Source organism: Caretta caretta, chromosome 13 (assembly GCF_965140235.1).
Source record: "Caretta caretta isolate rCarCar2 chromosome 13, rCarCar1.hap1, whole genome shotgun sequence".
Classification (NCBI taxonomy): domain Eukaryota; kingdom Metazoa; phylum Chordata; order Testudines; family Cheloniidae; genus Caretta; species Caretta caretta.
In genome coordinates, this window is record NC_134218.1 from 46,024 (window position 1) to 106,971 (window position 60,948).

General features: G+C 43.0%; 2 protein-coding genes and 1 long non-coding RNA gene across 3 annotated transcripts; 2 read left to right on the plus strand and 1 right to left on the minus strand.

Annotated features, from left to right (window-relative positions):
- Positions 1-5,971: 5,971 nt before the first annotated feature.
- Positions 5,972-8,744, minus strand: LOC142068777 (uncharacterized). The gene is made up of 3 exons (XR_012664648.1): positions 8,659-8,744; positions 7,700-7,782; positions 5,972-6,162 (listed from the first exon to the last, which is right to left on the minus strand). It is a non-coding gene; the product is annotated as an uncharacterized LOC142068777 (long non-coding RNA).
- LOC125622303 (protein-glutamine gamma-glutamyltransferase E) lies at positions 8,690-27,832 on the plus strand. Its single transcript, XM_048820259.2, has 13 exons — positions 8,690-8,814; positions 12,830-13,003; positions 13,355-13,597; positions 14,279-14,397; positions 15,182-15,310; positions 16,579-16,756; positions 16,968-17,103; positions 19,054-19,157; positions 19,661-19,906; positions 20,965-21,270; positions 22,578-22,735; positions 22,995-23,128; positions 24,762-27,832. The coding sequence occupies exons 1-13, from the start codon at positions 8,808-8,810 to the stop codon at positions 24,907-24,909; spliced, it is 2,082 nt and encodes a 693-aa protein (XP_048676216.1). The 5' UTR covers positions 8,690-8,807; the 3' UTR covers positions 24,910-27,832.
- Positions 27,833-36,337: 8,505 nt separating this feature from the next.
- LOC125622157 (protein-glutamine gamma-glutamyltransferase E) lies at positions 36,338-57,981 on the plus strand. Its single transcript, XM_048819823.2, has 11 exons — positions 36,338-36,555; positions 43,463-43,581; positions 46,006-46,134; positions 46,307-46,487; positions 46,913-47,048; positions 50,027-50,130; positions 50,219-50,461; positions 52,932-53,249; positions 54,375-54,538; positions 55,628-55,752; positions 57,044-57,981. The coding sequence occupies exons 1-11, from the start codon at positions 36,420-36,422 to the stop codon at positions 57,201-57,203; spliced, it is 1,815 nt and encodes a 604-aa protein (XP_048675780.2). The 5' UTR covers positions 36,338-36,419; the 3' UTR covers positions 57,204-57,981.
- Positions 57,982-60,948: the final 2,967 nt, after the last annotated feature.

Genomic DNA, 60,948 nt, shown 5'->3' on the forward strand with positions numbered 1-60,948 from the left:
GGAAAATATGGATGTATGTTAACCCTGCCTAAAGCTCTTTTTAAAAAATATGGGCCTGAACTAGAAATGAGCTCCGTTTCACATGTGTGGGTCCCCGCCACTCCCTGGGGGTGACCAGATGTCCCGATTTTATAGGGACAGTCCCGATTTTGGGGTCTTTTTCTTATATAGGCTCCTATTACCTCCCACCCCCTGTCCTGATTTTTCACACTTGCTGTCTGGTCACCCTAGGGTGTGCACATGTGTGGGTCCCAGCTGCTCCCTGCCCCTCTCATTGAAGCAGGTGTGCAGGGTTACTGCCCTGGGAACTGCAGGGCACCAGTGGACGTGGTGCCAGCTGCAGACAGGGGCGTGGGGCAGGGCTAGCTGGAGGCAGGGGGTGCAGGGCTGGCTGCAGGCAGGGCAGGGGGTGAGGGGGGTGGCTGGAGGCAGGGCAGGGGGTACGGGGGTGGCTGGAGGCAAGGGCTGGCTGCGGGCAGGGCAGGGGGTGCGGGGGTGGCTGGAGACAGGGGCTGGCTGCAGGCAGGGGGTGCAAGGGCTGGCTGCAGGCAGGGGCTGGCTGCAGGCAGGGAGTGCAGGGGGTGGCTGGAGGCAGGGCAGGGGGTACGGGGGTGGCTGGAGGCAGGGGCTGGCTGCAGGCAGGGGGTGTGGGTGTGGCTGGAGACAGGGGCTGGCTGCAGGCAGGGGGTGCAAGGGCTGGCTGCAGGCAGGGGCTGGCTGCAGGCAGGGAGTGCAGGGGGTGGCTGGAGGCAGGGCACGGGGTACGGGGGTGGCTGGAGGCAGGGGGTGGCTGGAGGCAGGGCAGGGGGTACGGGGGTGGCTGGAGACAGGGGCTGGCTGCAGGCAGGGCAGGGGGTATGGGGGTGGCTGGAGGCAGGGGCTGGCTGCAGGCAGGGTGGTGGGTGCTCACGGGGAGTGCGGCTCGGAGCAGCCCGAGCAGCAGGATGCAGCCCAGGCCCAGCAGAGCAGATGTGGACCCACCAGGCAGCAGCGGGAGCCCCAGGGCCAGGGGTTGGGGGAGCAGCAGCAGCACCAGGACTCGTGCCAGGGCTTGGCGGCAGCCCACATGGCTCCAGCAGTGCAGCGCCCCCAGTGGCCGGAGGAGGAATTACATCACTTCCCAGCAAGAGCCCAGCAAAGCCTCAGCGCCCCCTGCAGGGAAGCAGGTTAACAACCAGTTCTAAAACTGCTTCAAAATGTGACAACCACTCACCACTCCAGCTCACCACTGCCTCTGTCCCTATCCCTACCCTCTGGTGTATCTACCACTCCTCCCAGTTTAGTGTCATCTGCAAACTTGCTGAGGCAATCCATGCCATGCTCCAGATCATTTATGAAGATATTGAACAAAACTGGCCCCAGGACCGACCCTTGGGGCACTCCGCTTGATACTGGCTGCCAGCTAGACATGGAGCCATTGATCACTACCCGTTGAGCCCGACAATCTAGCCAGCTTTCTATCCACCTTATAGTCCATTCATCCAGCCCATACTTCTTTAATTGGCTGGCAAGAATACTATGGGAGACCGTATCAAAAGCTTTGCTAAAGTCAAGGCATAACATGTCCACCGCTTTCCCCTCATCCACAGAGCCAGTTATCTCAACATAGAAGGCAATTAGGTTAGTCAGGCATAACTTGCCCTTGGTGAATCCATGCTGGCTGAGTCAGAGTCTAACATATTCATAGATGCAGAGTCAAAAATAGATAGTATTTTTAGTATAGTATAAGTGACTAACACTCTTCTCTAAATGGCAGATCTCCCTCGCTCTTTGTCTTACCCTATAACTGCTAAAGCATAATCCCTCCCCTTGTCTTGAGAAATTTTGCAACTAGAAATTATAATTCAGAACCACAGGAAAAAGATGACAATGGGAAAGAATATAGCACCCCCCTACTCTCCCCTTGTAATCACACAAATTGATCCTGTGGGATATGCCCTAAGTTTGCCTATCATAGTTTGTTTGACTGAACCTTTTAAAGTAAAAATCTTGAGCAAAACAGTAATTTCCCACTGTTTGTAATTCTATAGGTTAGTCATGATGATGATGTGCTAACGCCATACTTACTTGCCTTCTTGTAATTCTGGAGGGACTACACTTCCCTCATTTCCTCATCTATGATGAACTGCAGACTAATTGTGAGGCATTGACGTGACTATAAAATTGCAGTGCCAGAGATACATAGATTTATTTAAAGTGCAGTTATAGGCTGAAATGTAACTCTTTAGAAATAATGCCTTTGAATACGTGTATCTTTACTTCTTTTGTGTCCTGTGGTCCCCGTGTATCTGTCCAAATCATAACCACCTTGTTTACTGCAATCAGTCCTGAGCCAATCTGTCTTTGGCAGAGTAAAACTGATTCTGTCTTAGTCACAACTGCCAAGTAAGTTCCAATTCCAGGGTTTTTCTTGTTGGTGACAACATTAAAAAACACAAAGCGCACAGGATGGTTTTTAAAAAAGAAAGATGAGCTGTAGGGTTAGTGGTCAGAAATAACTTAATTTTTGACATTGAACTAAGGAAATGTAACAAGAATAGCTAGATAACACAGAGGTGATTTATGCAACTCTCTATTATGGATTCCACAGAACAGGTCTGGATAATTCAAGTTAATTCTGTGTCCTGTGACTGAAATTAAAACTTTCTAGGAGCAAGGTGTTACTGAGGTTCCAGGGGTTCATTTTCAGTCAGAGGCAGCCAAGGATTTGTCCACTCTAGGATTTATTTCACCAGTAACTGTCCACGGGTATAGTGCCATCAGTGGAAGCTATAGTGTAACTAGAACCCAGGCTAGAACTTAGCCAGACTGAAGACTATGCTGTCTTTATAGATTCCAAGGCCAGAAGAGACCATTGCGATCATCTTGTGTGACCGCATGTATTATACAGGCCATAAAATACCCCCAAAATAATTTAAAGAGTATATATTTTAGAAAAAAATCCCATCTTGGTTTGAAAATTGCTGGTGATGGAGAATCCACCATGATCTTTGGCAACTTGTTCCAACAGTTAATTACCCTTACTGTTAAAAATTTATGTCCTATTTCCAGTCTGAATTTTCCTAAATTCAATTTTCAGCCATTGTATTGTGTTAGACCTTTCTCTGAGATTGAGGAGCCCAATATTAAATATTTGTTCCCCATGTCTTACAGTACAGCATCCACTAGTCTTCTGGCAGTGGAGCTGATGAACTGGAGAATTACTAAAGTTGAAAAACCCTAATGTAGACATAGCCCAAGTGTGTACTGTCATAGTGTTTACAGACAGAAAGGACATTAGATCATCTAATCTTAACTCCTGTGTATCACAGGACCTTAAATTTTACCTAGTCTCCGCTGTATTTAGGCCAATAACTTGTATTTGTCTGAAGCATCTTCCAGAAAGTCATCCAGTGGTGATTTGAAGACATCTAGAGATGGAGAATCCACCACTTCCAGGTCCAGATTTCCAATCAGGCACAGTAAGCATGTGCCTAGGGATCCCAGCGTTCTAGGGGTGCTTCATCTCTCTAAAACTGTGTGCAACACAGTCAGCTATAGGCAGGGGGGATGCTGAAGATGCTGTGCCTAAGGGTGCATAAGGTGTAAACCTGGCCCTGACCACTTCCCTTGGGAGTTAGTTCCAATGGTTAATCACCCTCCCAGTTAAAATGTGTTTCTTATTTCCAATTAGAATGTGTCTGGCTTCAGCTTCAAGACATTGGTTCTAGTTATCCATTTCTAAGCTAGACTAAAGAGACCATTAGTATCTGGTATCTCCCTGTGAAGATATTATACACTGTAAACAAGTCACCTCTCTGTTTGATAGTGTAAACAGGTTGTGCTTCTTAAATCTGTTATTGTAAGGCATTTTCTCCTGCTCTCGAATAATTTTTGTGGTTCTTTTCTACATCTGCTCCAATATTTCAACATCCTTTTTAAAATATAGACACCAGAACTAGATGAAGTATTTTAGTATCAGTCTCACCAACACTATGTACCTTTCTACTCCTATTCACTGCCCCCGTTTATACATCCAAAGATTGTGATATTCCTTTTTGCCACAGCATCACACTGGAAGCTCATGTTGAGTTGCCTGGCCACTATGACCTCTAGATCCTTTTCAGAGTCACTGCTTTCCAGGATACTGATCCCCATTCTGTAGGTATGGCCTACATTCCTTGCTCCTAGATGAAGAACACTACATTTGGCTGTATTCAAATGCATTTTGTTTGAATGGGCCCAACTTACCAAGCAATTCAGATCTCTTTGTACGATTTCCCTGTGGGTATCATTATTTACCACTTTACCAATATTTCTGTCATCCGCAAATGTTATCAGCAGTGATTTTATATTTACTTCCAGATCACTACTAATCAACATTTTCATCCTCAGGCCTAGTACTGATCCATGCAGACCCCTGCTAGAAATACCTGTTTGGATGACGATTCCCCTTGACAACTACCTTTTGAGGTCTGTCAGCCAATTCTTAATCCATTTAATGTGTGCTTTTAGCGATACTGTAGAATGCTAATTTTTTAAATCAGAATGTCATGAGGTACTAAGCCAAACATTTTAGAGAAGTCCATTACATCTGAACAGTTACCTTTATCATCCAAACTTGTAATCTTTTTAAAGAATGAAATCAGTTTTTTTTACAAGACCTATTTTCCATAAAAACCATACAGATTGGCATTAGTTATATTACTGTCCTTTAATTCTGTATTAATTGAATCCCATAGCAACTTTTTAATTCTTTTGCCCAGGACTGATGTCAGGCGTATCAACCTATAGTTACCCTGGTCATTCTGCTTGCCCTTTTTTAATATTGCCACAACATTAGGATTCCTCCAGTATCCTAGAATTTCCCTGATATTCCAAGTTTTTAAAAAATGAACATCAGTGGGCTAGAGATCACCTTACCCAGCTTTTGCTGGGTGCAAGTTATTCAGAATTGCTAATTTGAAAATGTTTACCCCAATAGATGTTCTTTAACATCCTCACTGGTTACTAAATGGATGGGAAAGCACTTTGTCATCCTTAAGGGATAAAAACACATCACTCTGCTTCTTTCCACCTAGGGGATAGAAATGTTTATTGATCACTTCTGCCTTTTCTGCATCATAATGAACAATTTTACTATCTCCATCTGCTAAAGGGCCTATGCCATTGCTAGGATTTCTTTTTGTACCTAATATACATTTATAAAGTCCTTATCCCTGCCAGCCATGGACTTTTCCCTGATGTCTTTAACTTTCCAATTTTCTATATTTCATAGCTTCTCATTTATATTGACTACTCCCTCTTTCCCCTTTTTCTCTATTGTTATATGTTGCTTTATATTTCTAATTGTTGCTTTCACGTTGCCACTGAACCAAGCTGAGCTTTTAGCCCAAGTTGTTCTCTTTCTTCATCATGGAATCATGGCTTTTTTGGACATCTAATAAATGCTTATTAAATAACTCCCAATTTTAGCGTTCGAGTTTGGATGGTCACATATTGAAAGAAGAAAATTACTGCTCTGTGCCCAAGGCTAGATGGACAGAGGGACAAACATGCTTCAATTCCAGCCAAAAGAGCTGCTTAAAATTCTTAGGACAATTTTCACACTGAAAACAGTGACCACAACCCTAAAAATGCCACCCTTACACTAGACCAGGGGTTCTCAAACTTCATTGCACCGTGACCCCCTTCTGACAACAAAAATTACGCTGTGACCCCAAGATTGGGGGGGGAGGGCAAAACCTGTTTTCGCTCCGGGCATAGGGAGGGGAGCCTAAGCTTGAGCCCTGCCACCCAGGGCTGAAGCCCTGGGGTTTTGGTCCAGGGTAGTGGGGCTTGGGCTTTGGCCCTGAGCCCCAGCAAGTTAACACCAACTCTGGCGACCCCATTAAAACAGAGTCACAACCTACTTTGGGGGCCCAACCCACAGTTTGAGAATTGCTGTGCTAGACAATTGGCTGATTTCAACACAGGAAATTGAAACAGTGTATTCATACTCATGCATAATTTATTATAGAGGTGGCTGTCACCATTTCATAGTTGAAAGGCCTTTTGAGAGTCATGAATGAAAATATTTGTGATTAATCCACGCAAGTTGGGGGTTTGTTTCTTTGTTCTTTGGAGAGTTTCAGAAGGCCAATATAAGTCTTCTTTAATGGCCAGAAGATGCCTTGAAAATGCCTGGGAGGGGGGAGGAGGGAAGCGGGGGACAAGAAAAAAAGAAACACATACTGATGAGTTCAGCCAGCCCTGCCTTTAAACACAATGCTCTATGAAGTCCACAGTTCAAACATAAGTAGATTTTTGGACCTCTTCATGCACAGGTTATTAGAATGTTGACTTTAAAACAAACAAGTTATTAATATACTTTGTTGTAATGGAATGGATTTCCACCACCAACTGAAGTTGTTTTCATTACTAAGCGATTAATTCAAAGTTTTCTTTATCACCATGTTGCTCCAACTGCTGCCCCAGCTTCCTCCTAAATACTTATGTTCAAATTACTTGTACATTATTGTTCCAAGAACAAGCAATACAAACACATCTTGCTGATCATGAGGAGCAAAAAAAGACAAACCAAAATGTACCATGTAAGAACATTGATAAAAGGGAAGGAGAGGCACATGCACTTTCTGCTTAGTGTGCAGCTTTGATCAAAATGCTAGTATTCATAAGAAATAGAAGAGGAAAAAATACTGAAATCAGTATAATGTTATCAGTTTTATCTCTGGTTTGGTACCTTCATTTTTTGTTCCATTCCCCACCCTCAAATCTCAAAAAAGATACAGCAGAAATAAAGAGTCTCTGAAATGAGGGTGACAAATATGACCAAGGACAGTCTTCGGTATGAAAAGAGACAGAAAACATTAGAATTATTTACTTTAGGGAGGAAACAATTAAAAGGTGATATTAAAGAAATAAAATACTTATTGGCACAGGAAAGTTTTGGACATTACCTTTACTCATAACACAAGAACAAAGGGATGTTCAATTAAAGACAAGTTCAGAAATAAAAGACAATTATTTTTTACACAACACAGCTTGTGAAACTCATTGTCACAAAATAGCATAAGCTGATTAATTTAGAGGATTAAAAAAGGAGGAGGCATTTCCATAAAGGAGAAGGGTTATTAACTTCCTGCTTCAGGTGGTAAGCTCCTAAATGACAGGGATAGGAAGAACCTTCCCCTATGGACTGCTTATTTCAAAATGTGACTATAAGGGTTCATGCAGTTTCCTCCAAAACAGCTGGTACTGTCAGAGACAGAATTCTTGACTAGATGGCTTACTGGTCTGACCCAGTATTGCCGTTCCTGTCTTCCTATGCAAAACATTAAATTGCTTGTTACAAATCAAGGCTCTGTTTCCAAAGACATAGAGCTTGACATAGAGCTGTGTAGGAAATCCATCAGGTGTATGTGTGCGTGTGTCACAACACTTAGGAATTTAAAAATATTTGACCTGGCATTACGACATAATGTAAGTTTATAAGTCACAGCTAAGACACATTGCTGAATCAACATTTGGCGTGGAAACAATCTTCCTGTAAGGAATAATGTTAAGTCAATTTATTCAGAATGTACACATACTGAACTCTTCTTTCATGCCTTGCTGGTTTTAAAGATAGAAAATTAAAAACAAAATTATGTTATGCAGCTCAACTTCAAGCACTAACAAAATAGGGAGAGGCCACTGTGAAGCTGAAACTTTCACCTGCCTTGTTTTAATTCTGCTTGCAATGTCCATACAGAACTTCATTTGCAGCAGTCTCTCAACATAAGTGATTTGATACCCTTTCCCCTAAAAAAAAAAAAAAAGTTAAAAAAAATTCAGCAACAACAGACCAATGGTCCCATGAGACCATACCACAGCTCTGAGGGCATATCCCAACATTCATGAATGACCCCATAACAGCAAATCTCTCTGTGTGTGTTTGTGTGTTAAACAAACAGACTCCAGCATGTGGTGATTTGTGCCCATAAAATTTCTGCCTGTATTTTTGTGTTATGAAATGAACTACTGGCGCATGTCAGAATATTTGACCCTCTAGCTATCTGATTTGTGCCCAGAGGTAAATTCGGGCGAGGGGTAAATACGAAGTTGTTAACCCACAATTCAAGTGGAAAATATGTGTGTAATTTGTGCCTGAAAAAAGGAGACCACCCTTTTAAAAATGTGATTCTCTTTCGGGTAGGTGTTTATTACCATATGAGAACTTTATTCTCCAGGGATATGTGGCAGTAAAGGGGATTGGTGACCACTAGCAAACCAGTCTACTTTGAACGTGAGGGAAAAACATAATTCAACAGGCTCCAGTGATTCATCCATGAGAGAAGTCAAGTCCCTAGTTTTGAGGAGCTGGAAGCTCTGCTTTGAGCATACAGCAGGAAAAAAGACCTATAAATTATATAATTGCCTATGGGACATATAGGGAAAAAGATATTAATTCTTACTGACTCAAAAATTACTCCTCCTCATCCCTAGAAGTGATACATCACTATACCTGAAACCTGGAACTCCTTTCTCACTAAGTCAGATCCCTCTAAACAAGTAACTTGTAGATTCCACTACCCTGGCTTTTCCTCCTGTCTTGCATAACTATAGTGACTTTAGAGCCTATCAGATAGCATACTGTCATCTGAAAATTTAAACGCATTGTCTGAGTGCCTCACCCACCTCATTTGAATTGTAATTGGTTTGCACAGAAGGAGAGGCCCAAGGTTTTCTCTATAAATGGTGTTTCAAACACAGCTTGAAGCCTTATCATACAGCACCATACCTGCCCAGAGGAACACAGAACACGAGTCACAGACTAGCAAGAAACCATGGCTGGTGAGTAAATTACAAGTCTCTCAATAACTACTCTGTGAGCAACTGAATAAGGCTATATTCCCTTATTGGGATAGTTTATTTAGTGGGGGTTTGTTGCAAAGGGCTCTAAGTGTTGCATACTCTATATTCTGGGATTTGGAATAAGTTGTATAACTGGTAACAGATATTTTAAACATTTATTTTCCTAAATTTTTAATAATACAACAAACAGAGAAAATAAGATATTTCATAGGTTGTAATACTGGAGTACAGTATTACAAAACAGATGCAGAGCACAATGGGTTGTGGAGAACCACTAAGACTGTTCAGATGCATCACCCAAGAATTTACCAAAGTGTACAGAATGTGATTATTTTATGCTGGTCAGGTTAAATATTAGGAATTTAGAAGGCAAGCTAGAGATATGAATCAGAGAACATAAGAACATAAGAATGGCCATACTGGGTCAGACCAAAGGTACATCCAGCCCAGTATCCTGTCTACCAACAGTGGCCAATGCTAGGTGCCCCAGAGGGAGTGGACCTAACAGGTAATGATCTAGTGATCTCTCTCCTTCGATCCATCTCCATCCTCTAACAAACAGAGGCTAGGGACACCATTCCTTACGCATCCTGGCTAATAGCCATTAATGGACTTAACTTCCATGAATTTATCCAGTTTTCCTTTAAACCCTGTTATAGTCCTAGCCTTCACAACCTCCTCAGGCAAGGAGTTCCACAGGTTGACTGTGCGCTGAGTGAAGAACTTCCTTTTATTTGTTTTAAACCTGCTACCCATTAATTTCATTTGGTGGCCCCTAGTTCTTATATTATGGGAACAAGTAAATAACTTTTCCTTATTCACTTTCTCCACACCACTCATGATTTATAGACCTCTATCATATCCCCCCTTAGTCTCCTCTTTTCCAAACTGAAAAGTCCTAGCCTCTTTAATCTCTCCTCATATGGGACCCGTTCCAAACCCCTAATCATTTTAGTTGCCCTTTTCTGAACCTTTTCTAATGCTAGTATATCTTTTTTTAGATGCGGGGACCACATCTGTACTCAGTATTCAAGATGTGGGCGTACCATGGATTTATATAAGGGCAATAAGATATTCTCCATCTTATTCTCTATCCCTTTTTTAATGATTCCTAACATCCCTTTTGCTTTTTTGACTGCCGCTGCACACTGTGTGGACATTTTCAGAGAACTATCCACAATGACTCCAAGATCTTTCTCCTGATTAGTTGTAGCTAAATTAGCCCCCATCATATTGTATGTATAGTTGGGGTTATTTTTTCCAATGTGCATTACTTTCCATTTATCCACATTAAATTTCATTTGCCAAGAGCTAACTATTACTAATATAGGCATTTATGGTAGACGTATTTTGTGAGCATTAATAATATACTTCTGTGGACTCGGTCTCATGTCTACAAATACTTTCTGAAAACTAGCTTTTAAGATGGAGTTTGTGTGTTAACAGAGCCTGTGTTTATAGAAGTGTTTCTGTGTTGAGCACACATACGGGGCTAGATACCATCCCGTAGGTGCAGGGAGTGTGCACCCCTTGTACTTGCAGGAGCAACTATACCTGATGGGGACAACACCTTTAAATCTAGACAGGGCTTCATATGAGCCCAAGCATTGAAGTCTAGCCTGGAGAGAGATTGCGCCCCTCTCTTGGCATACCCTCTTTGCCAGAGTTTGGAGCCTAGGCTCTGCAGGCATAAGGTGAATCGGGACCATCACTTGGTGAAAGAGAACCGTGTCCAAAGAGCAGAAACAGAGAGCTTGATTTTCCTCTCATACTGATGTAAATCAAGAGTAAATCCACTGAGGTCAATGGAACTACACAGAGGAAGTAAGAAGAGAATCAGGCCCATGGACTCTAAAAGCCATGCATTTCATCTGTACAAGTTGTTTTGTTTTTTTTTAAATTTATTGGGGTGACTTGAACCACTTACTATCTTGGCATATTCCTTGTGGATTCGTTTTGCCAATATTTCCTAACTTGTTGGTGAAAGTGCAGTGTATGGTCTGCCAGTGCCCACTAGATGAATTTCTAAATGTACCAGGTGGGCTCTGACATTCCATTAATCTAAATGTTCATCTCTAAGAAATGAACCAAGAAGCAGGAGGGTTGGAAAGGGGTCAGGTGTGTATTATGGGCAGGTACCAAAAAATCTGCTCCACTAAGTATTGCTTAAGTAAACAGCCATGAAAAATGCTACTGGGCTGTTTAAGAGAGCTCTTTGTTAACAGAGGGAGTACGTGTTGAAACTGGACAGTAAAAACAATAACCACAGATTGCAGCAACAGGAAAACAACCACAAATCCACAATTTCCTCCATGTAACATTTGCGCAATGATGTGCCAACATCATAGCCAATATTTTAACAAGTGGCTCCCCAAACATTTTCCACTAAACCTCCAGTATGCTCCATGTACCATTGGCATATGCTCACAGAAGGAAGCAGGAGAGAATAGGGAATCTGTCCATTTGTGTTTTTCTCCATTTAAACAGAACTAATTCTCATAACCCTAACTGCAGGAACAGGAAGAGGCAGCCCCACTTGACAAACAAGACAGCACTTGGTGGATGTGGTCAGACTTTTTGTGAACCACTCAGAGCACATTCACAGCCCAGCCCAGTGTTCCATTTGTGGGATCTGAGGCAGGGGTGTAGACCTGGGGAAAAGGTGTGGGGGATCCTCCCCATGGTACTGTTTAAATGCAGGACCTGCCACGTGGTGCTATCAAGGCTATTTTAAAGGAAATATTTTGCTCTACAGCAGATCCAAATGAACCCAGGTAAGTCATTTCTGGCCGGGCTAATTTAGCAGTGTCCAGAAAAGGGGCTGAGTGCAACTCCTCCAGACCCAGGGAAAGCACCCAAACTTTCCACTCAATTTGACTGCAGAATTTTAATAAGGGGTTCATGGAGCCCCTGCTACATCCCAACTGTGGAGGATTCAGCTGCTTGTTTCACAATCTCCTCTCAGTCACAGTCTGACAGCCTTCAGCCCTAGTAGCATAACAAACAATTAAGGTCTGAGTCATACTCAGAAATATCATGTGTGGACACTAGAACTATAAAATGGGGGCTCAAGGAAATGCAAGGCAGATATTTGTTCCAAACTCTAGAGAAAACATTCACTGCCATGTAGAATGGTGATAACAAGAGACACTTCTCACTTGTAAGTAAAATATGCAGTATTAGCTGGAGGTCACATCTTCTGTATATTATCTACACTGCACTTGTGGAATTGGTGTAAGTGATATGCATGGGAGAGAGATGGAGACAAATGCTTAAACGAAATCAGAACTAATTCTGAAGGTCCTGGATGGCCATGTTAAATCTGACCCCAAGGTCTAAACAGGTGTCTTGTCTTGATGTGCCAGAGACCTGAGCTGACTTCCTGCTCTTTGGAGCCACAGGGGCTGAGTTTGCTGCAGAAGTAAGTCACATCACTGTTTAAAAAACAGGAATATGTCTCAGCTTTATAGGTTTTTGGAGTCCCCTGCTTCCTTCCCAGAGGCCAAGAGGATTCCCCTGTATGACCCTGCTTTATACCTCAAATTTTCAGCCTCATGTCACAGCCAGTATTTTGACTGAAAGAATCAGTCAGTAGAATTAAACTGCATTCTTTATTCAAGCAACTCACTCTCAACTCTACCATCTCTCTCCTCTCAGATGCTTTCCCAGCCTCCCTCTAGTACTGCATTAACCAAATCTTGTTCTATTTTAGTCAGCACTAGCTACAACAGTCACTGCTTTGAGAGATGCCATCTCCCAAGAAGCTAGATAAAATGCTTGCAAAATGAAAAATTGGTTCCTCTGTGTGATGGAGACACAAACACAGGAAGAACCTCCTCCATCAAATTGCCTCCCATTGCCCCAAGTCACCTGTACTTAAAACATGTACAACTCCAAAGAAGATGACTGAGTTTTTTTTCTGTCCATCGCTGGAGACTCCTCTGCCCCCACAAGGCCTTGGGATTCTCCTTACCTTTATTTTCTCTTCTCACAGCTCTGACATTGGTAAATACCAACTGGCAGCTTGAAGCAAATGCGAGTGCACACCATACTGATAAATACTCCAGCAGAGAGCTGATTGTGAGGAGAGGACAAGCCTTCACCATCATCTTGACCTTCAACAGAGCACTGCAGACTGGAGAGAGCTTAACATTCACTGCAGAAACAGGTAATGCCCCCTCTTCAGTCCCTCACACAAACAAGTTGCTGCCTCATAGACTGGTGATGTCCTTCCCCTGCAGATGCCCACTCACCCCGTCAGAAGGAGATAATAATGCCCGCACGAATTCATCCCCTCAGAGCTATTGTTAACACAGTTGTACCTACCCAGGTGACCGTGCAGGGTGTTAAATGTATGACTCACTTAAGCTAATAGTATTTGGCATCAATTTATCTATAACATGCTGACATATGGTACAATCTCACTCATCAGGGGTTGCCTCTCTGCTGGGTTGAATAGAAATTGTATGTAGTTTCAGAGTGCAGGAGAAATTTCAGTGTTCTTAATCCTCTTTGAAAGGGCCACAACCATCACTGCAAGCTAAGACCCAGGCTGTATTTGACATCTCCAGCACAGCGAGCAATAGTACCTGGAGTGCAGTCCAACAATCCACCAACTCCAGCTCCGTCAGCATCTCTATTTCCAGCCCGGCTAATGCTGCCATCGGACGCTACAAACTGAGCGTGCAGCCTGCCTCAGGTGGTAGGGCCTCCCATCGGACCCTCGGAACATTCGTTCTGCTCTTTAACCCTTGGTCTTCAGGTACAGACACCTTGGGTTTCTCTCTACGTAACTCACTGCAGCTTTAATATGTGTAGCTTGCCCATCTGATGTACAGCAACTGAACAGTAACAATATGTACCATAACACTGAGCGCGAAGAGTGGGAATCAAGAGTGTCCTAATACCTTCCAGTGACACAAAAAAACAGCTGAATGTCTTAGAGATTTGCTGTATAGCGCACAGTAGGGAGTGCACCCCACCTCCTCTCTGTGCAGAGTCAGGGTCCTGTGGGATTCCCAAGAGGGAAGCTACAAACTCATCATGTTCACTCTGTAGCTTTTGTGTGATTATGGAGTCCTACCAGAGAGCCCTTACGCTGAAAGGCATAGACTGAGCCCTGTATCTCCCACAGCTCAGCACCACCATAGAAGGGAGGAGACTGGGCACTACTAGGCACTGTACTATCCCCAAGAGAAAAAAAGACAAGGCCCTGAATCTATCCCACACTTCCTTTCCCCTGCAGGACAGAGACTTAGCCACGGGTGTGTCTTCGCTATCCCCCATCCCTCTTCCTTCACCCCACAACTGCAAAAGGGTTGAATTTCTAAAATCCATTGAGAACACTGAGAGTAGAGCAGATGGGTGTTTACAGGAGCTCATCTGAGGCTTTCAAACCCCTGCCCCATTGTGGTTTTACAGCATCTCTGCTTTGGATTTTCAGGGGATGATGTGTTTATGCCTGACAGCTCTGAGCGCAAGGAGTACGTGCTGGAAGAGTTTGGAATTCTCTTTGTGGGCAACGTAAACTATATTCACAGGCGGGGCTGGAATTATGGCCAGGTAAATGCAAAGTGAAGAACTTGGTGTTTGGGCCTCCTTTATTCTCACAAGCTAGATCAATACCTTGCCTGCTCTTTCTAGTTCATACTTTGTGCTGCATTATGTGCTGCACTGTCTTTGAGAGACCTTCTGGGGCACTGGCAGCCCTAGCCATGTTCCTCTTTACCTCCCAGTGACTTATCTGGACAACAGGAGCCTGTTCACAGGCATCAGGCCTCATCTCATGCCCCCCTTTATACCAATTCACATAAAGGTCAGTATCGATAACTGCGCATTTCTCATAAACCAGGACTCCCATAGTTCAGCTATAAATGTTTTAAAGTCTCTGCTGGATAACACTGTACACAGACAATCTGTGCATCTGATGAAGTGGGTTCTAGCCCATGAAAGCTTATGCCCAAATAAATTTGTTAGTCTCTAAGGTGCCATAAGGACTCCTCGTTGTTTTTGCTGAGACTAACAAGGCTACCACTCTGAAACTGTACACAGATGTAACTGCTGTGATACTGGGCAGCACTATCCCAACTGTTATTACACAGTCATAAATTCTGGGGCCTGAAAGGACCATTGCAATCATCTAGTTTGATCTTCTGAATGACACAGGCCAGAGATTTGTATCCAGTAACTCCTGCACCAAGCCCATAATTTATGTTGGAGCTAGAATGGCTCCTTAAGAAATATGTAGACTATTATTTCAAATACTGATTTAGACTATTGTACCCTTAAGATTTATAAGGAAGAACAATTTGCATCACCTATATATTAACTTATTTTTAAAACACAGTTTCAAGGGGACATTCTGAATATCTGCCTTTCCATACTGGATAGAAGCCTAAGCTACCGTCAAGACCCTGCCACTGATGTGTCTCGCAGAGATGATCCCAAATATGTGGGCCGTGTGCTCAGTGCCATGGTAAGAAAAGGGTTGATTTACTCAGCATTAGAAACATTGCAAAAGCCAAATCCACGAACTGTTTCTTTAAAAGCAGTTCTTTAAAAGCAGATGGAAGATACTTCCCTGTGAGGGTAAATCCACCGTTTGTGTGGCTCAGAAACCACAGTGATGGACAACTACCCAATTTGTGCCTGCAAGTTCTTCTTAGTCTATGGTATTTCTGAGGCATCTATCACTTTGGCATCCAGTTGTCAGACAAAATAAAGAGTTCATAACTCCATTTCCCCCCTTAAACAGAGAGTGAGATTGAGAGTGGGTCTGGTGGTATTCACAGAGGTCATTCCTGGTAGTCTTACATTTTGGCTTATTTGATCACTTCTGGTAAGGAGTTCTATAGGCAAGGGATTTTTTTATTGAGAAGGCTCTTCCCCAGAATCCTAGATGTTACTCCTGATCTCTCCAGTTGCTCTGCCCCTGAAGTAGAGGATTTTATTCTCTGGGGCTAGCATTCCTTCCATGAGCACTAAATTGACTTAAAAATGTATAAAGGTAGCAATAAAAGCAGGAGACAAAATACTATTAAGACTTCTGCATCCAGCCAAGACATTTTTTCTACTAGTTTCAGTTTAAAACCATGAAGCTGCTCTAAGTTGTAATGTACATCTCCCCACATAAGGGCTTGTTTGTGCTGAAACTTAGCATGTTTCAAGCTGGGGGAGTACATCTACAGTATGCTGCACAACTGCTGGCACATGGATCCTGATATGATGCACTTAAAGTTCTGTAAAGTGCTTTGACCTACTGCTGTTATTTTCGGGTGGGAGGAGCAGAGGGGGCTAAATATTTTCATTTCTTGATTAAATACATCTCCTACTTCCCTTAAAATAAGATGCCTTCTTCGTGGCAAGCCAGTTCCCTGAAGCAGTGGCTTTGCCCCTTGTATAATAATTAGGGCATTAGCCTAAGACTTGGGAGACTCAGGGTCAGTTCCTTCCTCTGACACAGTCTCCCTGTGTGACCTTGGGAAAGTCACTCAGCCTCTATGTGCTCCAGTTCCCCATCTGTAAAATGGAGTCAATAGTAGTGTCCTATGGCACAAGGGCATTCTGGGGATCAATATAGTAAAGACTGTGTTGCACTTTGAGATCTACTGATGAAAAAGCACTTACATAACAGTTATAAGAGGTATTAATTATTACTATATGCCACACAGGGCTGTTTCTCCCTCCTTTCCTTCTTCTACTGCAAACTATGCTTTGTGTTAATCTAGGGTATATTTTTTCCAGGTCAACAGTAATGATGATAACGGGGTGGTGCTGGGAAACTGGAGTGGAAATTACTCTGGTGGAACAAGTCCAGGCAGTTGGAATGGAAGTGTTGAAATCCTGCAAAAGTGGAAGGATGCAGGATTTAGACCTGTTAGATATGGACAATGCTGGGTTTTTGCATCAGTGCTGACCACAGGTATGTTTCAGTAACACAGACGTGTTTGTTGTACAGGCTCCATTATGGGAAATGCTAAACCCTCTATACTGAGGCCTGTTTCAAAGCACTGGCAGTGTCAGAGCCTGGTTTGGCCAGGATCACTATCCAGAAATATTAGCTGAGGATAGTAACATAGAAACTTTGTATCTCGGAAATACAGGTTTTTAATTATTTGTTTTGGTTTCTTTAGTGCTCAGGTGTCTGGGGATTCCTACTCGTGTGATTTCAAATTTCAACTCCGCCCATGACGCAGATAGAAACCTGAGTGTGGATATATATTATGATGAGTCTGGAAATCGTCTGAACATGGGGAGTGACAGCGTCTGGTAACCAACTACTCTTCTAAATATCTGCAGTATTAAGCATTGACATCATTGGGACTTATAGATGCAAGTCAAAGGCATGATTTGGTCCTGTGCATTGACGGGATAGATACAGACTCCTCAATCAAAGTGTGTAGATTCCCACACTAAACACATTGTTAACGTATAGTTAAAGCTGCAACTCAAAACAAGACACACATCATTAAATAAATAACAAAACAATAAAAAGCATGGAAACCACCAGCTCGGGTTACCCCAATCTTCACACCCAAATTATGGTCTCTCTCTCTCTCTCTCTCTCTCTCCAAAGAGCAGAACAATTCTCAATGATCAACACTATTTAATCCACATGTACTTCATTTAGTACAGAGTCTAATTTAACAAAGAGTTACGACAGTCACTTGAAGCTAAGTTAGAAAGAGTTCGAACAATGCTACAACTACAGGACCAAAGTGGATACAAAAATCTAAGGTGTCAACCTGAAAATATCACATAATGGGACTTCATTAGTTTGGGTCCAGATTTTTAAAAGGGTGCACAAAGTGGTGCTGGAACAATTTTTATAGTGGGGGTGCTGAGAGCCATTCAACCAAACTGTAAACCTTGGATATGATGGAAACCACTTCAAGCCAGGGGGTTCAGCAGCTCTCCCAGGACCCCTAGTTCCAGCACCTATGGGTGTTCATTAAGATGTGAACTTTCAGCATGACCAGGACACAGGCTTCCTTTATACAGGTATTACTTGTCCCCATATCAGGTCACTGGGGTGAAAATCCACAGAATTATGCCCAGAATTAAATGGTAGATGCATAAATTAAGGAACAAATTTAGTGTGATATTATGCTGTGCAACTGCAGAGGTGCTCAGGAAGGGAGAGCATCCTGGGTGCAAGGACCAGGCATAATCTCAGTCCTTGTACTCCAGGGAACACTGTTGAACCCAGTGAAAGCTGAGAGTGCTCAGAACCTTTCAAAATCAGATCCAAGGCTTCCCGTATAACTATAAAATGTCTGGGATTGTTTTCAGTTATGTCAGACATAAAATTCTTGTTGATTTTACATTTCCCAATGAAACTCCCATCCAGAACTTCAGGTTGAGATTCTCAGGATCAAGTCTGAAATATTCAGTCTCAGGAGAGAACATATACAGAATTACAACGTTTGCTATAGTAAGCAATAAATGACAGACAAGGAGTGCATTTCCTGTAAATTAGTGGGAGGCTGGAAGTGTTGAGGGCCCTCAATAAGGGCTATTACTTGCTGAGACATGCCTGATCCAGAATCAGGATAATTTCTTATTTCGTATGGCTTATAACAGCAATAAAGTAACATTTATGCTGTTTCATTTACCATTCTGTTATTTTCTTAGCTATTAGAGACCAATACAGAAACCACTGGGAAACCATGTCTCACTGCGAATGCTTTGTTAGGGGGTATAATGTGCGGCTAGGAAATGTATTAAGTTGTGCAGATATTTAATGTATTTATGGACCCCATTCTCCCTTATGGTCTTTCTGCCAGCAGCAAAGAGTAGCCAGAAAGCCATCTTCATCAGCAACCTGTGGGTTTCCCCTAGGGGAAGAGGAGGTTTTGGATCACCCTACTGGCAACTCCCAGTTCACAGGATGTGGCCAGAGCACTGCTGCACTCCTGTAATCCCTGGCTGCCACAATATGCTTTTGGGGCTGTAAGCAGCTGAACATAATTTAGAACTCCCCTAAAGCTGCAGTGAGTTGTGTCCTGGGCCAAACTAGTTCCTGGCTCAAGGAGCCTCAAAGGCAACATGAAGCCTCTGTTTTTGTTTGTTTTGCTGGTCCTTCAGCATGAACAATTTGGTCAGATGAGAGAATCTGGGTTTACAGACATGTAGAAGTGGATACAATCAGTGACCCTCAGAAACTCGCTACACAACTGTCACACATTAGTTGTTTACCACGTTTATTCTTGTCTCTAGGAATTTCCATGTCTGGAATGAAAGCTGGTTTACCCGAAGTGATCTGGGGCCCTCCTACAACGGATGGCAAATTCTGGATTCAACTCCCCAGGAGAGAAGTGCAGGTACAGGGATTTTAATTCAGGAAAATGTTAAAGCAGGGGGACAACTAGTCACTCTCAGAACTTGTTGGGGAGAATGAGGAATTCAACCCTGGCCAAACAATATCACTTCTCTCCCTGCCCAAAAAGGGAGGGAAATGAGAACATGCATCCCTTTCCACCGTTAAGACCTCAGTTTACTACTTGTTGCCAAAACACAAAACAGGCTTCCCTATCCAGCTTCTTCCAGAAACTCCTACGTTTTCAGCACAGAAATCTGCAGCTATTGAAAGTTAGATGGCAGAATAAAACAAATTGGATTTATCATCAAAACAAATAAATACAAAGTCTAAGCTGCTGACTGGAATGGACAACTTTAAGGGGGAGAGGGCTGGAGTGGGGTGGCAGGGCTGTATAATTCAGGGGTCCTTGACACACAGTTTATGTCTAATGTGCATTGCTTACATTCTATTAGAGAGTTTTGACTAGTCTAGCCCTAATTGATTTTCTTTTCCCTGATACTCTAGGAATATATCAGTGTGGTCCTGCCTCACTTATAGCCGTCAAAGAAGGAGATGTAGACCTTGAGTATGATTGTCCATTCGTATTTGCTGAGGTGAATGCAGACCGTATCAGCTGGACTTACGACATTAGGCGTAGACAGGCAAAGCCGATCTCTTCTGAGACCAAATCAATTGGCCAGATCATCAGCACCAAGGCAGTTGGCAGTTATGACCATGTAGATGTCACTAATAATTACAAATATGGAGAAGGTAAAGAGAAAATCCTCTGTTTTGTGATAGTAGCACGAAAGCTTAATTCTTAAAATGGTAGAAACATTGTAATAGGAGCCAGGACCTTAGCAAGTACTACAACAGCTAGGACAAAAGTTACAGCTAGTGAGGCTCCTACAGCGCTACGACAAGGAGGAAGACGGAAGGTATAGTATCGTGCCATACCATTTCTGATATGTCAGTTTTGATTCATGAGATCTGGGTAAAGTTGCTCTTAATTACATTGTGCAAAACATGTCCTGTCCCGTCCTGTCCATGATAACACAGGCTGCTCAAATTGCATTTGCTACTGACAACACAGTTATTAGATAGTTTACAGGTACTGTATAGAAATCTAAGATAGACAGATAGCAAACTCCACAAGAAGGGCAACGCTTTCAAAAGGACCTCAACCGGCCGCTAAATTCGCACCTTCAGTTTTGCCTGTACAAAATACAGAATACAAACTTCTATTAGCTAAGTTTGCATGTGTAAAAAAGAGTAAGACACAAAAGATATTAAAAATGTCTAAAGGGGGGGAGGGCTGATAATTCAAACCCTCATATTAGAGTAAGGCCTGTTCAAGTAAGCTGCAGGCCTGTCAGTCCCATCAGTTTAGAGGGATGCTTCATGTTACAGAATAAAGTGAAGCAAGTTTGAATTTATATTTACCACTTGTACAGCCCTAGGAAAAGTTGGATGAGGAAAGGTTTCGGAACTAAGCTTTAGTTCCTCTCTGGAATTAACAGGTTTAGTGCTCTCAAGTTTAAGGACAGCAACTCTGAAATGAATGCATGCCTGTCACTCATCCAACAGGTTAATAGTGGCTGCAGTAAACAGTTGCTCTGTCTCCTCTGGAGGCAGATCTGTCAGGGCCCTACATCCTTCTGGGTAAGCATCAGGCTTGCCAGTTAAAAGTGGAGAGACAAGATGGTTGTCTCTCTAAATATCCTAGGACCAACGCCGCTACAACTACCCTGCATACAACATTTACAAATGGACATATTTTACTATTTTTTTTATTATGATTTTCATGGCTCACTCTCTCTCTCTAATAGGCTCTCGGAAGGAAAGAGAAGTGTATGAAAAGGCTCGTACAAAGCTGGGTCGAGTATATGGTTTTAGTGCCACATCAGAGAAGCGACCAGAAATTGATCAAAAGCCTGACATTTCAGGGAAGTTCAAGGTGGATGGCTCCTTACAGATCGGCAAAGATGTCAGCCTAATCTTGGTTCTCAGAAATTTGACCTCTGATGCTAAGACTGTAAAGGCAAATCTGACTGCTTGGACCATCGTGTACACTGGGAAGCCAATTCATAAGGTCTGGAAAGACTCCCTTTCAGCTACTTTTGCTTCTGAAGAAGGTAATTTTTCATATAATTGTGTAACCAAAGAAACAAGTTTGTCGTAACAGTATGAGAGAATTAGATTTAAAGGTGGCAAAACTGAGAGAATGAAGAAATCTACTAAGAAAGGTGCAATGGGAAAGGGTCTTAAATTCCAGCGTGGAAGGAGGCTGAGGATTCCTAAGAGACACCATCTTTAATCCAAAGCAGGTTAAAGTTCTTCTAAAAGAGAAAAATCTAAGAAATAAAACATTTCCCATGTGGTTCCCAAACACTGCTCAGATACAGGGGGTGGAGGAAACATACCAGAAATGAAGAGGTGGTGGCAAGTAAACCAGAATACTCAGTTAACAGAAGCTAGTATGGAAAAGATAAGGACAACAAATAAGCAAGATGAGTTAATGGCAGCCAAAGGGCTTCTGAAAAGTTACATGGATTTTTATAATGGGAAGAAGCAGCACAGTAAAAGGAAGAAAACTGGTTCATTGGGGGGAATGAAATTATTGATGATTCAAAAGTGGCTGAAATGCCCTGTTTATACTATATCTTGAACAAAAAGAAGCCTGAATTATTAGTTCAGAAGGAAAATGCTATAAAATAACTTTGGATAAAGCGCAGATAGAGGAAAGCTTGAGAAAATGCAAGTACACAACACAAGCAGGTCCAGGTGATGTGCATCTTATGGAATTAGTCCTGGATAGGGCCTGAGAGGATTTTCCCATTACAATTAAATAGACACTAACTAGTTAATGAAATGCAAAGTGGCAAGTTATCTGCCTCATAGAATCATAGAATTATAGAATATCAGGGTTGGAAGGGACCTCAGGAGGTCATCTAGTCCAACCCCCTGCTCAAAAGCAGGACCCATCCCCAATTAAATCATCCCAGCCAGGGCTTTGTCAAGCCTGACCTTAAAAACTTCTAAGGAAGGAGATTCCACCACCTCCCTAGGTAACGCATTCCAGTGTTTCACCACCCTCCTAGTGAAAAGGTTTTTCCTAATATCCAACCTAAATCTCCCCCACTGCAACTTGAGACCATTACTCCTCATCACCTTCCAGAAAGAACAATGGGGAGGAAAAAAGGGGCAGAGAATGAGGCAGAAGGAACTGAAGAAGAGAAACCAACCCCAGTCCACTCCCAGACAGGCAGACAGGCAATGCAGCAAGAAGTGAGAGAAAAGCAGGGGAAGCTCATGTCCTATCTAGCACCAGATACTGGGTGATAGGAAAATACTCATTTTAGGTGAATGACACTTGTTAGACTTTTGCAAGTGCATCTCATCCTATTTATTTTTAAAATTTTATGTTATTATTGCCTTTCAGAGAAACAGTTTCCTGTTAAGATAACATATGCTGAGTACCAGCAAAATTTAACAGGAGACAACATGATTCGAGTAACAGCTTTGTGTCAAGTTGAAAGTGGGATTGATGTGGTGGTGGAAAGAAACATCACTCTGGATAACCCTGACCTTGTCATGCAGGTAAAAATCTGTCCCTTTGCCACCTGGAGAGAAAGAGTGCTTCAGCTGCTTTACACAGCTTCAGCACTGGGGAAAGGGGACGGTGAAAGGAGATTTAGACTGGATCTTTTGTTCCTACATCAACTGTCTTTTCCATTGACAGAGATGCTCTGTTCTCATCCTGACATGGTGGGGTGTCTTAAGAGTGCCCAACATTTGATGACTCATAACATCATTTTCTGCTTTAGAATGTGATCATGCAAGTATTTGGTCTGTGCAGGTCCCCAGTGATGCGAAGGTGAATGAACCAGTGAATGTGGAAGTGATATTTACCAATCCTCTCGACCAAGAAGTGAAAGACTGTGTGCTGCTGGCAGAAGGCAGTGACCTGGTGAAAGGAAAGCTTGAGATAGAGTAAGTACAAGGAGCATCAACTTCTTGACACAAACGCTGCACACAACAGGACTTAGGGTTGGGTGTTTTTGAAGCAAATGTTGGCATGACACATTTTTCCTTCTGGCTATGACCACAGAGGTCTGTCTGTGGAAATGAGACTCAAGAAAACAAAGACGTGATTTTTAATGAGGCCTCAACCTGACCTTTCTTTTGGCACTGCAGTTTGTAGGTGCCAATAACTGTGGGCATAAGTTGGTGCTATTTATTCACCCATTTACCTGATTGCACCACACATTGGGTAAAAGTCTAAATGATATAAGTGGGATAAACATTCAGTGGGGCTGAGGCCCTGGCAGCCAGTCTGCAGATGCAATCAATTAAACTTGAATATTGTGGCAGTGCCAACCAGGTCACTCCCTACTGTAGAAGGCATGATACAGAGTAAGTGATGGTTTCTACCCAAAAAAGCTGTACCTGTTAACCTTGGGTCCTTTTAAAAACGTTTTAAAATGAACTGTGTGTGTGCAAATCTGAGTATTTCTCTCTCTCTCTCTCTCTCTCTCTCTCTGATATTAACCCATATCAGGTAGGTAGAGGTGCAAGTATGCAGATTTGTGCCTGCATTTCAAACTGTGAACATTTCAATAAGTTCAAATTTTTCAGACAGAAATTGCACCCTCAAAAGAAGGCCATCCTTCTGAAAATGTACCCCCATCTCTCTCCATGCACAACTACTGCTGGGGCAAAATTCCTCCTGCAACTAGTATATGGAAAAACTGCTGATAAAAAGAGGCTGGGTTTTAATAATCCAGACCTAAATCATAATGTTTAGAAAGCCAGACATGCTAAGACTTTGAAAGCTATAAAATTTGTGTATTTAGAGATTTAAATATATTAATTATGGAGGGACAGAATGGAAGGAGTGGTGAATATTGTGATAAATACTTTTTTAAAACAAGAGACTATTTCTCCTAAATAGTAACCATTGGCATATGTGATTTTTCAACCTTGGTTTTGAAATTCAAAAAATGTCATTGTTTTGGGAAATGTAGACATACAGTAGGGGTTAGATCAATAAATTGAAACCCTTACTCATTAGGGGGCACTAGTGTATTTGCTACTGATAAATGAGGAATGGGATAGCTATAAAGAGCTGTAATATAATAGATGCTATCCGGTTCATTTTTCATACATGTTTGGATCATTAATGTCTTGTAATGCTGGTATTTTACTGTAGAACCAGGAAGAGTAAATTTTCAGCCAGACCTCCATCTGGCCTTCACAGATCTGCACACACAAACTTCTACATGCACTTGGCAGGTACAAATGCCTGCCAAATATTCTATTTGTCTATGCCCTTTAGTCTAACACCTGCATATCCTTAAATGTAAGTGAAAATGCTAACCAGACTCTGAATTATCTATTGCATACTCACAGTAGGGATCTCCAAAGTGGCCGAAGACAGCTAAGTACCCAACTCCCAGCAAAAGCATTGGAGATCTAACTCCTTTAGGCCCCTTTGGATGCCCATTGTATAGCTCCTGCTCCCTCCTGACAGAAATGCATAGGGAGGATGGCTGGCAGGGAAACTCAAATATAAAATACAAGGCTGTTTTCAACTGATATTTCTCCTTTTGCTTCTGTTTTTTAGAATACCCTCACTACAGTCCAGGCAAACTTCCAAAATACCATTTGAAATCATTCCCACCAAGAGTGGAACCAAGCAACTGCTCGTTAATTTCTCCTGTGACAAGTTTCCAGATGTCAAAGCCTTTGAGACCATAAATGTGGCCAACTGATTATAAGATGTGCAGTGGTCAGTTTGTCTGTATAACCTTGAGTGAAATAGTACAAGAAAGCTCCTGTCTTCTGTGCACAATTAGTAAATCAATCTATTTCTGCTACAGAAACAAAATCCACACCCTGTGTGACAGGAAATATCCTGTTACATAGTTTTACCAAATTCATGGCTGTGAAAAATGCATCATGGACTGTGAAATCTGGTCTTTTGTGTATTTTTACCCTATACTATACAGATTTCACAGGGGAGACCAGCGTTTCTAAAACTGGGGGTCCTAACCCAAAAGAGGGTTGTGGGGGGAGTTGCAAGATTACTGTTGGGGGGGTTGCGGTATTGCCACCTTTACTTCTACGCTGCCTTCAGAGCTGGGTGGGTGGAGAGCAGTGGCTGTTGGCCAGGTGCCCAGCTCTGAAGGCGGTGTCTCACCAGCAGCAGCGCAGAAGTAAGGGTGGCAATCCCATGCCACCCTTACTTCTGTGCTGCTGCCTCAGAGTTGGGTCAGGACCCTACAGTTACAATACCGTGAAATTTCAGATTTAAATATCTGAAATAATGAAATTTACAATTTTTAAAATCCTATGACCATGAAATTGACCAAAATGGACTGTGAATTTGGTAGGGCCCTAGTTATACATTCAATACACAATGTGAGGGAGGGATTCTTCATATACTGATGTAAATTTCCAAATTTTAAATATACTATCTGCACTTCTCTCCCAATTGTGTGTCTGGTTTTCTTATGCCTTTTTAAATTGGGATGCTATTCCCTGTGGCCCCAGGTACTGATAATCTGCTGTGAGATCCGGACCCTTCTAGAGTGAGCAATACTAAATCTATATTATTTTAACATTGAACATGACTTATACTGTGCAGAAAGGACAGGATATTACAACAATTTAAGCCACGCTTATGAAAAGGTTCTCTAGAATTTAATAAGGATGGAAACCAATAGGGTTCTATAGAAATTACTCAAAAAAGGTATAGAATAGTAAGATTCTTTTTATGGCTTTTAAACCAGCCTACAGAATTCTATCACAGGCATATAATTTTCTATTAAATTCTGTAAGTTTTTCTAAAGGATATTCACTATTAAAGAGCTACATTGTTTTACCTATCCCGTTTTGGATCCTCAGCTTCTTCTCTAGCATTATTGTCCCTGCCCCCAAAACTTTTTCACTTTGAGATAGTTGGTGGGACCTACGCTGTGCTGGGTGCTTTCCAAACAGAGGAGGTCACAGTCCTTATGCTAAAGAGTGAACAATTAAAAAAGATAAAGACAGGTGAAGTGTGGCAGAGAGGGATATGAGCTCTAGGCGGACAGTATGTCTACACTGCAATTTACCGGTGTGATTGTATCTTGGATCTTGAATAGACATACCTGCACCACCTTTCATCTACCTAGCATGGCTAAAAGTAGCACTGAAGATGCAGTGGCATAGACCCCAGCATAGGCTATCAACACGAGTACATAACCAGGATTTCAGATGGGCTTGTACAGCATGGTAGTATAGCCATACTCAAAATGATCAAGGGGATGAGACACCACAGGTTGGGTTTGTTTGTTTTTTTATAAAATTCCTCTTCCTCCGCCATACAGTTCCCATGTTCCCACCCACCAATCCCCAGATTCAGCTGCAGTAATTTTATCTTTCTGCCTTCTAGTTTACACTCAAAAACACGGTGCAACTTCCCTTGGCTGAAAAAAACCTGCTCCCCTCAGTCTCACGTCCCTCTACTGCCCCACCTTGGTCTCTACATGCCAATACACTAATGCACAGATGCTGTCAAGAACTATGGGCTTGAGTTCCCTCAGCTGAGTCTGGGACTTATCCCTCAGGCCAGTCAATGTACCTAGCTGGGCTGCAGCAGAGTCGCCTGATTGGCCAGCCTAGACAATTGGCTGCAAGGAACCAACAGGTTTGCATTTAAGTTCAGCAGGAATGCTCACACCTGAAGCTGTGATCATGCCTGTGCCTACCTCATTCTTGTCCTACTCCAGCCCTGCTCCCTTGCCTGGTTCCTGAATCTGGCTCTGACTCCCTGTTTCTGGCTCTTACCCTGAGGCCAGACCACAGGGATGTCTGTGATGGTGCACCCCATAAGGCTTTATGGAAATATGCTTATGAATGTATATATGACATAACTAGAATATGTTTTATGCTACATATGTGATGTAACATATCTCTGTAAAGGTTATGGTCTACTGAATCTATTCATCCTATCTGTATGCATGTATTGGTTTTATATTTGAAGTTATGAATATTGGCTGTGAACTGGCTTGATTTTTAAATAGCCTTTGTAAAGCATTTGGTCAGCTTCTTGAGAAAGGAATGTGCAAATTAAGTGCCCAGTCAAGAAGCACTTAAGGGACAATGGATCTTGGAAGGCTCCAATCCACATAAGAAGTCTACATGAGGAAGTTCAAGGTAGCAGGTAAGCAATGGCTGCTGCCTGTAAAAACTTGAGTCATGCATGGACATGTGACTTGCCCATGTGACTTCAAAACTCCATCTTGGAGCTGGACTTTGCATAGGAGAGAGGAGGGGGTCTCCACCCATAAGAGAAAGTCTATTTAAAACCCTGAGAGACCCCTCCATTTGGTCTTCAGCTGGCCAAAGAGAGAGCCTCTCCACCCCCAAGGATACCTGAAAGAAACTGGAACAAAGGACAATAAGTACAGGGGGTGTGAGTGATTGTTGGACTCAGACTAGAAGGAGGCTAGTCTGTAAAAGGAAGCTTACTGGAATTCCTCTAAGGGTGAGGTTTTTATCTGCATTCAGTTTTATTACTGTATTAGACATAGATTTGCATGTTCTATTTTATTTTGCTTGGTAATTCACTTTGTTCTGTCTGTCATTACTTGGAACCACTTAAATCCTACTTTCTCTATTTAATAAAATCACTTTTTACTTATTAATTAACCCAGAGTATGTATTAATACCTGGGGGGGGAAACAGCTGTGCATCTCTCTCTGTGTTATAGAGGGCAAACAATTTATGAGTTTACCCTGTATAAGCATTATACAGGGTAAAATGGATTTATTTGGGGTTTGGACCCCATTGGGAGTTGAGCATCTGAGTGTTAAAGACAGGAACACTTCTTAACCTGCTTTCAAGTAAGCCTACAACTGTTAGGGGCCGTGGTTCAGACCTGGTTCTGGGTTTGCAGCGGGCTAGCAACTCTGCCTCAAACCAGGCAGGGCACTGGAGTCCCAAGCTGGCAGGGAAAGCCGGGGCAGAAGTAGTCTTGGCACATCAGTTGGCAGCCCCAAGGGGTTTCTGTGATCCAATCCATCAGTGTTATTTAGGAGAGTGTCCTTCCCTGCCCCCCTCCTGAGTTTCATACAGGAGGTGTGCTCCCAGATGGAGTTCTTAAATACAGCACAGCCTTAAGCTTTGTCTACACTGGAACTTTATTGGAAAAACTTTTGTTGTTCAGGGGTGTTTAGGGGGCTGTTTTAGGGTTGTTGTTTTTTTTTAAACAAAAAAAAGTTTTACCGATGAAAAGCACCTGTGTGAGCTACTGCCACTCATTGGGGGTGGAAGTTTTTTGTCAGCAGGAGAGCTCTATCCTGTCAACAAACAGCAGCTACACTGCATGCCTTTTAGTGACACAGCTGTAGTAGCACAGCTGTGTCCTAAAAGGTGCGTAGTGTAGACAAAGCCTTAGTGTGGAATGTGAGCTCTGCAAAGAAGAGGTCCCCCTGGGGCAGAGAGTCAGTATTTTGTACAGATGGGGCACTAAGGCATAGAGAGACTAAGGGCCAGATTTTCAAAGGTATTTAAGGCACCTAGTGGGATTTTCAAAAGTGCCTAGAAGGTTAGGTGCTTTGTAAATCCCACTAGATGCCTAGCTGCATCTTTGGGTGCCTAAAAACATTTGAAACTCTGTCCCTAAGGCACTAGTAGGATGTTTCCAAAAATCAAATTATCTATTCCAAGCTTGGTGAACTGCAAAAAAGTGATAGAAAGTAGTCTATATTTTTCTGCACTTGTTTCAATTGTATTCAAGAGATAGTGTAAAAAAAAAAAATTCAGAATATACATTAAAATTTTAAACCTAACCAGTGTCCCTTAAGGGACTTGACACAAGATGTGAGAACATGTTACTCTTAGAGCTGAGTGGGCCTAATATTTAAGTCTCTCTTTTAATATAGGAATTAGAGACAGCGTTTCTGTCAGCTAATTTCTAAGCTATCTACAAAAAAAACCTTAAAGTTTTCAGGTGCCTAAGTAGCCACTGGAATCACAGTTACAGTCCCCGTCCCGTCCCCCCCCCCCCCCCCCCCCCCCCGCAAATCTGAAATGAAGCCCCTGCCACCCACATCCTGGTCCCAGACAGCAGTGTGGGAAATAAACCAAAATTCAAGGAAAAGCAGCACTGTCCCATAGGTGACAGAGAAGATGATCAAGCATATGCGTCTGTAACCTAGTAGGGTGACTCTCAGCCTAAAAGGGCAACACACTCAGAGAAGGTGGCAGAATGGGCTCAGTTGCCACAGGTTTTCATCAAAAGACATCTTCTTCTTGCCTAGGGGGAGGCTGTTCTTCCTGAAGCTATTGCTTCTGCCTCCCTCTGGAAGAGAGGGGGGCTGTAGGACTTCCCTTGTCCTTCACTCCCCCACCTTCCTCCAGAGATGCTGCTGCTCTTCCTTCCCCCAACCTTAGGGGAAAGGGCTCTGAAGCTTCCTGTCCTCCGCCTGCTTCTCTCAGGTGGGGAGTGGGGTTCCTCTTCCTCCTATTGCTGTTCCCTTAGTCTGGGAGGCAAGGGAGCTCCCCTTCCCCTTGCTGTTCCTCCTCCATGTCTTCGCTTTCTGCCCCCAATTCTCCCACTCTTCCTGCTCGCATGCGTAGAATTCAGACTGGTGCTTGGATTTTGCATATAGGTGGAAAAGAAATAGAAGGGACATTAGTCACCACACCACGGTGGAGTTTAAACTCATTCTAAGTCCTGTTTTTATCCTGTCTAACTTTAGACTGGGGTGACTGATGGACAAATAGGGATGCCTGAACTAGGGCATGAAAATAATATTTTTCAGAGAATTTGGCAGGTGTCCAGCTGAAGATGTAGCTATGCTATTTATTCAAAAATGACATTTTAATTGTTTTCTGACATGTCATGATTTTTCAGCCAATCTGATCGCTCTCAGAACATTGACATGGCTCTTTAGGAATCATTTAAGGGGTCACTGTAAATCACAGAGCATTTTCTAGGCGAGAATGATTTTGGAATCTTCATCGTTATGGACTGGATCAGTACTAGGGACACCAGTATTGAAAGATTATCAGCAACATATTAAATATGGAAACCCATCAACTTCCAGATCAGTGCAGAGCTCTGAGGCAGAAATCAGACTACTTAAATTTCTTTTTGGGAGACCTCTGTCAGGTGGGTACAACAGAAACTAGGGAGGGAAGAACAGAGGGTGGCGTTAAGCTTGTTCAGGTGTTCTTCAGACAGAAAATTCCAATCTGAGGTGTGTTTTTAATGAAGGGTGTGTTAAGCTTGAGGTCAAAAAAATGGCATAATTAATCTTAGCTCTTGATTTCCATGTCTTTAATATTTGTTTCTAAATAGTGTGTACAATGGCAGATGTTCTTTGAATTAGCATTTAGTAACCTTAACTGTTAGCTAACAAAGTAGTGTGTGGAAACACATGTAAAAGCCAGAACAGCTTCAGATACTCTATCTAGCCTGGTGATTTAAGAAAAGAAGTGGCTGGCTGACTGTACATTTCTAGGACTCCTTCTGTGTAGACTAGGTGAACAGCGGAATTAGGGTCTGTCTACACAGGGATAAAAAACCCATGGCTGGCCCGTATCAGCTAACTTGAGCTCACAAGGTTTGAGCTCCAGAACCAAAAAATTGCTGTGTAGACATTTGGGCTGAGGCTGGAACCCAAGCTCTGAGACCCTCTGCCCTTGCAGGGTCCCAGAGCTTGGGCTCCAGCCCGAGCCCAAATGTCTATACCATGATTTTTCAGCCGCAGAGCATGATCCCAAGTTAGCTGACCTAGGCCGTCCATGGGTTTTTTTATCCCTGTGTAGCCATAGCCATGAGCAATAATGAGTGGGTGAATCTGAGGCAGCTGTTAAGGCTCTGACTCACCTTACACCACTGTAACCCATAAATCAATTAAGTTGCACTTACATAAGTGAGAGGAGAATCATGTCCTTTATGAGCTGTAATGGAAGTTCCAAGAGAGTTTGAGAAGCCAAAGAGCTGGACACTTACCACTGCCTACAAATTAAGAGATTAGTTTTAAATTAAAAACTCAAGTTGGGATACTGAATGGCCCCAAAGGATTGAGTGGCATCTGCTGTGAAAATCACATGACTTTCCTCTTTGTAATGATGAGTAACAAGGTACACTAGAAAGAGGTGCAACCTAGGCATCTTAATGAAAGAGAGGGTGGAGGAACTTGAACAATAGATGAAATCATTGTGGGGAAAAATATCAAAGTCAAACCATACAGAATTTGAAAGAAGACACACCCAGGACCCTTCAGGATGAGTTCACGTGACTCAGATACGGAGGAGGAGAAAGACACAATGGCAACCAGGAAGAACTGTAAATGCAAAAGGCATTAATACTGACATCCAACCTTATAAGGGATAGATTATTTTATGCTTAAAAGTACAAGTCTGGAAGTCAGGAGGCCTCTGTTCTATTCCCAGCTCTGCCGCAGATTCACCGTGTAACCCTGGGCAAGTCATTTAGCGTTCCCACGCCTCTGTTTCCCTATTCTGTAAATATTATAATGCTTCCTTACCTCACTAGACCATTGTGAGGACTAATTAATTATTCTGAATTGGTTTCAGAACCTTGGATGGAAGAAGTTAAAGCAATGCAAACTAATAGCAGAAGCACTGACCACAATAGATTTTCTGCCCTTGAGAAGAAGAGCTGCTCAAGCACTTCTGGCTGTGCACTCCATAGTGAAGATCCTGACCCAAGATATCTGTGATCCAGATTAACAGAACAGCACAGTATAGCATGCTGCTTTCTGCAGGCCAGGCTAGGGGAGGAAAACGGTGCAGTATATCCTTCAGAATGTCCACTGTACTTTACAGGAACAAGTGACTAAAGTAAAGGAGGACTAGATAAGATTAAGATGAGGCACAGAGGCACCACCATGAGGAATGATATAAATACCTAGATTGATTAGACAGTCTGGAAGGAACCTGGGACAATGGAGGCAATATTCAGAGATACTTTAAATAGTAACTGTTGTGGAGCTGATACCGGAGACAGTGTGAACTTATTTGTGGAGGAGAGTTGGAGATTCATAAAGTAGGGGAAACCCCTGTGATATAGAAATGACTCTTCAGATCAGTTTGGCTGTGTTTACACTAGCACTTTTGTTGGTATAACTTACATCGCTCAGGGGTGTGAAAAACACTCCCCTGAGTGACATAAGTTACACTGATAGAAGTGCTGGTGTGGACAGCGCTATGTTGGCAGAAGACACTCTCCCATCAACACAGCTATTGCCACTCGTTGGGGGTGGTTTAATTGTGTCAACAGGAGAGCTGTCTCCCGTCGTCTTAGAGCGGCTACACAGGAGACCTTACAGCGGCACAGCTGCATTGGGACAGCGGTGCTGCTGTAAGGTCTCTAGTGTAAACATAGCATTTGTCTCCACTTAAGCAGAAGAATTACCTCTTGGATTCACAATTGGCAAGATCTGTTCAAAGAGCTTTAAACTAGGCAAGATGGGGGGAAAGGGAGAGCTTTTGTCTTTGTGTCTTAGTACTTCCAAGACACAAAGTAAGGCAGAAGTGGGGTTGTTTTATTTTTAATCTTCTGTTTCTCAAGTGTTAACATACTTGAGTGTCCTTACACAAATGCAAAGAGTATGGGAAATAAGTAAGGAGAAAGAGTGAAACTTCATGATTCTCATTACTGGAATGTCTAGGGACAGAGAGAGAGGAGAGAGACAGAAAGGGAGAGGAGATGGACTGGATGGAATTTACAATAGCAGCAGTAAAGCATTGTGGTGAAATTCTCTGTGTTATGAAACAAGGAAAGAGGTACATGGAACAGCATCTTCAGAGCCCCACAACTGGAGGAAAGCAGGAACAAAACACTCTGAACCATTGTTGATAATGAGAGGGTGGAGCTGAGGTAGTAAAAATGACTGTAACTTAATGAACACTCTGAGTAGGAAGACAGTCGTCTTCCAGAGGGATTACAAAAAGCAACTACCGATGCTTTAGAGTGGTGAGTGACTGAAGGCACGGGATGGTTGTTGTCTGTTTCTGATTGGGGCTGCGGGTTTTTTTGTTTAAAAGTTTTTTAGTGTCTTGGTGAACACCACAGTTGGTGTTCTACAGTTGTCAATGAGGTGGATGGAGCTGAGGCAGAAAAATGTTATGTGACTTAATGAACAATGTGAGTAACAAACAGAAAGATTGAAAAATAAGAGTCATGTTCTAGAAACAGTATGGAAACTGGTGAAGGCACTACACTTCAAGTAGTGAGTGCCTGAAGGTCAGAACTGGTTGATGGCTGTTTGTCATCAGGGCTTGGTGTTGGGTCCAGGTAAACGTCAGAGTCTGTGGCCCTTGTGGATACAAAGGAGGGTGAATCTAAGGTGAGGAGGGAAAAAAATGACTGAACTCCATGAGCAGCAATCAGATGAGCTCAAGGGAGTTCCCAGTGGGAGTTTTGAGAGTTTGAATAGCCTGGCTCTGACCACTTACAAAAAAACAAGCAATCTTTGAAATCAAAATGTCAGTGGAGATACAGAATAGTCACAACAGAGCCATGCTTCCTGATGTGGAAAGTGGGCAATGTTCCTCTTTCTGAATCAAATCCAGAGGGCTAACCTGAATGCTGAAACTTGGTTCCTTTTTGGAGGATGAAGTAAAAAGGTTCAAACAGTAGTTGAAGCTTCTAGGAATATTAATTTTTATTGATCTAAGGGTTACAGTACTGATAAATAAAGAAAACTGCCCTCAACTTTGGAAGCCTCCTGGTTTCCTCCATATTCAAATGGTTCTGCATTTTCTGAATTCTAATCTACATCATCAGGCTGGTGCGTCCACTGGGAAATATGAAGTTAGCACCTTCTACTAAGGGAGATTCTCAACCATGGAGATATTTAAACAAGGAGATTTCTAAAAACAGTTTTGGGAAATCTTTTTATTAAGGTCTAACCTAGTCATTTAGTTACTACCTTAGCCAGGAAAATAATTACTGGGCTTTGTTCGGTTTCTTCCTAGGTTTTACTTTTTGAAACTAAAAACCAGACAGCTTTCTTGTTAAGTCTTTAATGAGAGCTGAGAAAAGGCTGTTGGAGCTGACAGGAGCCATTTCCCCACAAAAAATACTTTATTCCTTGTATCTAGAAGGGGTTGCATATTGCAATGATGGGTGCTATCCAAATATGAGACAGAAAATTGGATTGACAATTTCTAATTATTCCCAGAACAGATACAACACAGACAGAGCAGCAAATAGCTATAAACTTACTCTAGGTGAAAATTCAGCATTGTACAGCAAAAGTAGCTTTTTGCAAACTATATATATTGCTGCTGCTAAACAAAAAAAAAAAAGTCACTCTTCAAGCAAGAAGTGACTCTGACTTCCATATGCCTCATATACCCCCACTCACTATTTCCTCATTCCTAAATGTGATTTATTCATGGCATACCTAGGATTCCCAGTAAGAAGTCCTACTTGTCAGAGTATCCAAGCAAATGTACTTCTTCTGAGTAAACAAATTCAGCATCTCTTCCCACAGTTACACCCCATGTTAATCAGGAAAATTGGCATTAGACTGACATAAATTATAGGAACTAGTTGATTGTATTTAACAAGTCTACAGGGATCAATTACAACTGCCAAGCACCTCGCCCACCTCTCTTGAATTTCAGATGACAGAAGCAGACTTTGATCTTTATTATTAAAGTGGATGAGATTTCCCTGGGGAATTAAGTAGAAGATATCTACAGTTCATACACACACAGAGAGAGAGAGAGAATGGCAGGTGAGTTCAACATGTAATCTGAGTGTTCATCAGCATATTAATCATGTCCTTAAGAGTGTTTTCTTAAGAGGTATTTATTGGAAGTGTCTGCATAGATTGCTTATTTCAGAGGGCAGTTTTGCATTGTAATTTACAATTGCACTGCATTTTAATGTTGTTTTGTTATGACTGTCAGCTGTATTTGTGATCCTGTAGATTGTATGTAGAAACTAGGGTTTCGATTTACTGCTGCCAGGCACCTTGTGTAATCATTTATACAAGTGCAAAGTGTGTGTAAAATACTACAAATCTGAATAGTAGTATTTTATACCTACTTTGCACTAATGTAAATGACTATTCAAGGTGGAGGGCAATAGTGAATTGGGCCCTACGAAGAGGATTACATCTTCTAATTAGAGAGGTGAAAGAAATCAGTCCAATGCAGTTTTTAAAAATCCTAGGTTTCCCTCAGGAGACTATTCTGCAACCTAACTGTCAAGTTTTCCCAGCCATACAGCCTAAATTATGTTCTAAATTCAACCTCTTTATGTAATCCTATTACTCCTTGTTATACCCCTTCCTTCATTTTTTAATATTGACAGTCCATCATCCTGTCCCCCTTTTCACCCCAGTTAGATAGTCCCTGAAGTGCTAGGAATCTGGTGTCAACAATTTCTGCTGCCTTGTCTGAAATGCCACCTGCTCATCCTTGTAAAGTGGGATAATGACAGAGCCAAATACTTTTCTTTTAATGACTTCATTATATGAAATGTGGAAGTTCATTAAACCATGTGAGATGAATGTGACAGAACACAACACAACAAGCTCTTCAAGCCCTGATTAACCATTGGGCTTAGGTAATGTACTAAACAGTCTTCCCTTCAGTCCAACAATCCTCCAGCAGCAAAATCTCTGCTCCTTGACTTCTCCAGCCATCTGCTGCCAGTGACTGACTTCTGCCTCTGGGAATTAAATATATTGGCTATTTCTTCAGCTCTTCTCTCTTATTTTACAGATCTCACGCCAACACAAATCAGCTGGCATCCTAAAGCCAACACTAGTGCACACCATACTGACAGATATGCCCGCACAGAGCTGACTGTGAGGAGAGGGCAGGTCTTCACCATCACCCTGTGGTTCAACAGGCCATGGCAGACGGAGGACAACTTAGCATTCGTCACAGAAATAGGTAACTCCTACAGAAACCCCACTAATCCCCCGTCACAGAGGATTAATCTTTCCCCATTTCAGGTCCCCTCTCATCTTGCTCAGAGACAAGTTCTTCCCCCTCACTCATTTCACTTTTGAAGCAGTGTGTCTCTAATGTGCTCATTGTAAGTGTGAGATCTGTACCAGTTCAGACCTCTGTCTGTGACCCACAAACAAATACCCATTCTTATAAACACTGCTGTCTGTTGTTCTCTCTGCCAGGGCCAGCCCCTTCAGAGGCACATCACACCAAGGCCATCTTTAACCTCTCTGAGGTGGGGGCCAGTGGCTGGACTGCAGTTCAAGGACCCAGTGAGTCCAGCTACATGAACTTTTCAATATCCAGCCCAGCTAATGCAGTCATTGGACGTTACAAACTGAGCCTCCAGATCACCTCCGGCAACAAGGTCTCCTCCAAGTTCCTGGGGCACTTTGTACTGCTCTTTAACCCTTGGTGTTCAGGTAGGAACTGAGATATTTGCTCTTCAAGGTATTAATTAAATTTTATTGCTTTCACAGCATGCACAGTGAGCTCATGCCTCAGCCCTGCTTATTTAGAGTTATCGCAGGTAGCAAATTCAGCTATTTTAAACATTTTTAAATATTTGTTTTGACTATGAAATATATCCAACCTCTGGGTGGTGAGTTCTAACTGTGTCAGTGAAATATCCAGCTGTGCAAGGTTGCCCTGTAGAATGTTTCTAGGGGACCCAGAACACCTGATTTCCACAGCCAAGAGAATGGTGAAAATCTGCTGAAAAAAATGCTTGAACCTGCCAAGGCCTGAGTTAGAGGCACTGTGATTTCTTGTAGAAGTTAATACCTTCACATACTCCTAAATGTAAGTAAAGGGCCCAGCACTTCCTACATCCTTCACAGACTGTGCTGGCCGGGTGAAGGCTGGGCCAGTCAGAATTCCTACATACCCTGAAGGTGTGTGACATGAAGGAAGCCAGGGTCCTGTGCTTCCCCACTTCTTTCACAGTGGATTGGGAAGGGTACAGCTCTGCTTCTCCCATTTTGCACCTCTGTAGAAATGAAGAGCCCTGAGATCAGGTTTTGGGCAAATAAGTGATGATGGAACGGTAAAATTTAAGGCTTGAGTTAGTCTCCTAATTTTAAGGGAATTATCCCTAACCACCCAAGCCACTAACCCCCAGTGTAAAGGGAGAGGAACAAGAGAAATGACTGCAGAATTAGCAACAGCTTCCTCCTCTAATTACAGAGCAGCAGCCCTCACATCAGTAATTAGGGTTCTGAGTCAGAGGCCACCCCAATGAATGAGTCAAGACCAAAAAACCTACTAATTAGCTCAGAATGCCTTGCAAGGCACCATAATAATAATTAATGAATAATACTTAGGACACAGAGGCTGTGTCTACACGGAATTTCCCAGAGAAAAGGCTTCTGCACAGCTGCCTGAAACACTACCTGCTAGGTAAGCATCTGGACTGGTGGAAACAAATCTGCAGGTACAGAACAACCTGTTTGCCTGCAGTGCACACACTGTGGCGAGCCACTGCTCAAAGTGGGTGCTGGGGCAGCAGTGGTGGTGGCAGGCTGAGTCTCATTGTTGCTGGTTGAAAATGGAAAGATGGAGAGGAAAAAAAGGTGGCTCTCCCATTTCTGTTGTCCCAGTTTAAACCCTAGGGTTTGGAAGAGCAGCTCCCCAAATCAGGGTATCAGAGGGTTCTGAGGCAATGGCCAGATAAGGGGGAGCCCTAACATCAGGCAGCATGACTATTACCTAGCTTCCTAATATTCTACCCTGTTTAACAACAACTCCCTGGTGCCAACACAGGGAACGGCTCCTGCCTGTGGCTGTGCGATACCACTGAAGTGCTGAGGTGCCAGGAAGAGCGGCACAATGGAAATGAGTAAATAACAGTCACACTCCAGGCAGGTGCTCACATAATCCCTGCCCTAAGCACAAGAGCTGTCTCAGCCACTCTGTGTGAACAATTTATCCGCAGCAAATGCAGCCCATTTCAGTTCGTAATGCGTAGATCACTCCTTGGCACAGTTTGCAAGGCCTTACACCCACCTTGATGGCATTTGTTTTTACCTACAACGTGAGAACTGTTGGACCTCATATCTGATCAATTCTAAAATTTCTGGGAATGTTCTAGGCATCAATGGGCAGAACCCTATTGATTTGGGGTTGGGGAAAGGGGGGAGATTGGAAAACTGAAAGGGGGAAAATGGGAGACATGGCATCCCTGCAATTTGTTTAGCACAGCCACGGACTCAAGCACCTCTGTAACTGTCCGTTCACGGAAGAGCTGGTTGATGGCTCCCATTAACATCTGCCAGCAGAACAATACCCCTAACTCTGCTCTGAGGTAACAGGGGGACATACTCCCTGGGCAAAAGTGGGGATATGGGCTAAATGTGCACACACAGAGCCCCTGCTATGCAAGGAGAATGGGGAATAGAGGTGCACACATGCAAGGGAGAAGGGGGATCCTGCTGTAGAAGAGGGCACACTGAAACCCTAGCAAATAGGAGTGGGGGACCATGGTATGAAGAAAGTGGTATACAGAGAGCCCCTGGCTTAGGGGATAAGGGGAATGGAGTGGAAAAAGGTGGCATAGAGCTACTGACAGTAAGGAACTGAGGGGTACACACAACCCCACCATAAGGGTTACTGGGGGAGTTGCAGGGAGTCCCTGAAATAGAGGGGTGTGGGATGGTGGCTCACAGGGAGTTTGTGGGAGTAGAATGGTGGGATGCAAGGAGCCCCTAGGAGCCCAATGAACTTTGCTCCAGCAGCTACAAACCCCTACTATTTAAAAAACAATTCTGAATATCAAACTTTTCCCAGCATACTTTGGCTTTTGGGTGTATTTGATAGTCAGTGCGGGCGACTGGTCCCCAAAGGCAAATGGTACTGTTTTTTACGTGACTGGTTGGTGACAGGTTGGAGGTGGAAGGAGAGGGCACTAGTGCAGAAAGCCGCAGGGAGCTGTAGAAGGCCTGGAGATTCCTATGGTGCTAACTTTAGAACTCCATATTGGCAACCAGCAGCCGCCACAGTGCAGTGTACAGCACAGGCTGAAATCAGGGGGTGGGAGCATAGCTGCTCCTACAGATCAGTTTTATTTTTTATATCACTTGCTTTTTCACATTAGTCTCTCTTCGCCTTCTACCACCCTCACTTCCCTACAAAGACAACAAATACACAATACCTATGCCAGCACTGATGAGGCAAATATGCCTGTTTACATATGTGCATTTATATAAACTATTCCCCAAAAATTTGTAAACAGAAAACCATTGTACCAATGCTCACGGAAAAGCAAGCCACAAGTGCTGCAAACAATTCAGAATTTGACTAAATATTCACACACAAGAAAAGTTCATCCCTAATTGCCCCGTCATTGAGTGCTATTTTAGCAAACGTGAACACACTAACCTATATTGCCTATTAAAAATGTACATTAACCATCCTGTGGCTCTCAAAGCCTCAGTGGAAGAACTCTCCAAGTGCCATGCCACTGCTGAGGAGCGATGGTAACATGAAAGTAGACAATCATACCCCCTTTGGCTGAGACTGGGGCATGGCTGAGGTTCCAAACAGGACTGAGGTGGTGTTGGTTGTCTGAGGAAGCAACTGAAGGATATAATTTCCTCTTCTTCATGAAATGGGTGTCCATCATTAGTTCAAATTTGCAATGTAGGGGTCTGATTAGATTAAGTGTTACCAGAAGATCAGGTAGTAGCAAGGCAACAGCCATCAGGAAATAGCAAGGACTTTTACATTTACATATGGCCAGGAGGTTAAGACTGTTTCTCTGAATGTAGATCTTGCAGCTGTCATCCAGACCTTTGTCACCTTGAGGTTAGACTACTTCACCACACACTATGGCTATGTCTACACTACAGATCTTACAGTGGCACAGCTGTATGGCTGCAGCTTCTCTGCTATAAGATCTCCCGTGTAGCCTCTCTATGTCAACAGGAGAAAGCTCTCCTGTCAGCACAATTAAGCCACCCCCAATAAGCGGAGGTACCTGATCGCCCGCCGACATAGAATCATAGAATATCAGGGTTGGAAGGGACCCCTGAAGGTCATCTAGTCCAACCCCCTGCTCGAAGCAGGACCAATTCCCAGTTAAATCATCCCAGCCAGGGCTTTGTCAAGCCTGACCTTAAAAACCTCTAAGGAAGGAGATTCTACCACCTCCCTAGGTAACGCATTCCAGTGTTTCACCACCCTCTTAGTGAAAAAGTTTTTCCTAATATCCAATCTAAACCTCCCCCACTGCAACTGGACATAACGCTGTCCATACCGGCACATCTGTCGGTGTAACTTATGTCAGGCAGGGGGGTGTGTTTTTCATACCCTGACCAAAAAAAGTTTTACTGACAAAAGTGCTAGTATAGACATAGCCTATATGGGTTATATCTTAAACCCACTTGGAAACTGAGGCCAGTGTAGAATTCAGCAGCTCAATCATTAAAGCGGAGTATCATGCAATGAAGCACTGTGCTCCAGCGCTCTATGATCTGTTCTGGTTGTCTACTGTTTTTGTGGTGGAAGTAAAGATGTTGGTATCAATCTATACATCCACAAATGGCTTAAACACTACCTTCGAGATGCCTCTCTCCCCAGGTTATACTGCTGCAGTTGCAATCAACAGAGACTCACAAGTTGGAGCCCCTTGGTATAAATGAAAAGAGCTACTAGCAAGGTGTTCTTTGTGAAGCCCCCTCAACTTTGCAACTTGTTCCCCCTCTTTGTCCTAAAATAGCCCCAGACCTTCAGGACATGTTGCAAAGTTCACACCTATTTGATAAAGGTGGGGAGAACCATGAGGGTAGGAAAGAATTGGAAAAGGTGAGGATTCTTGTAGTCTAATTTAACTGGTTTACTGAGTGTCAAGGGAGAAGGGATTGCTGCTTAGTCATAATGAAGGGAAGGGAACTTTTTATATGGGTTTTAAGTTTTGTTAAGGATACTTCTAATGAATGGAAAGGTGGTCTTTATATTTGCATAAATTTAAATAAATCAATATGTGGAGGGTTGGCTCTATAACAGTAATTTATGGCAGCAAAATATTAGACACAAAATGTTCAGTAATTGTCTGGGTGACTGCAAAAAGACAGGGAGATTTGGTTTACACTGAGCATATGCTCAACAGGGAGGAAAAAGTTGGGAAGCAGTAATCATGAAAAAAGACCTCAGGTTGATAGTAGACATCAGACAAGATATGAATTGTTGCACTTTGTCTGCAGAATAAAAACACAACCCTAAACATGTGCATGCACACATCACAGGGCAGAAAGGTCATCATCACTCTGCATGTAGCTCTAGTGTAATTATAGCTGGAATGCAGGAGAAGGCTGGGACAGGGGGTTGGGGTGCAGGCTCCGGGAGGGAGTTTGGGTGCTGGAGGGGGTTCCGACCTGGGGCAGGGGTTTGGGGTGCAGAAGGGGGCTCAGGTTTGGGGCTCCAGGTGGTGGTGCTTACCTCAGGGGCTCCCAGAAGCAGCTGGCATGTCCAGCTCCTAGGCAGAGGGGCCTGGGGCTCTGCACACCACCCCTGCAGCTCTCATTGGCTGTGATTCTCAGCTGATGGGAGCTGCGGAGCTGGTGCTCAGGGCAGGGGCAGCATGCAGAGCCCCTGTGGCCACTCCTGTGTCTAGGAGCCGGACATGCCAGTTGCTTCCAGGAGCCGCAGGGAATCTGCCTTAGCCCCGTTGCGCTGCTGACCGTACTTTTAGCAGCCCGGTCAGCACTGCTGACCGGAGCAGCCAGCGTCCCTTGTCGACCGAGTGTTCCAGTCGAAAACTGGATGCCTGGCAACCCTAATGTGGTATGCAAGGATATAACCAAGGAGCCATGAAGTGAAATTAACAGAGGAAACATTGAGGCTGGGTCTACACCTAACATTTAGGTTGTCCTAGCTACATTGCTATGAAAAATTTCATGCCCTGTGCAATGTAGTGACCTAACTCCCACTGTAGACACACCCGGCAGACAGAATAATTCCTCTGTCAGTCTAACTACCACCTCTCAAGGGAGTGGATTTACCATAGTGACAGAAAATCCCTCTCGCTGTAGTCAGTGCTCACACAGTTGTGTAGCTGCAGCTGTGGCTCGGTAGCACTGGTAGTGTAGCCTTATTCTCAGACGGGATATCAGAGTAAAACGATTCTGACACTGATGTGTCTCAGGCAGGGGGAGTCCCAGTGCTGGGATTTTTAAAATTGGACTGGACACATCACTAGGAAATGTACAATAGGGAACAATACTGCCCTTAAAATAATACAGGGTCTTTTCCATCCCTAATTTCTACAACAAGGCAGAAGAATCCAAAGAAGCAACTTGGGCTCTTTTTCTGCATCTTCACTGCTGCAACGTACAGTGAACTCTAAGGTGCAACATGAAAATCTGGGATAGTCCCATGCAACTTGAGTTATTTTTATTAATTTTCTCCCACCACATACTGGACAACATACCCACACTGAACTGTACAGATTCAGGGATTCATAACAATGAGATGTGATCTTCCTGCTAATAGATCCACTTACTCAGACAAACATGGCTTTGGCTGAAGTTTATCATCAGTGTTGTTGCCAAAGAGGCCTAGAGCTCACAGAATGCCACACAGGTTACATCAAGGGAATGAAAAAGGTTTACCTGGCTTTGAGCTTATTGAACTAATTTAGAATGTGCCCTCTTGAAAGGAATGGAAATCTCTCTAGGTATGACCTATTTTCATAACCAATTTTTACCGTTGCCTAAGGTAGTTTTTAACCACCTATTTGCTAGCCAATATAGCAAATAAGAAATGTGCTTGTTAGATAAAATGTGATTGGCTCTGCTATTTGAATAGCAAGTTATGAAACTGTAACCAAAACCAAAAGAAAGAAAGAAATAGGTAGACATGATGGAGTGAAGCTTTTCATAGTTATGCAAAGAGAAATAATGGAAAATGACTCACAGATGAGCTTTGTGCTGCCCATAGATTGGAAATGTATTGGTGGGGGGCAGACGTGGATCTTGCAGGGGTACAGGAAATGTTAACCACAGAAATGACATTAACATATGACTGGATAATGTAAATATGTAATCAACTGCAAAATGTAATGGGAAAGTAAAATACTGTAAACAAGCAAGATCCAAAACTCCAGGATCAAGAGAGAGAAAGTTGGAACATAAGTGAGCTGCAACCTCTCTCCCTGGACTTGGTCAAGTGTTAACCCTTTTTGTAGAGAGTGCTGATTAATCTTTGATGTATAATCATTGATGAAGAAATTGATTGAGCTTGGTCATGTGATCTCTCAATCAATAAGCTACACTGAACCCTCTTACAATGTCCTCAGTTATAGGTGCAACAGCACATCTAACTTTGGGCTTTCAGGTGATGATGTCCACATAGCTAATGAAGATGCAAGACAGGAATATGTTCTGGATGAAAATGGAATCATCTTTATTGGAAATGCCAACTATATTGAAGCTAGAGGATGGTACTATGGGCAGGTAAGAACATAAGAATGTCCATACTGGGACAGAACAATGGTCCATCTAGCCCAGCATCCACTCATCCGACAGCGGATGATGTCAGATGGTACACCAGGAATGAACAGAACAGGGCAATCTTCAAGCAATCCAATCCCTTTTGTCCAGTCCCAGCATCTGGCAGTCCGAAGCTTAGGGATGGTAACAGGATGGTGTTGCATCCCTGACCATCGTGGCTAATAGCCATTGATGGACCTATCTTCCATGAAAGTATCTAATTCTTTTTTGAACCCTGTTATACTTTTGGCCTTCTCAACATCCGCTGGCAATGAGTTCCACAGGCTGTGTGCTGCGTAATGAAGTACTTCCTTTTGTTTGTTTTAAACCTGCTGCCTCTTAATTTAATCAGGCAACTGCTAGTTGCTGTGTTATGTTAAGGGGTAAACGAGACTTCCTTATTCATGGTCTCCGCACCATTCATGATTTTATAGACCTCCATCATATCCATCCCACCCCAGCCAACTCTTTTCCAAGATGAACAGTCCCAGTCTTTTTAATCTCTCCTCATACGGTACCTGTTCTGTACCCTTAATCATTTTGTTGCCCTTCTCTGTACCTTTTCCAATTCTAAAATCTTTTTTGAGATGGGACAACAAGAACTCCATGTAATATTCAAGGTGTGGGCATAACATGGATTTATACAGTGGCATTATGATATTTACTATTTTATTATTTATCCTTTTTCTAATGGTTCCTAACACTGTTAGATTTTTTGACAGCCACTACACATTGAGTGGATGTTTTCAGAGAACTATCCACAATGACTCCAATATCTCTTTCTTGAATGGTAACACCTAATTTAGACCCCATCATTCTGAATTATAGTTGGGATTATGTTTTCCAATATGCATTACTTTGCACTTATCAACATTGAATTTCATCTGCCATTTTGTTGCCCAGTCACCCAGTTTTGAGAGATCCCTTTATAACTCTTCACAGTCTACTTTGGATTTAACTATGTTGAGTAGTTTTTTATCATCTGCAGGATGTCCTCTGGAGCCTTTTTAAAAAATTGGCATCACATTAGCTATCCTTCAGACATCTGGTACAGAAGCTGATTTAAGTGATAGGTTACATACCACAGTTAGTAGTTCTGCAATTGTATCAACTATAGGAGATGTACTTGGGAACTCAGGTCTTTATCCCACTTTTGATTTCATGTTCTCTTATCCACATTTGTCTCTTTGGTATCTGTACCTGTTTATTTAGGGCACTATGAGGGGAGTCAGGATATTTGCTTTATTTCCAAGAATATCTTATGCTTCTGACTATGGTTTTATGTATGTCAATTCTGCTGTTCAGTGCAGCTATAAGGAGGACAAAGGAGCCCCAATCCAGTATTAATGAATGCGCTCAGCATCATGCACAGGCAGAAGTTTTGCCTGAGAGGAAGGTACATAGCTAAGCACCTCATCAGCAAACTGAGGATGATACTTATACACGTATCTTATTAGACACCCATTCTTCACTCACTCACTCAAGAGAGCAGGGTGAAAAAGGGATGGAGTGTAAGTCAGCAGGTGCAAAGGAAGCTGGTGAGCTGGGGAATTAAACCTTGCATTCATTTCAGAGGATTACATCCTGAGTTTAAAACTCTCTGAATAGCCTCAGCTCACATTTTCATTGGAGGACAATAATGTTGCCCTCGCTGCAGTGCATCACACAAGAACTTGCAGGAAGGGACAGGTTCTTCCTAACATTCTATTCCCTTGGGCTTTATCAGTTTGCTTGCCTTAGCTTGTAAGGCCTTTGAGGCAAGGACTTTCTCTGTGTTATATGTTTATGTAGTGCCAAACACCAGGGTGCCCTGATCCAGATTACAGCCCATAGGATACGAATACAGATCTAATCAATACAATAATTTGCCTTGCTTGAATTATCTTTGGAGCAATACAGTTCTACTGCACCAGTTCATCCCTGGTGTAACTCTATTGAAACAAAACATTTTGTTACCAGGACGAATTTGGCTTATTTTGATTATACCATACTTCTCCAGTCTGGTATCATAGAATCATAGACTATCAGGGTTGGAAGGGACCTCAGGAGGTCATCTAGTCCAACCCCCTGCTCAAAGCAGGACCAATCCCCAATTTTTGCAGTGGATCCCTAAAAGGCCCCCTCAAGGATTGAACTCACAACCCTGGGTTTAGCAGGCCAATGCTCAAACCACTGAACTATCCCTCCCCCTCTATTATGTCCTGTCACTTAGCCAGTATAGCAGCTGTGTGCGCTGCACTCCAGCCAGAGGGCTTTGTGTACCTCCAGTCCCAGTACATCTTTATGTTTGGATTTCTCAGAAAGAGGAAGCTCCTGGGGAGTTTATCTTCAAATTCTGTTTGAAAAATTAACTCTCTCTTTACAAGGCTTTGTCTCTTCTGGTTACAGTTCCAAGATGGCATTCTAAATACCTGCCTTACCATGCTGGATCTGAGCCTGTACTGTCGTCAGGACCCAGTCACCGATGCGTTCCACAGAGGAGATCCTAAATATGTGGGGCGGGTGATCAGTTCAATGGTAAGGAATGGGTTATTTGCTCTTGGTTTCAAACATATCTACCAGCAAAAAGCCGTAGCTGCATAGTGGAACTCAGCAAAGTTCAACAGAACCATCTGTGTGTGAATAATGTGACTGAAGAACTTGACACAGGACTTCTCCTTTTGTTAATTCTATGTCTTTAATATTTTAGATCAACGGGAATGATAATGATAACGGGGTGCTGGAGGGAAGCTGGGATGACAATTTCTCTGAGCATGAAAACCCATCCAGATGGAATGGTAGTGTGGTGATCCTCAGGAAGTGGCGTCAAGAAAATTACAAGTCTGTCCAGTACGGCCAGTGCTGGGTTTTTGCAGGAGTGATGTGCACAGGTACATCTTAGAAAAAATAATGCTACTGAAATGGAGGTGTTCTGTAACCTCCATCACTTCACGAGCCTATGAGTACACTAGAGCTGGAAGGGGTAAACTTCAGCATGGGGAGACACACCCACGCCAGCTCTGACCAAGCTAGTGCGTTAAAAATAGAAGTTAAGCCCTGGCAGTGCAAGCATCAGGAAGGGGCTAGCTACCCTAAGTACAATCCCATCTGATACCCTAGATATGTACTTAGGGCGGGTAGCCCCTCACGCCACTGCATCTACACTTCCTTTGGCACACTAGCTTGATCAGAGCTAGCATGGGTATGCCTTCTTGAGCTGCCATTTGCACCTTCTAGCTCCTGTGTCAAGATACCCTACAAAACAAACATTTTCAATAAGACAGTTGGAGCATTTCTGTATATTTGTGTGTTTCAGTCCTGAGATGTTTGGGGATTCCAACTCGTTTGATTTCAAACTTTAATTCTGCCCATGATGCGGATGGAAACCTGAGTATTGATAAATACTATGACAGTGCTGGAAAGTGCCTTAACATCAGCAGAGACTCCTCATGGTAAATATAAAAGCTTCTGTATCTCAGCAACACTTAGAGATAGGGCATCAGTTACCACAAAAGCAATGCGGCTCTGGCCTCTGCGCTAGTAAATACAGCGCAGCAGCAGCACAGACCTGATGGAAACCAGAGAATCTTCATATAAAAAAAAAATAACCTGATAAAGCAGTTTCCAGATTGGAAGGAAACTGTACACTGAGCTACTTTGCTCTTGATTTAACAGTATCTGGTTGTCCTTTGGCAAAAAACCCAAAGGACTTGAAAATTAGCAGTAATTTAAGAAGTTTAAGATTTCATATATATATGAGATAAGTAGGGGCATAGCGAGCAGATCGAGGGACGTGATCGTCCCCCTCTATTCGACATTGGTGAGGCCTCATCTGGAGTACTGTGTCCAGTTTTGGGCCCCACACTAAAAGAAGGATGTGGATAAATTGGAAAGAGTCCAGCGAAGGGCAACAAAAATGATTAGGGGTCTGGAACACATGACTTATGAGGAGAGGCTGAGGGAACTGGGATTGTTTAGTCTGCAGAAGAGAAGAATGAGGGGGGATTTGATAGCTGCTTTGAACTACCTGAGAGGTGGTTCCAGAGAGGATGGTTCTAGACTATTCTCAGTGGTAGAAGAGGACAGGACAAGGAGTAATGGTCTCAAGTTGCAGTGGGGGAGGTTTAGGTTGGATATTAGGAAAAACTTTTTCACTAGGAGGGTGGTGAAACACTGGAATGCGTTGCCTAGGGAGGTGGTGGAATCTCCTTCCTTAGAAGTTTTTAAGGTCAGGCTTGACAAAGCCCTGGCTGGGATGATTTAATTGGGGATTGGTCCCACTTTTGAGCAGGGGGTTGGATTAGATGACCTCCTGAGGTCCCTTCCAACCCTGATATTCTATGATTCTATGATTCATGCTCCAAATCTCTCACCCACCAATCTCTTAAAAAAAAAAAAATCTTGTTCCTGCCCATGCAGTCACATGCAATTCTGTTTCTCTCATGCTCTTAACAGGTTTACTGATGTAATGACCTCTTGTCCTCACACATCTATGCTTCAGTCTCCTTCACTGGACTATTGGGTCTCCTCCGGTGAATAGGTGACCAAAGTTTGTTGACCAACCTTAAAATTAGGCCTTCCCCTTATGGGAATAAGCAACACAAAAACCAGTCCAAAAAGAAACAACTATCTTCCAGCCCTCCCCAGGTTCAGTAGTTCCGTCTTGTTGCTAAAATACCAGCTCATGCCCAGAATTACCAATAGCTAAGTGTTCAAAAATTATGAGTCTGGGCCCAAAAAGTCATGGCACTAGTTTAAAAATCATGTTGTGTTGTTGGTTTTTTAAAAATACATTTTGGATTCATTTTCAACTGCCTTCTGGTTTCTGAGCCTTTAGACTACTCACTTCATGTTTTCCAGCTTTTCTCTACAACTAGTTGGGCTAGTTTGTTTTTGTTCTTTTTTTAAATGAAAGTGGAGATTCTCAAGATTCTCACACAACCAATTGACTCCATCATGTGGGGCTTTAAGAAAAACACCAGATATCACAAGACTCACAATAAAATTTTAAGAGTTGGCAACATTTTTTGGCTTATTCCTTGCACCAGTAGTCTGTTTATTGCTGGAGGGCATAACGCAGTAGTCTTTTGCCCTCCCTGGACTCAATCAGTGGTCCTTTTGTTCTCACCAGGACTAATTGGTTCCTTACCCTGATAATACAGGATTGAAGGGGATTGGGTCTTCCTCTTTCCTTCCCTTCTGAAATTCCCCATCCTGAGGCCCCTGAATAAAATTAGAATTGGAAAAGGTACAGAGAAGGGCAACAAAAATTATTAGGAGTATTGAACAGTTTTCTTATGAGGAGAGATTAAAAAGATTGGGACTGTTCAGCTTGGAAAAGAGACAACTAAGAGGGGATATGATAGAAGTCTATAAAATCATGAATGATGTGAAGAAAGTGGTATTTATCCCTTCACATAACACAAGAACCATGGTACACCCAATGAAATTAATAGACACCAGGTGTAAAAACAAACATAACAAGTACTTTTTCACACAATGCACAGTCAACCTGTGGGACTCATTGCCAAGGGATGTTGCGAGGGCCAAAACTATAACTTGGTTCAAAAAAGAATTAGATAAGTTCGTGGAAGATAGATCCAACAATTGCTAGTAGCCAAGATGGTCAGGGACAGAGTCCCATGCTCTGGGTGTCCTAAGCCCCTAAGAGGGGGATGGATCACTCTATAATCACCTGTTCTGTTAATTCCATCTTAAGTACCTGGCACTGGCCACTGCGAGAAGACATGATAGTGAGCTAGATGACCCAATATGGCCATTCTTATATTCTGTGTTCTTAACTGAGCTGTCAAGCCCCTACCAGTGCTATATTGCCTCCAGTCTTTCCTTTTTGCTCTCACACCTTTCAGGGTCCTTTCTGTGACCTGTCTCCCACAGACTACAGCCCCATTTCTGAGCTCAGCATTTCTCTCACTCTCTCGACAGGGAACCCCTTCCCTAGGTTTCACCGTCTAGTGCTGCAGGTGCCTCCTTCTCCCTGCAGGTTTCCCTTACAGCCCCTCCTGGACCAAGGTTTACCCAGCTTCCTTAATTGAGAGCCACCCTCCAGGTCATGTTTCCACCTGGAGACTCCCTAACTGAGCTACAGATGCTTTCTTATATAGTCCTAATAGCCACACGACTCCTCTGGGTCACTGTCCCTCCGAGGATGCCCTTTCTTAAAGGCTGAACCCCAGTAATTCCCAGATAGTATCATTTTCCCTTAGGGAAGCCATCATGTTCTGTTACAATCCCAAGAGACTCAATGTTACATCTCAGCAACACCTTAAAAGCATCACATTCCATTCTTGTGCCCAGAGTGGTAAAATGTAGGTCCTCCGAAGGATCTCTTCATAGTCCCATCATTAGACAGATTGGCTGGATTTCTGCCCTTCTTTTGAACCGCACCTCTGTTCATTCTCACCTTCAGGGATTATCATGTCTGGAACGAAGTTTGGTTCATTCGAAGAGACTTGGGAACACCATACAGTGGATGGCAGGTTCTAGATTCAACTCCGCAAGAGCAAAGCAAAGGTAACAGGTAAAGTTCCTCTTATGAAGTTGTCCCTTTGCTGAGACTCAAAGTGCCTAATAAGGTTGCTGATTTTTCTTCATGCCCTAGGGATATTTCAGTGCGGTCCTGCTTCTGTCAGAGCCATCAAAGAAGGTGATGTAGACTTGGACTATGACACCCTATTTGTGTTTACGGAGGTGAATGCTGACTGCAACCAATGGATTGTCTACAAAGATGGAACCAAAAAAAAAGTGTATTGTGACACTGAGAGAATTGGCAAGGCCATCAGCACCAAAGCTGTGGGCAGTAATTCCCGAGTGGATGTCACTAACAATTATAAATATCCAGAAGGTAAAGGCAAACTATCACAATGAATTTCCTCTTGGGTTCTCAGGACTGGAGGGTTAGGACTGGTTGCATATTTTGGTTTAATCACTTCTCTGCTTCATTTGGAACAATATTCCTGGCAATACTGTTGTCAGTCTTGCTTCATAAAACAATGGGTACCACATTCATGGTGTGTGCTGGATGGAATCTTTAGCAGGAAATGCACTGGCCAATATTCTGCAGTACATCATTTCATAGGTACATTTTGCCACCCAAAGCAAACCAGCAATTAAAATTTCCTGAAAACCGAAGTAAAAAAAATGATTGTAGAAGACACCACTAATATCCTTGAAACTGAGTCCCATCTACACTACCAGCTACATAAGAAATCTCTAGACCTCTCTGTGCCACCAAGGCACTGGCTATGTCCAGGTTCCACTCATGCTATTAGCTATGACAGGAACTGGATCTGCGCAGGCAGTCGCATGCACTAGCTACATCCTGAAATTCTGAGGGTTCCACAGGAACATCATTCTACTTGTTTCCATTGGTCATTAATTCTGCTTTACAACTGGGACAATTCCATGGTTTTCACTTTGAATGAGCAAAGTTTAACATGTTAACTACTGTGATATGAGGAGATTCAGATGGGTAAATACTTGTTTCAGTTCCTCAGTCACCCTTCCACCCTGTAACTTCACCAGATCCTCCCTGCTAGCCCCTTTTCTCCCTTTCCTCATCAGAAAGATGTCCCCACCACTCCCCAACACCTCATACTTCCTACAGCAATATCCCGTCTTCTCGGAATGAATCATCCCTCTTTCTCCTTGCCTGCCTACCTGTAGCCAAGGGCTCATTTTCCCCTCTGACTCCCAGACACTCCTGTGCACATTCACTCTTGGCTGCCCTGTCTCCACCTTGAGGTTCTGGCCTGATAGATGGATGGAGAATTAGTAAAGGGCGTCAAGTTGCATTTATTCATATTTTAATATCCCCAGTCCCCCACAAAACACTGTCTTCTAATTCGCAAAAAGAAAAGGAGTACTTGTGGCACCTTAGAGACTAACCAATTTATTTGAGCATGAGCTTTTGTGAGCGATGAAGTGAGCTGTAGCTCACGAAAGCTCATGCTCAAATAAATTGGTTAGTTTCTAAGGTGCCACAAGTACTCCTTTTCTTTTTGCGAATACAGACTAACACGGCTGTTACTCTGAAACCTGTCTTCTAATTGTGGCCTGTGTAACCACATGTTCGTATCACTTATACCCTCATCCTCCCTCCAAATGTTTGTTACACCCACTTGTTTCATCTTATCTTAAATACAGTTGTTAAGTGATTCAGGTCAGGGACTGTCTTAACAATGTCTTTCTACAGCCCAGTGGGGCACTGGTCCTGACTGAGGCCTCTGGGGACTACTACAATACACATAACAAACAATAATAGAGCACAAGCAGGACACCAGCATGGATTTTCCCCAGTGGAGAGATGGAGTCAAAACTACTCCCGACAAGAGTCTGAGCCTTTCTTTGCTCCGTGCTGCTGTGAACCTCCTTGACTTCCAGCAGCAACTACCCCCTCAGAGTAACAAACCCCCAGAAAACAGTCAAGCATTTTCATCTGAGGAACTACTCAGATTTTTAAGGATTAAAACTGTATTAAACTAAATGGAAACAGATTTAAAATCTGAGTACGTGTCATCCCCCACGTAGCTTGTATCATAAATGTTGTCATTTGTCTACCTGATGGCTCTGGAATACTGCAATTAGAAGTTTATTTGTCACAAAATACAGTTCAGTTTATTCATGGCATGAAATGCTCATAGGATGAACATTCAGACTGGCAAGAAATGCTGCGCTGAGCTAAGCGGGGCAACTTTTTTCTGCTACCTGGCTTTTATGGTTTTAAATCATGCTGATGCTATGACATCAGTGATTTACAGACACATTTTCTGAAGTTGCCATTGATATTGGGTGCTTTAGTGTCCAGATACCCGACTTCAAACATCTAGAATCTGATCTTTCACAAGTGCTGAGCACCTAAAGCATGAACTGAAGTTAATGGGAGCTGGAGGTGCTCAGATAAAAGCATCCTGAGTTGAGCACCTAAAATCAGTGGCCATTTCTGGAAATTTGCTCAGGATGTTTTTAATGCAACCATAAATAGTGTAGAAGTTAGTTATCAGAAGGGCCTGCAGAGTTACAGAGCAAAGTCCTATTGCATACTGTGGTGAAAGACAGGAGGAGCCCTATGGACCAGCAATTAGCAGGAAGACAAGATGCTTCATTTTAGTGACTGTTATAATTTCACTGTATCACAAATACTTAGATGTGCAAATCCCAGATCCAGGGAGCTACAATACAAATGGGATCTGCAGGTACCTCAGGTTGGTGGGTAGTGCAGAGCTGGTATACTGGACTCTCTTTATAACCTTAACCTAGGAACTGTGTAATGGAGACATGGCTATGAAATTTACTGATGTTTCCCTTTCACCCAGGCTCTCACGAGGAAAGAGAGGTGTATAAAAAGGCCTGTGCCAAGGCACGTGGATCACACCTCACAGAAAGACTCTCAGAAGCTCCTAATGAGGGATCATCAGAAACAGTTAGAAAACCTGAGGTCTCTGGGGTATTCAAGCTAGTTGAACCCCCTGTGTTTGGCAAAGATATCAACCTAATCTTAATTCTCACCAACCTGTCCTCTGAATATAAACCTGTAAAGGTGAACCTGAGTGCATCAACCATCCTGTACACAAGGAGAGCAGTGGCAGAGATCTTGCAGGCAGCCACATCTGTTGATCTTGGTTCTAAAGAAGGTAACTTTTCACATGATTGGACAGTCAACAAAACCATGTTCTTAAACTGAGAAAACAACTATTCACAGTCAAAAGGACAGGAGAAAGATGCACCAAATGCATATCTATATCAGCTTTGCAATTCTTGCAAAATTGCTGAGGAACAAAATCTGCTTGTCCATCCTTTACTAGTATGACGATTATAGTGTTAAAAAAAAAAAAGATGAATTCCTCTCTGTGGTGGGCTAATCATAGGATATCAGGGTTGGAAGGGACCTCAGGAGGCCATCTAGTCCAACCCCCTGCTCAGAGTAGGACCAATCCCCAATTTTTGCCCCAGATCCCTAAATGGCCCCCTCAAGGATTGAGCTCACAACCCTGGGTTTAGCAGGCCAATGCTCAAACCACTGAGCTATCCCTCCCCCAAATTGGTCAAAGTGTTTCAAGACTAGGCTATGTTCTCTCTCTCAGTCAACAGGGATCACTGAAGAGAATCTAACAGAGGAGGGTGTACATGCAGTAAAAACAAATTAGGATACAGTAAAAGTTTCAGCAAAGCTCCATGTCTCCTTAACGAGGTTAGGGTTAATAAAACAAGTGCAAGATATACAGAACTTCTTCATCCCAGAGGGCTGCAGAGGGAGAAGCTATTCTTTTTCCATACATAGCAGAAAAACTGTAAGGAATGAGACAATGAGGAAGGGGATTGGGCAGGGACCTTGTGATAATTGGCCCAATCTTTCACCCAGTCAGCAGAGGTAAAATCTAGAAAAGGATACATGGAGGGATAGACCAAATGTCTTACCCAGCCAGTTGTCAGTAATATAAGGACAGGTATACAAATAAATGTAGAGGGCCAAATTCTGCTTTCAGTTTCACCAGTGTACTCTCTATTGAAGAGAGTAGGGTTAGATTGAGGAAGCAAAATGGAATTTGTACCAGATAGCAGAACTGTCTGCAGCAGCCAGCAAGGAGTGATGCAGAGCAGGGGCTTGCAGGCAAGAGATTCACATGGAACCAAGCATCCTCTGTCTGTGCCATCCTGTAAACACATACTACAGAGAAGACAAGACTAAAAACAAAGTCACCCGGGGCATCTGTGAAATTACTGGAGTCTGATACTTTCCAAATATGTTTGCATTTCAGAGAAACAGATTCAGTTAAAGATCTCTTATGCCCAGTATGAAAAGTCCCTGACTGATGATAAGAAGATCTTAGTGACTGCCTTGTGTGAAGTCATGCACACACAGGAGGCAAAGATGTTGGTGGAGAAGACCATCACTTTAGAGTCTCCAACCATCTTCATCAAGGTAAAGAGCTGTCTGCCTGCTGCCCATAATGGAAAGCAAATGGAAGAGTTCTCACAGAGTCCTGTGGCTAGAGCTCAGCCCAGAAGATGGGCTGTTTGCCAGAAGCTGGGAACAGGTGACAGGGGATGGATCACTTGATGATTACCTGTTCTGTTCATTCCCTTTGGGGCACCTGGCATTGGCCACTGTCAGAAAACAGGATACTGGGCTAGATGGACCTTTGGTCTGACCCAGTATGGCCATTCTTATGTTCTTATGGGAATTCTAGGATCAAGTGTGAAAATCCAAACCAAGTTTTCCAAAAGTGGCTACTGAGTTCTTGTTGCCCAGCTTGAGAAACCTTAAGATGTCAAGCTGGGAATGAAAAGATCAGAGGCCACTTTTGAAACTTTGCCCTGACTCTCTGTGTTTATTTACCACTTGTGTTTTCTCTTCTGTAGTAAAAATGTATCCAGGCACTTTCCCTACCAAGTCACCTTCCAAGTCAAGTGCCATCAGATCATTTGTTTTGGATTAGTTATAAATTTTTCATTCTTACTTTAATTATTGTAGCTTTCTGGCTGCTCTCAAATGACATTGCCCTGTCCTGAAATAGACTTGGAGCCTGAATTCACACTAACATGAAGGCTGATTTATACTGTTTTGCATCTTTAATCACTATCAAGAGCATGTTCAGTGCTCATTGTACTACAGAAAATCAGGCAGCAAACTAAAGGACAAACTGATTTAAAAAGACATGTTTGAGTAAATCTGAGCCTCAAATCTTTTAAAATATATACATTTCCCTGCCTCCACTCAACTGCACAGCTAATACCAGCCCAGCTTCAGCACCAAGAAAAGGCAGGAAAGGGGAGATGCACATCAACCAGAAGTTAAATTCCATAGTTCTACCTATAGCCCATCCATCCCCTGAAGGAGAAACATGCTCTGCCCACACCTGCATTATGTCTGCCACTCCATTCCTGGGAGAGTGTCTGAACCTCCTGAAAAGGTTAACACCGTTGACTGTTCACAAGTAAATGTCCTGCAAGGGGGGGAGGGGAGAGCATAAGAACTGTGAATCATCAGAAATGTTTGTCCCCCATTTAGATTCCTGCACAGGTTGTGGTGCACAAGCCTGTTACTGTAGAGATCTCATATGCCAATCCTCTCCCAGAGCCAGTGAAGGACTGTGTGGTGCTGGTGAAACTGATGAATCAAGAGGTCAAGATAGAGTAAGTAAAAGGGGCGTCACCTGTCTATCACTTTTGATAAAAGACTGACAGAGTCCTGACCTTGGTATCTTGGTGAGCAAGACTTAGAACATTTACATTCCATCTTCAACATGCATTTTAAACTAAGTATGAAACTGCAAGTCTTAGGAAATATGTATGAAGAACAATGCCCAGATCTGCTGGATGTGTTCTCAGTGTGCCATCAGGTCTTGAACATGTGACTTTGAGGTTTTCAGTCCATCAGGAATCCTTAGTGCAACACACGAAACAGAAGTAAAACTTTAGGAGATTTCCCATTTTCAGGTGAAATTTATTTGTTATTCTTGACTTTTTGTTTAAAAAAATTGAAGAGGAAGTGTGGTGGAACAGGTTGGCGAGTCTTCAGCGAGGCACCTAGAGCAGGGCTTTTTAGTTCTGCTTTTAAATATGTGGGAGCTACTCAGATAGTACAGTGATGAGTCCAAAATACAGTAGATAGATAAAAGCCTGCCATAGCTTTCTTCCTCCCAGCATAAGCAAGCAGGGTTGCTTTGGCTTCCCTTAAAATAAATAAATATTGGTAAATGGGAAGCTGGGGAAAAACGTGCCTTTGCAGAATGCCCCGTTAATTATTGTTTTGCCGGGCATTGTCTTTTTGAGCTCTTCAGTGAGGAATCCACAATGTTCAATATTCCATACTGGGTCTAACAGCATGTTTTACCATGAGCTGGTCTGGCTTATGCTTCCGGTGGGAACTATAAAAGTCCCCTTACTAATCCATAGGGGTCTGCAAAATGAAATTCCACAGAGGGTCCCTGGAAGCTATTGCCTCTGAATTATCAGCTCAGTTCAGGGGAAAGAAAAAAACAAAGCCCACCACACGTCAGCCCTAGGCGATGATAATGGGGTGTCAGTAACGCAGGTGCCTGACAACTGGAGGGGCTCTTTAAAATATGAGTTTTTGCCCATTTTGAGGACCCAAATCATCAGTCTCAAACCTGGACAGTTGACAGCTCTGTATTGCATCTAAATATGGAGATATGCAGTAGCACTCTCCGCCCTCTCATCTCTTTCCCTTTATAAATCTAGCATTTCTTATTGCTTCCTGATCCATACAGGAGCCTTGAGTCCCAACTAATTCCCAGGAAACAGGGCTGCCCCTCAGATACTTCAAATCGTCTCTTTGGTGTGACAGTTGTAGGTGGCTTTGCTTTTCCTTTCCACTTTAGCTTGTTCCTTGGGCCTCTCTGGGATACATAATAGGAGGGTTTCCTATCTGAGCCTGAACTCACTGATGTTTTCTCTGTTTTAGTGTGGCACCACTGGGACCCAAGGAGCGATCAAAGATTTACTTAGAATTCACACCCCACAGAAGTGGTGCGATGCAGCTGCAGGTGGACTTCTCTTGTGACAAGTTTGCCTATGTTAAGGGATTTGAGACCACCGATGTGGCCCTCGGTCAGTTGCAATAGTTGTAATGTCTCTGATCACAGAGCCAATCCCCTATTTCTACACTAGCATTAAAAAGCATTTTTCCCTGCACAATCATAGTGATGACTGTAAATTAGTACATTTTCATTCTGAATGTCCTTGTGAAGTGCAATGCAGGAAAATAGCTCATCTCTCTGCATTACAACAACAGGATGACTCTCTTGCTTCCACAATATTTCCTTGTCTAATCTCAAATATCTCTATTTGTGTTTCTTTTTCGCCTCTCTACTCTGCAACTCTTGTCCTAGAACAAATGCAACAACATAAAGTACATCCTGTGGGATTCTCTCCTGCCTCAGGTGAATTGAGAGTGACAGAGTTAAACAATGATAATATTACAATATTCCTAAGGGGAATGGGGGTTGTATTTGCTTCAGTGTTTTACTGACTTTATACATTGACTCTTTGCGTTAAGATTGGTCAGAACATTGGCTTTTCCCATAGGTGTTTAATTACAGTTACAGTCTGGTTGTGATTTAATCCCAATTTGTTAGCAATTAATAAAACTTTCAAAGAATGGTTTCAATGAAGTATAATTTCCTTGTAATGCCAGTGATATTGTGAATTATGTATCCCACAGAAATAGCATGGGAAACTCAAGGTGTTGAGGGTTCCTTTTCCCAGATTTTACAAATTAATCAGTAATGGAATATTTTTGCCAGTGCCTACTTCATTTCTGTACTTTTGTGCTATGCTACTACCTCTATATCTGCATAATAAGTTACTGCACCATGATAAACTTTGTCAAGCAAAACAAAATGTAAATTAGTATTTTCTTCAAACTTCCTGTCTGACCTCTAAGAATGAGAAAGACAAACATTACAATCAATTTGAGGCTGGAAAATCAATTCTGGGGACCTGGAAAAGCAAATCCAGGACACTAAGCATTTCCATAATCCATGCAATACACCTATCACGTGTTCCCAGTCAGCCACAGAAGCATTTGGAGAAAGAAACCAAAGATATCACCACCACAAACTGAGAATTCTTGTGCATGTCAGGGTCGTGCCCACTCATAGAACAGAGTTGGGGGTATGACCCATACACATTTGACACAGTCTAATTTTAGGGCAGCATGCTGTGACCAAGAAGTGTCTAGGGGTGTAGAAATTAAAGTCTTGTATTTACATGCAAAATCCAGTGTTATTTCCTCCCCACCCCACCCCCCAATAAGCTGATCACAGTTACACAAGCAGCACACTACAGCCAGGCCAAAACGTCAAATGCATACATTTGCTCGTACTTGACTTGCATATGTAATCACCACTGCACACTTCAATGAGGGTGTTTGCGTTCACAAACCTCAATTTAAGCCACCTTTACAGTACCCTGATCCTGGCACTGCAAAACACAGGGTCAAGTCCTGAGGCACAATTTAAGGGCAGCCTCAAGGGTTCTCTAAATTACACAAGGGACAGTGGCACTTTAAGGGCCCATATGGCAACTGGGGTATCATGAGGTGGACATAGCTGCTGTTGGATTTGCTCTCCTTACATCAGGGTGTGAAAGAAGGTAGATAAGAACTGCTATGCCAACCCAACCAGTTCAACTAACCATCCATTTAAAACTGCATTGTCACTGGAGCATTGCAAAGCAGCCTTAACAGGGCCAAAAAGCTGAACCAAAGAGTTGTAACAAGTTTGAGTAGATTAATCAAGTTTCAGTTGTTTGTTAGAATCATAGAGTATCAGGGTTGGACGGGACCTCAGGAGGTCATCTAGTCCAACCCCCTGCTCAAAGCAGGACCAATCCCCAATTTCTGCCCCAGATCCCTAAATGGCTCCCTCAAGGACTGAACTCACAACTCTGGGTTTAGCAGGCCAAAATTATCTGATGTGATATAATCCCACTGTTTCTTCAGTTGGTCACAGAGTCTTTCAGGAAAAAACTGGTTTAGCAGAGACAAGATCTACATTTGTGTGTGTGAAAAATAAGACATCAAAGCAGCAAAAGGACACAGACTTTTTTTTTCATTTATAAGCACCCTTGAAATTAATACGGAAGACAAGAAAAACCCAGGATAAAGATACCAGATACCTAGAACAGTGTGACAGGAAGCTCCCCTAGTTCTTTCCCTTTGAATTTGGTCACATTGTACTGAAATCTCATAACAGCTTCATTCCAGGATGAGTTGCCAGCTTTTGTTTCTAGTTAACTCTTGAGACGGGAAAGATGAAAGGACCAGAGGAGAGAAACACAAGGGTCATTAGTGTAGGCAGTGCTTACTCACTCAGGAAAAACAGCTCTGCTTTCAAAAGCTTTCTCCAGGGCAAAGGGCCAAACAAACTGGAACTAAGGCCTGGTCTACACTACAAGTTTATGTTGGATTTAGCAGCATTAAATCTGAATTAACCCTGCACCCATCCACACAACAAAGCCATTTTCTCGATATAAAGAGCTCTTAAATCTGATTTCTGTACTCCTCCCCAACGAGGGATTAGCACTGAAATCGACATCGCCATTTCAAATTAGGGTTAGTATGGACGCAATTCGAAGGTATTGGCCTCCGGGAGCTATCCCACAGTGCACCATTGTGACCGCTCTGGACAGCACTCTGAACTCAGATGCACTGGCCAGGTGTACAGGAAAAGCCCCGGGAACTTTTGAATCTCATTCCCTGTTTGGCCAGGCGAGCTCATCAGCACAGGTGACCATGCAGTCCCAGAATCGAGAAAGAGCTCCAGCATGGACCAAATGGGAGGTACTGGATCTGATCGCTGTATGGGGAGAGGAATCCGTGCTATCAGAACTACATTCCAAAATACAAAATGCCAAAACATTTCAAAAAATCTCAGAGGCCATGAGGGACAGAGGCTACATCAGGGACGCAACACAGTGCCGCGTGAAACTTAAGGAGCTCAGACAAGCGTACCAGAAAACCAAAGAATCAAACGGACGCTCCAGGACAGAGCCCCAGACATGCCGCTTCTACGCTGAGCTGCATGCAATTCTAGGGGGGGCCGCCACCACTACCCCACCCCTGTCCGTGGACTCTGAGGATCGAATACTCTCCGCCATGGCTGAGTATTTTGCGGACGGGGAAGATGAGGACGAGAAGGATGAGCTTAAGGACAGCACACAGCACACCATTCTCCCCAACAGCCAGGATCTTCTTATAACCCTGATTGAAATACCCTCCCAACCCAACAAAGCCGGAGAAGGGACCTCTGGTGAGTGTACCTTTTTAAATATAATACATGTTATAAAAGCAAGCATTTTTTAATGATTAAGTAGCCCTGAGGACTTGGGATGCATTCGTGGCCAGTACTGCTACTGGAAAAGTCTGTTAATGTGCCTGGGGATGGAGCGGATATCTTCCAGGGACATCTCCATGAAGCTCTCCCGGAGGTACTCTAAAAGCCTTTGCAGAAGGTTTCTGGGGAGAGCAGCCTTAGTCCATCCTCCATGGTAGGACACTTTACCACGCCATGCTAGTAGCAAGTAATCTGGTATCATTGCATGACAAAGCCTGGTAGCGTATGGTCCCGGTGTTTGCTGCATTCAAGCAACATCCGTTCTTTATCTCTGCATTATCCTCAGGAGAGTGATATCATTCATGGTAACCTGGTTGAAATAGGGGAACTTGATTAAGGGGACATTCAGAGGTGCACGTTCCTACTGGGCTGTTTGCCTGTGCCTGAAAAGAAATCCTCCCCGCAGTTAGCCACGCTGTGGGAGGAGGGGGCCATTGGCGCTGAGCTGTTCGCGTTTGGCTAGCAGGGATCT

Excerpts from the sequence above, each read along its gene's own strand:
- LOC125622303 (XM_048820259.2), top strand. Across the intron at positions 13,004-13,354 it reads AACATTCACTGCAGAAACAG|GGCCACAACCATCACTGCAA; the intron begins GTAATGCCCCCT and ends CCTCTTTGAAAG. Across the intron at positions 22,736-22,994 it reads ACCCTGACCTTGTCATGCAG|GTCCCCAGTGATGCGAAGGT; the intron begins GTAAAAATCTGT and ends TGGTCTGTGCAG.
- LOC125622157 (XM_048819823.2), top strand. The coding sequence starts at position 36,420 with ATGAACTTTTCAATATCCAGCCCAGCTAATGCAGTCATTGGACGTTAC. Across the intron at positions 47,049-50,026 it reads ATCAGCAGAGACTCCTCATG|GGATTATCATGTCTGGAACG; the intron begins GTAAATATAAAA and ends TCTCACCTTCAG. Across the intron at positions 50,131-50,218 it reads TCCGCAAGAGCAAAGCAAAG|GGATATTTCAGTGCGGTCCT; the intron begins GTAACAGGTAAA and ends TTCATGCCCTAG.